Below are 72,089 nucleotides of genomic sequence, written 5' to 3' on the forward strand. Positions count from 1 at the left end.
ATACCTGGAAGGTGCCGGGTTTGACGTAAGGTTGGACATAAGACGTCACTAAGAACTAACAGTTCTTTCTGGACTTCAGGAGTTCTTGTTCAAATCAAAACAAACGCAGGGGGATTTCCCGGGCTGTTGGAGGCTTGGTTTGTTTAAAGAACGCGTTGTGCTTTCTAGGAGTCGATGGGAGTAGCGGTGCTGTGATTTCGACTGCATGGGCTATTACTGAATATGGATCTGATTCTTATGCCGTTATCAGTATATTATTGATTATAACCTCACAAGGGCATAAATCGGGAATATCGAATTAGGATCCTAGATATAAACACAACACCCACTCCACGGATTGATGTCCATCATTACTAAAAAACTAAGCAAAAGTAAACTTTCAACGATGCATGTGTGTTTTCCGACCCACCCCAAAATACATATTTCGCATTTGAAATGGTATAAGGTAAATACACGAAAATGAGTGTTGGTACTGTACGCTTTTCAAGCAGTGTCATCAATCAGATAAATGCATATATATCAGCTGAGTGAATTGCGAAAATTACACATGAAATGGCTCTGAATACAGAAAAGAAGTTCGAGACCATTTCATCACATATTTATACAAAAATGCAGTATATGTGCTAGAGGCTGAGGTAAAATATTGTCTCTAGTATCCTAAAAATAGAAGCTCTGTTCTCTAAGAATAGTTATACTTTAAGCAGAGTACAATGTGCCAAAATAAAAAGGTAAATATTTTGAAAAATGGGCAAAAATAATTTCGCTTTCAGGGGAAGAATATTTGCAAATACTTTCTGTAGCTTTGTTTATCAAAAACTGAAGGCCGAATTCAGAGTTCAGGGAACGCTGTGTGCTCATTGTTTTTATTAAGAGTTATTCTCATTGACTGGAGAGAACATTATTTCAGACAGACCCGCAAAAAATTGGTCTACAACATCAGGTGAAAGTTCGACCAAGTTTGAAAATACTGCAACTGTGCAGCTCTCTGCGTGATTGCTATCATCGATGGTTGGATCAGCAATGCTCACAGAAGGCTGTACCTGTTTGGTGCTGCTTTCCTCTCGTACCTCACCGCCACCTATTCGTAGTGGGGAAGTCTCAACGAATGCCGTCATCAGAATCAGTAGCCGCTGGGGACAACACGATGCATGAGTCATTACAGGACCTAGCAAAGTATCGATATCCATTGGTACTGCTGATTGTAGTGTAAGACAGACGTCCAACACGCATTCTTCTCCGCATAGCAGACATCGAAGCACAGGTATGATGCAATCTTGCCAGATCGGTCTGAATGAAAGAAACCAGGTTGTACTCAGATCTCTTAGCCGAGCCAATCCAAGTCCCAAGATTAAGGGTAGGCCGCCAAAGACAGAATGGACAAAATTCCGGAAGATGCCCCGAACTGTTTCAAAGGGTGCTAACAGTCCTGAAAAAATTGTCTCAAATACATGTGCGATGCCACAGGTTTCAGACATGTTTAAGATTTGGCTTAGTATTTCTATGAAATGCACAGGCAATTTGTTGATAAAAGGGAATGTATTTCTGCGGATGTCCTTGCCACTTGCAGATCATACATTTCTTTGGATGACGTTAAAGGCACAGTTGTCTGTAAAAGAATAGACTTCATTCTGCATCTTTCCCGACGACTGGAAATGCGCAGAAGCCATACCCATACTGAGGAAACCCTCAGCAGACCTCACGGACCTCCATCCTCGACCCCTCCCAATCCAGATTCCGCAGCAACCACAGCACCGAGACCACTCTACTCACAGCCACAGATGACAGCGATACCTTCCTCGACCAAGAACACACCACAGCTGTGGTCCTACTTGACCTCTCTGCAGCTTTCAACACCGTCTCCCACCACACACTCACCACCAGACTCCACGATGCTGGCATACAAGATACCGCCTGTGACTGGCTCCGCTTTTTCCTCACTGGCAGAACCCAAAGAATCATACTACCAGCCTAGTATCCTACGCCGACGACCCCCAGCTCATCCTCTACCTTACCAAGGACCCCATACTCAACTTCCAGGAAGGAATGAAGGATGTTGCATCCTGGATGAGCAGCTGCTGCCTGAAGCTCAACTCAGAGAAGACAGAGGCCCTCGTCCTCTGACCCCCCCCCCACCGCCCTGTATGGGGCAACAACTGGTGGCCCACTTATTTATTTATATGCAGGTTTGTACAGCGCTAGATTCGACTCCCAAAGGAGTATCACTGCGCTTTGGCAGCCATAACAACAAAGATTTGGAACAGAAAAGTTTTAAGGTGCCCTCAGCAGCCTCCCAACCCCTACTGACGACACCCGGAACTTTGGCATCGTACTCGACTCCACCTCTCCATGACCCGACAAGTCTACGTCATTGCCTGCACTTGTTTCAACACCCTCCACATCCTCCGAAAGCCCTTCAAAAAGATCCACACCCTAAATCAAGGAAGACTGTCACCCACGCACTCATAACAAGTAGACTGGGCTGTGGAAACACCCTCTATGCTGGTATCAACAAGTCTCTGCTCCTCAAACTTCCAACAATACAGAACACCACAGCCAGACTCGTCCTCTGCATCCTTCGACACAAACACATCACCAAACACCTGCCCACCCTCCACTGGTTCCCCGTTGAGAAAAGAGTATCTTTCAAGATACTCACCCAAGCCTGCAAATGGCTCCACAACACCATACCCCAATATCTCAATGACAGAATTTCCTTCCACGTACCCAGGAGGAACCTCCGATCTTCTGACCTCGCTCTCGCCAAACCCCCATCATCCGCAGAACAAGAATGGATGGTAGAACCTTCTCCTACATCACGGCCAAGACCTGGAACGAGCTCCAGATCGACAACAGAGGTGCCCCCACCCTGCACATCTTCAGGAAGACCCTCAAGACCTGGCCCTTAAACTGAGCGGAGCTACTCTCCCCACCTAGAGCACTGAGACCCTCAGAGGTGAGTAGCACTCTTAAAAAATCCCTGATTGATTGATTGTTGCAAAGTCATCCTGTGCCCTGGGCACCCCTCAACTTTTTGCTGACTGGAACAAGTGTTAACTGACTCTGACTGACCATGGGCCTTGTTTAACCAGGCCCAGTGCCAGTGCCAAGCTACTAGGAACACATTAGAATAGAGTTAAGACACCCAACATACACTAGGGTACACTATGGTATGGTGGGGCCCCCCTGTAATTGGTATGACATGCCCTGTAAGCACCTAGTATGTAATAGGGTAGGGGACTGAAACTACCTAGAAGTCTCCAGTATCCTGGGGCATGGCAGTTTAGAGGCCAGCAGATTTTCTGCACTAGCATGTGTGCAGTGCTGAAGCCTGAGGTCAGTTTAAAAGCATCCATGGTGGCCAGGCCAGCTTTTAAACATTAAATTGTACCCAAACTCGACTTTGGGGGTAGGAGCCCTTAACAATGAAAACCCTACCATGTTGTTGCATATTAGGGACCCCCAGGGCCACCCCTAGGTATCCCAGGGGTGGGAGGACAGTTATCTATAAGGATCACCCTTATAAAATGAGTTTTTATATGCCTGGGTAAAGTGAAATTTTATATTTCACTCCACACATTGTATTAAATAGCTTCTCAAATTCGATGCTAGAAGAATTGGGTAAGGATGATCCACAATATTTCTGCAGATTCAGAACCCCTGAAGTCTCACCTAGTTGCACAGGGAGTGAGGGTCCTAAAGAAATTAGGGAAATACTTATTAAATATGGTTTTATAAGCCCTGGTTCTTGAAAAGTGGCCCAGGTCATTTTCCCCATTGCAAACCCCATGGCCCATAGGTTAACATGGTAGGAAGTGATGGATTAATAAATATTGATAGGAGAGGACTAGCCGGACCATTCAAAGACTTCCCAGAATGGTAGTAGTAAATCCAACAATATTATATTTTTGAATTTCTCCTAAAGTGTACATACAATAAGTTATGAGGCTTTCTTGTTAGTAAGTCCAAATTCAGCCTTTCAGTGGTCTGCCCTGATTGGTCAGAGTTAAATGGATTAGCCAGGTTGCTGGGAAGGCAGTGTGGTGTTCTATAGGAATGCCAGGCCAGGAGGTGACGTCGTAAACTATGCTCTTCAAAGGCAGAGGGGAGGCCTGGGTTTCAGTCTACTATGACAGTCTTGACCCAGAGTCAGGGCTAGGTTTAAGGAAGGTATGTGCAGATGGTAGGGGGAGAGTCCATGGAAATAAGCCAGCTCTTACCTCCTTGCTGGAAAATCAGCCATTATGGATTTGGAAGAATGATGCACACTGGGACAAACTAATGCCACACTCCACAGGATGCAGTTATAACTACGAGGAGGTGCCCTGCTCTCATTGGTCAGCAGTGACCTGGTGCTTGACCCAGAACATTTTGAATAAGCATCTGAGAGGGGCAGGGCCCTCCAGATCTGCTGCTTGAAACTGAATGAAGCAAGAAGTGCCCTGCTGAAGATTTTGCTGTGTGCAAGGAACTCTAAGGCCTGACCTATGAAGACTGCACCATCTGAAACTACAGCCCTGTGGATTACCTTGCTGCCAAAAGACTCAAGAGTGGAAACTCCCTGCAAGTTACAGGTTAACAGAGCTCACCTGGACATCCTCACAAAGAATTAAAAGCCTAGAGTACCAGTGAATTTGTAAGGGTTTTGTTCAACTGGATTGCAGAACTGAAGTTTCACACTTTCAAGGACCCTCTTGGAGATTCCAGAACCTTGGATTGTGTGTTGGATACATTGGGACCCGCAAGCAGAACACCAGGAAGGTGTTCTAAATGGTCCCCGCTTGCTGAAGAAGGCGGCCCACTACAGTGGTGAGAAAATACTTCAGAACAATTTATAAAGGTGTGTCCCTGACAGAGAAAACAAAAAATGAATTAAAGGGGCACTGTTGGTTTCTAATCACTAGAAAGTGACTAATCTTTAAAAATTCATATCTCTAATTCCCTACACTGGATTATTTTCGTTTTGGTGTCATTTAAAAGATAAAAATATTACCTATTGTTATAAATTGATGTTGGGTTTTTATTTTGTGTTGTGTCTTAATTATTTACTGAAATTGTGTTTTTAAATGCTTTACATACCTGTCTTTGAAGTTAAGCCTGTCTGCTCGCATCCACGTTTCCAAGGGTTGAGCAAAGGAATACTTTTCTAAGACTTATGCTGAGTCCTATCATGTGTTAGTGGCCCTATTGCCAGTGGCAGACCTACATTTGACCCTACCAATAACCCACTTTCCAACATTGATTGTTGTGCGCACATGCATCACATATATATAACATATATATAACAGCTTTGACGAAAATCTGCCTGCGCCTCTTTTCCATGGCGGGCCTCAACGGGGTTTCGTCCCACCCCCGTAAATCCAAGAAAACGCTGTCTCTTTTCCTCACAAGACAACAAGTCGAGGCCCAATTTGCTTTTTAAGTGAATTTATTTAGGCAACAACACCCAATGCGTTTCGCAGCCTTCGCCGCTTGCTCGTTTCTATATATTCACTGAAAAAACCATAGGTTTCATACCAGTTATAGTTAGCTGGAAATTTTACTGCCATAAAACCATTGAAATTCCCACGTTATAGTTAGTTGGACTCACTATAACTTGCGCGCCTGCAATGCACTGCTGACGACGTCACATATTACATCACTCATGACATGGTCAGTGACATCACTCATGACATCACTGATGACACCATCCTTTCAGTGTAATGTAACCCTTGAAACACATTCAGCCACGGTTTGGGGATTTCCGAATAACATGTATTCATTGTGGTAAGACCATCTCCTATGGTGAACTGAGCATAAAGCTCACGGGAAGAATCCTAACATTCGCAAAAAAGTTCGATGCCACCAGAAAACGCATGGCACAGACGAATGTAACACCTGCAAATGAGGACACTGAGGAATCGGAAGTCTCAGAAGGAGAACAAACGGAGAGCATCAAAGAAAAAACTGTGGCAACTGAGGATCCTTTTTTCGACGAGTTCGAGGCGATCAAGGAAACTCGTCTCCGCCCCCAACAGGGAAACCATCCACCAGCACCCCAACAAAATCAAAGAGGAGGATGCGGAGGGGCAAGAGGAGCAAGAGGTGGGGGCCAACACGCGACAGCGTCCCCGAGAGTGACCAGGAGCGGATTGAACCGCAGAAGATAACAGACAAACAAGATAATAACATCATCAACCTTTCTAAAAGAAAATTAACGGATGACGAAACTTCCATCCTCAAGAAAGGTCTAAGTTTCTGCCCAGCTAGTGACTTCGATCCTGTAAAAGTACGTATTGATTTATTCAAATACATCAGGAAACTCAAGTTTAAGAAAATTTTCCTTCAAAATCCTAAAAGTGATAACATTGAACATAACCTTGAAGTTTCTACTGCAAATCGAAACGAGACCCAAACATGCAAAGAACTAGCTGATATACTCCTGACACCCACCCAAGAACTAATGCTCAATACTACAACAGCTGAGTTGTCACCACAGAATGACATCATGCAAAAACGAGATCCCAGCAATATGAAAAACAAATCCAAGAAGCTGCCTGTCACAAACTATGATGCAATTGATCTCTTTAACGAAGCAGTGCTTGAAGATCTAGACAAAATCTCATCTGAAACAAAGAGCAAAATAAACCATAAAACATCAAATATATCGAAAAGAGAATGGCAAGCAATCAGGTCGCTCAAAGAAGACACAACAATTGAAATCAAACCTTCTGATAAAGGAGGTAATATTGTGATCTTCGATCGTAACCATTACCTGGCAGAGGCACATAGACAGTTGAAAGACAAAGAATGTTATACCCCAATACAGAGATCTGAGTATAACAAAAGCATCTTGACTTTCCATGGCATGTTAGACAATTGGCAGAAAGAAGGTATGCTAACCATGGATGAGTACCTCTTTCTAAAATGTGAAGCACCGATTGTACCTACATTTTACCACCTGCCAAAGGTGCATAAACATGCCAAAAGACCTCCAGGACGCCCAATAGTGTCCTCCATTGGAAGCCTTCTCGAAAACACTTCCAGATTTGTAGATTCATACTTGGCTCCCTCCGTTAAAAACCTTCCATCCTATTTGAAGGACACGCAAGACTTCCTAAGTATTATGGACAATATCACATGGGACTCCGGAATGTTGTTAATTACTTTAGATGTAGTTAATCTATATACCTGCATCAACCACGAGCAGGGTCTTTCTGCCGTGAAATGGTTTCTAGATCAAAAATCCAGAACATTTCCGTAGCCATAATCCCATGATTTTGTCTATGATCAGATTTTGTTTGTTTAATAACATTTTCTTATTTGATGGGACCATGTACAATCAGAAAAGGAGGACTTCTATGGGCTCGTGCTTCTCCCCCAGCTACGCGAATTTATTCGTGGGCTGGTGGGAGAAGCACGAGGCATGGAGGGACTCGAATCAGGAATGGACTGAGAAAATCCTGATGTGGACTAGGTATATAGACGACCTGTTCATAATCTGGCAAGGTGATCGTCAGTCAGCAGAAGAGTACATTGCTACCCTAAACACCAACACTCTCAATTTAAGATTCACAAGCACGATCAGTACCAGTAGCATCAATTACTTAGACCTAGAAATATTTGTACATAATAACATCTTACAAACCCACCTGTACAGAAAACCTACCGCGGGAAACGCGGTCTTGCATGCCAAGTCATACCATCCGAAAAGCCTTGTAAAAAATGTACCATACGGCGAATTCTTACGCCTAAAGAGAAATTGCTCTCTTGAACAAGACTACAAACAGGCAGTAATTGAAGCTCAGGGAAGATTTGAGAGTAGGGGATATAATAGTAACATCCTTAAACAAGCCAGTGTTAAAGCCTCTGGGACAAATAGGAGGGATCTCCTCGTTCCCAAACTGAAAACAGAGGCACCTGATGAGGTCCGTATGATAACGGAATTCAACACCAAATCAGGCGAAATAGTAAGTATTTTTCAGAAACACTGGCATATACTCACTGCTGACAGAGTCCTCAAGAAAAATCTGCCAAAGAGGCCTTTAATCACTCACAAAAGATGTCCATCTTTGGCAGACCATTTGGTGCATAGCCATTTTAGATCTTCGGCTCAACCCATCAAAATATCGAAATCGGTTGGTTTATTTCCCTGTCTTAAATGTAAGGCATGCAGATTTAGTGGCAAAATATCTGAATACCCAAATCGCACAGGCGACAACAAACCCAATATAAAAATCAAGCAGTTGCTCAATTGCAACTCAGAGTATACTGTATACTGTCTCACCTGTCCTTGCAAGCTGCGATACATCGGCAGCACTATTAAACCAGCGAAACTAAGAATTCTTGAACACATGCGGGCGATCACAAACAAAGATAAATCATATCCTGTTGCCCGCCACTTTGCCGAATACCATCAGAGCAAGTGGGAAAAACGTAGTTTCTATTGCATTGATCAGGCCCCCAAATTAGAACGAGGAGGTGACAGAGACAAGTCCCTACGTATCTTGGAGTCCAAATACATCGTTAGTTTAAAAACCATGACTCTGTGGGGGTTTGAATAATAATGAAGAACTTTGGGTTCATTTATAATCTGTGAATTGTCCAGAGTGTATGGGGAAAAAATAGGAAGAAGATGAATCGAAACCATATAACATCTCCATTTTTTCCAACAATCTGTCATGCCTTAATAGCACTGTTTGCACTGTCGTTGAAATCGCCCATTCAGGGCTGAATAACCAACATTAGGCATATTGAGAAAACAATTGTTGTAAATATCTCAATTGCTGATTATATTATTTTTGCTGTGTTTAATGAATTTTTGAAAATATATTTCTGTATAACAACGTTAAAGGTTTTTAATGAGCACAATGCACTTTTACGTCAGTCACCATTTTATAGCCTGATATTCTAATGCAATTTGCACATTATAAGATGGCCGCCAAAATGTTAAACAGATAATGTCCTTCTTTTATGTTTATGACATGTATAGCTGGCCAACGGCTTTAAATGGCGACTGTAATTATGCACTAACGTTACACTGACGAAGCCTGCAAAGGCGAAACGCGTCTGTAAGGGGTGAAGCGGGGTTTGGTGTAATAAAATCTGTGAACCGGATACCAGTGTGCCAGCCAATCTTTTTCTGATACCATCATTGGGCTACAGAAACGTGCAGATATATATATATATATATATATATATATATATATATTCACTGAAAAAACCATAGGTTTCAAACCAGTTATAGTTAGCTGGAAATTTTACTGCCATAAAACCATTGAAATTCCCACGTTATAGTTAGTTGGACTCACTATAACTTGCGCGCCTGCAATGCACTGCTGACGACGTCACATATTACATCACTCATGACATGGTCAGTGACATCACTCATGACATCACTGATGACACCATCCTTGTGACAGAGTGAGAGACCTCCTTTCAGTGTAATGTAACCCTTGAAACACATTCAGCCACGGTTTGGGGATTTCCGAATAACATGTATTCATTGTGGTAAGACCATCTCCTATGGTGAACTGAGCATAAAGCTCATCGTCCTTGCTGGGGACAACCACAAATGCCCCAAAAAAACCCAATTTTTTTTTTTTTTTTGCTCCAGTTGAGCCATTTTCAATTCCCTGTTTTTTCGTTTCTCCCCATAAAAATAAAAAATAAAATATAAAATAGTTCATAAAAGACAAAAAAAGTACAAAATGTTCCAAAAACACTAAAAAAATATAAAACAACAAAAAGAAAAAAAAACGTTCTTTTTAGAACTACCTCCAATTTATAAAAAAAGGCTAAATTTTTTTAAAACTCTGTCATTCTTCTTTCTCCATGGGTCGCTCCCCGGTCCGCTCCCCGGTGCGCGTACCGGGCGCTCCCCCCGCGCAAAAAAAAAAAAAAATAATATTTTGCAACGCGGGGCCCTTTTATAGCCCCCACATCAAACCTAGGGGGTCAGGGGGGTCTACCCTGCCCCCTTATGGTCATTTCCCCCTTTTTTTTCCACCTCTTGTGTCTCTATCCTACCAAGACACAAGATGGCGGCTGGTACGGACTGTTTCGAATGTTTACAGATACCCGAGAGCCAATCAGCTTTCCGTTCGCACCTCGCGTGTCGCGCCCGTTGCGCTCCCCGGTGCGTGTACCGGGGCGCGGCCATAGATATATATTTTTTTTAACCTAAATTACTCAAAATCCACTGGAGCACATATCTTGAGACATAGCAAAGGTGCATCGGGCTTCCAGTCCCTACAATTTTGCCAAGTTTGGTGGAAATCCATTCAGCCGTTCGGGCTAAAAGTGAGTTTGACCGCCCTATGGACATTAACATGGAGAAAACACGTTTTGGGACCCCCTTTTATCTCTGCCCCCGCTTGACGAATACCCCCCCCAATCTTTCAAGGAAGGATCGGAGTTCTGCGAAGCAAATTGGAGGAAATTTTCAGGCAGATTCTTCAACCGGCGCCAAAGTTATTCCAAATAGAATTTTGAGATTTTGCATTGAAAAAAATCCTAACTATAGCTACCTACCTGCGACCGCCAGTAGGTAATATATATATATATATATGTTTCACACATGTTATAGTTAGGAATTAGCATTTAAAAAACCTTAGAAAATCACTGAAAAACCCATAGGTGTCACACATGTTATAGTTAGCTGGTCATTTTACTCATACAAAACCATTGAAATTCCCCCGTTATAGTTAATTCAGCTAACTATAACTCGCGCGCCGGCAATGCACTGCTGATGACGTCACATATTACATCACTCATGACATGGTCAGTGACATCACTCATGACATCACTGATGACATCTCAAATGACATCACTGATGACATCACTGATGACATTACTGATGACATCATCCTTGTGAAAGAGTGGCAGACCTCCTCTCAGCGTAATATAACCCTTGATACACACATTCAAAAATAGAAACACATTTTTTTTAAAAATGGACATACCAATTCCTGTTAGAACAACCTATTCAGTAATTCCAAAATCTACATGCACATCCAGTCATTCACTAACAGTTCTATATTGGCACTCATACATATGCCCACTCATCATATGTACTCATACACCTATACATCTTATTACACACAGACACTCATCTATAGAGTTACTCATTCACTATGTTTTTTTCAGTGAATTTCTAAGGTATTTTAAAGGCTAATTTTTAACTATAACATGGCTGAAACATATGGTTTTTTCAGTGAATTTTTAAGGTTTTTTAAATGCTTATTTTTAACTATAACGTGGCTGAAACCTATGGTTTTTTCAGTGAATTTCAAAAGTTTTGTAAATGATAATTTTTAAATGTATTAATTGTTACATTTTTTTATACTGATTTACTACATTATTTTAAACCATTTATTTTTAGATATTTTATTTTTTAAATTACATTACACATTTTTAATATAAATTGGAAAAAAATGTTTTTAAAAGTATTGAAATTGTAATATTTTTTTTATTTAATATTTTTTTTATTTATATATATTTTATAAAGCAGGCAATGATATCCTATGGAAGCAAATTCAAGTTACTGGTAAGTACAGTTAAATGTACTTTTCAGGAATAATAGTGAGCTAGATTGGGGAATTAATTCCTCTTCAATCCTGAGGTCCCCTGTGAGCCAACTAGCCCACCAGATACCTCCAGTATGCGCCAGGCAGCTGTGTTACAGAGAGTCGTTCAAAGGGCACGCCCCCTTTTCACAACACTCTGCAACACAGCTCCGTGGCGCTTACTGGAGATACCTGTTGGACTAGTTGCCCCTAGGGGACCTCTGGATTGAACAGGAATTAATTCCCCAACTTAAAATGCGCCTCAGGGCATGTTTGCACTCACATCACCTCAAGCCCCGCCCCCTACCTTCAACACTGTGCTAAGGCACCCTGTAGAGTGCTCTAAGTTGGGTATTAAGTCCCCTTGCATACTGGGGGTCCCTGGGGGCCAACTAGCCCACCGGTAACCTCTAGCATGCACCAGGAGGCTGCGTTGTAGAGACGTGTAATGAGGCCATGCCCCTTTTACACCTCTCTGCAACGCAGCCCCGGGCACCTTTACAGAGGGGAAACTAATTCCCCTTGCATACTGGGGGTCTATGGGGGCCAACTAGCCCACCAGGAACCTCCAGTATGCGCCAGGGGGCTGCATTGCAGAGAGGTGTAATGAGGCCACCCTCCTTTTTACACCTCTCTGCAACGCAGCCCCGTTTGCAGAGAGGGAACCAATTCCCCTTGCATACTGAGGGTCCACGGGCGCCAACTAGCCCACCTGAAAACTACAGTATGCGCCAGGGGGTTGCGTTGCTTTGCCCCGGGGGGTGGGGGTCCCCGGGGCAGTGTGGGGGGGATTGGGCCCCCCACACTTTTTTTTCACTATGCCCCCGGGATTTGGTCCCCCTGGAGGGTAATTTGAAAAAAATCAGACCGCGTTTTAAAACAATTTTTTGGGGGCCCTGGCGGTCCTTGTGGGACCACCTGAGCAGGCCTAGGGGGTCAAGCTGTTTCTACCCTGCCCCCTTTTTGAGTTCTACACGTTTGTTTTTCTGCTTTCTTGTGCCTCGGTCTACCGAGCACAAGATGGCTGCCAACACTTCCTGGTTTGGAGTGTTCACAGCCAATGAGCATGCAGCTCGTACTCAGAAAGGTACACGTACGGTACTCGTACGGTACTCGTACCCCGCGATTTTTTGTCCAAAAAAAATTTGGTAGGGCCTTGGGGGTCCTTGTGGGACCCCCTGAGCAGGCCTAGGGGGTCAGGGTGTTTCTACCCTGCCCCCTTTTTGCGTTCTACACGTTTGTTTTTCTGCTTTCTTGTACCTCAGTCTACCGAGACACAAGATGGCTGCCAACACTTTCTGGTTTGGAGTGTTGACAGACAGTTGACAGCCGATCAGCATGCAGCTTGTGCTCGGAAAGGTACAAAGTACAGTAAGCTTACAGTAAACTTACGATTTGCACCTCTAGATATACTTATGATTTTATTTTTTTGGTTTTCTCAGGAACTACTGAACGGATTTACACCATTTAAGAAAAAGCGTGATCTGCGAACCGAACTCTACCTTTTTGCCATATTTGGTGTAATTCCCTTCAGCCGTTCGGGCTGTAGCCCTGGCTAAAGGTCCTATGAAAAATTGCATAGGGAAAACACGTTTTGGGACCCTCCCTTTTTTCTCGGCTCCCGCTGCATAAATCACCCCCAAACTTTCAGGGAAGGAGCAGAGCGGAGCAGGCCATTTTCTTGGAGAAATTCACGAAGATTCATCCACCGGCGCCAAAGTTATTCTAAATAGAATGTTGCGGATTTCCTATGGAAACTAGGTTTTAACTATAACTACCTACTCAGAGAGACTCAGGGTCAGACTGACCTTTTGTTCCACCAGGCATTTCCCCAGTGGTCTGGAGCCCTTGGAGGCCGGTTTTGAAAGCCTCGGCCCCTTCTGGTGCCCCTGTCACTTTTCTGGGCTCCCGAGGTTAATTGCAGCAGGACAGTAAGAGCGGGAGAGAGTGGTAAAGTAGCTAAAAACATTCAGTGATGGAGAAGAGAGAGAGGCAAGAAAGAGGAAAGCAAGGAGAAGCGAGGGAGAAAGAGATGAAAGGAGCTCTCTGGTTTGAACATTTTTGCCAGTGCTGCGGACGCTCCCGCCTCAGATTGCATTTGCTAAGAAACCCCGGGCAGATTTACCTGCGTCAGGTATAATGTATGCAGGGTGGGCATTCCATCGTAAGAAAGCCTCGTAAAAGTGAAGCAGTGAAATCTGCAAGATTTCACGAGTCACTTTTATAACGCCACTGCGTCAATACCTTGCGCCTGCTTGAAGCAGGCGTGAAGAGTGACGCAGCATGATAGGAATGGGCATTACTGACCATTGCTGGAGTTGCGTCATGCTTGCGACACAACTCCAGCAATGCGCTGCCCTTACGCTAAAAGATGCGGCATTCATCTGGCTGTCCTTGCGCCACGGTGCGCCGCATTGTAAATGCGACGCATCCATGGTGGCGCAAAGGTTTTTTCCGTGTTGCAAATTAACTGCCACATCTCTGCAAATATGCAGAGATGCGCCATTTCTTTTAAATCTGCCCCCCAAGTGTCCAAGTTGTTCTGTCCTGCACCCGTCAACAAGATAGCAGTGTGTTCAACTCTCTCCTCTGACTCAGCTATTTATCCTTCCGGTGTCGCCATGTTGATTTGTGAAGCAGCAGTTCTCAGGCAGTTACTAAGAAACTATTTTGTGTGCTCTGAATATGTGCTGTGCATGACTCATGGTTACCAGTAAGGTAGCCTGCTGAAAGCAGGTGGACGTGCACACCTGTACCCGAACACAAGACGTGCTCAGGTCGCCTGTTGGCTATCCTTGAAGTTAGCAGTTGAGAGGGTGGACAGAACGGAGGGGGGGGGGGCACCCATTGCCCCTCTGAACTCCCATCCCGCCCTCGCTGCCTTCAAGCGCTATCACCTGGGTACCAGACGGCCCTGGCACCTGACGCGGATGGAGCCTGCCAGACATCTTTCTGAAGGCTTCCGTTGCCAAGGTTACCCCTCTGAGAGAGTTCGTGTCGAGCATGGCGGCCTCATTAGGACAGGGGAGTGGGTTTCACAGGCTGGGCTCAGTGATACCGAGGGGGCCTGCGAGGGTCGGCCCACTCTCGGGTCCCAGCCTCGCAACAGGTGAGCAGACGGGGAGTCAGGCCTAGATTTACACACACCCTCGTGTATAGTGTACAGAAGCGCGGAAAAAACAGGGTAAACATGAGGGGAAAGTGCGCAGGGCGTCACAGTTTTTCCTCATAGTCATAATTAGCCCGTGTCCGCATCAGCAGAGAAAGGGCCCCCCAAAAGAGTTATTTTAGTGCGAACAGGTAGATGGGGAAAAAGTGCGGTAAATGACTTTATCGCAAGTTTTCCACCTACCTCTAGTTTATACTGGTTTGCGCCGCACAGTGGGCGACGCCAAAAAACACTATTAATTACCTTTTGGGTCGAGGTGGCGGTTTTGGCCCCAGCCACTGTGCACACAGTTGGACTCAATCTCAGCTCGAGGTGAGCCGAGGTGGCCGGATCTAGTTTCCACGCACTCTGACACGCACATTAAACGTAAAGACACACCAGTAAATATAGTCCCCACCAGGGCACAAGTCCTAAAAATAAAAGTGGGGACCCTGACGTCACAACAGGAAGTGATGTCATGAACGGTGGCTTGCACCATCAGACTAATTGCCTCCCCTCGCTCACCCCTTAGATGCGATTGCATCATAGAAGCCAGCGCGTGAGCAGCGTTCTGCATGAGCTCCGATCTCGCCCCAGAGAGGCCAAAGAGTGAATGTGTGGCTCCATTTGCTCCAGTTATCGAGCTCCTGGTAAAATAAGTGGGGGACGCCGTCCACCCGCGTGGTTCCCCGACTCGAGCCCTGGTGCCCACCCAGGTAGCAAGGAGCCAGAGTAGCACGCAATAACGCTGGGATTAAGGAGTTTATAGAAAGTGCCTGGTTAGAGTAGGTGCATACAGCAAGATGACGCACATGGGGAGCCTGTCTAACAACCAGGGCTCGAGTCGGGTGTCCATGCGGGTGGACGGCATCCCCCCACTCTTTTCACAGGGTGGATGCAATCCCCCCGGCTGGGCCCCACAGAAATCACAGAAATAAGCTGAATGTGTCCCAGTGTCATTTTCAGACACCGGGACACGTTCAGTACGTGACGTCATGGGCTCATTTGCATATTGTCAGTCCCCCCACTTCTTCTGATAGGACTTGAGCCCTGCTAACAACCCCTCCCACGACACATACCCCCCTTTGAGTTAAGGGCTTGTGCTTCGACCTGGGACTGGAGCTGGTCTGGAGCACCCGGTTCGAGTCTCGGCAGGGACACTCAACATCCTGTGATTCTGGTCAAATCCCTAAATCTCCCCCTGCCTTATAAAAATTAAAGTGTCCATCTGTAACACAACTGGTGCTATGTAAAGCGCTCTGATACCTTCGGGTCAAGTTTGCGCTATACAACCCCCCCAAAAAAATAATTCCTTGTCTGCAACACCAAAAGTGGTACCCCAGGAGCAACCCATATCGAGGCATCCTCAGCGTATTTGGAGTATGTAGTTCTCGCCACCTCTCAAAAGCAGGGGGTGTGAGGTGGGTCTCCTAGAGAAAGGCTATGTAATCTCTGCACCTCTTCAAATATTGGTGCATGCGATACCTCTTAATATAACCTGCCATACCCCTAACAAATCCCCCACTTCAACCCCACCCACCACCACCCTTACCCCCTGCAATGACCCCCAACCTCGCAGGAATGTGTACCATAACATCGGTCAGTGCACCAACGGGCGCCCAGCCAGCAGCACTATAATAAATAGAAACATAGTTATACAACAGTCATATATTCTAGCCACTGTCCAAATGAGGGCTAAGGGTAGTGCAGCGGCAACATGTCTTCTCAATAAGGAGCCTCCCATGTTTATTCCCCGCTGACCCTCTGGTAGGAGTACTTACAGAACCTCTGGCGAGACATTCCGCATGGCCAGGCTGGGCAACCTACAGGGGGTCATCAGCAGATATGGGAGTGATGAACCCCACCCCTGAAGCAGGGAGTCTGCCAGAGCCTGGTTCCTCTCAAAGCATCGCTCTCAAGCCTCTTTCCCTCATTTCTGGGGGGGGGGAGGGGGTGCACTGTGCCATTCCACTACATCAACTGCTTGGGCTCTCTCTGGCTGCCTGCTCCTTTGAGGGGTCCTCCTTTTTGTTGCTTCTGATGAAGGACCTTTGTTAGAAATGGGGTTACCAATTCTACGGGGGGTAGCATGGAGCAGAGCGGGCAGGCCAAACTCCAGAGGACATGTGTAAAGCATCCACGCAGTACCCACAGACGACGCACCAGGCACACCACAAAAGGGACACGACACCGCTTCTGGTTGAAAAATAATAATTTCTGTATTAGGTCCAACCTGCAAAGGTAAAACCCAGTAGAGCACAGTAATCACAATAGGGCGCCAACGGGCGCCAGGGCAATGGATACCAGGGGGATTATTTACAGGGGTAATCAGAAAAAAGAATAAAAGGTAAGTAAGTCCATTAGTGTCCCCCTGAAATAAAAAGAACGTTATCACTTGGCATGAAACACAGGGTCAATATTGCAGGGCAAACACAGGCATTAATCCCTGGCATCGCCTTAGCAGAAGGCTGTAAGCGTAAAATAAAACATTAGGCATAAACACAGTACGACATGTATTAGCACCTCCTGCAAAATGGAACCAGAGGCGCGCAATATTCACATCTGGCCTAGGCAGGCACAATCTAACATGGGAATCAACAGAAGCCTTATCATTGGGCAGAAATCAAGGTGCACATAAGAATGAAATAGCACACATCCATATTGGGCTCAACCAATCATGAGCAGGGGCGCACTAACATAAGCACACCCACGACAGGGAGCCTCACTATGAGCTCCACGTCACCCTGTTAGCGTGAAACCTTCAACAGCAGGACCACATGTCACCTTGGGCATAAGATCACGTGTCGCAAGGGGTAGGACTACCACCTGCTAGAATGTCAGGCATCCTGCATCGGGAGGCCCTTAATTTACCAAATAATCACCAAAGGACTTTATCCGTGTCCTTGCCCAGTTCAGGACGCCTTATCTGGTTAATTAGGGCCAACAGGGCCCAACTACGGTTTCCCCCGAGGAGGGACAGCCGGGGTGCTCCCTCTTCGCCCCTCGGGGGCCCGCTCTCCCTCCTGGCCTTCCGCCCACCTCCCCGGGGAGTTACCTGTCTCTTCGGCCCTCCCAAGCCCTTGCGGAGCGGTGCGGGACAACGGCACGTCGTGGGCAGAGGGAGGGGGCTCGCGCTGGCTCAAGAGCCCCCCTCGCCGTTGTTTCCAGCCTGCAGCCGATCGGGGCCAGCACGCTCCTCTGAGCTCCCCCTCTGTGGCGTCAGAGCTGGTTCCGGGCCTGCCTTCGTCACCTCGGGCCCGGGAACCAGTCAGGAAGGGCTCTCCTGAAGGCGTTCCCGCAGCCGCCAATAGTAGCGCGGCCTGCGGGGGCAAGGCAGCAAAGTCCAATGGGAGCATGGCGGGGGCGGAGTCCGCAATGACGCCCCCATCACGTGAGGCAGGAGGATGACTTCAGGGCCTAGCGCGGCCTGCTCTGAATTCCAGCGGCCCTCTCCTGTCACCGGGGGCCGCCGCAACGATAACCACATCGGGGGTCTCCCACAAGCTAGCGCCGGGCCGCAGCGGTGAAGATCGGGGACATGTGGCTTCCGGTCGGCGCAAGGTAGCGCCAGCAGTCCCCGGGCCGCGGTGGTAAAGATCGGAGCGCCCACAACAATGACACGCTTCAGGGGCTTCCAGAGGACCCGGGGCAGCGGCGTTGAGTGCCCCCCAATTAGCGCTTCCAGGCACTGCGTGTTTCAAAGCAGGATAGCAATTGTAGCGCCTCAGGGGTCACAGCGCTGGGGATGACCAGGCAAGTCCCACGCAACACAGCACTCATGAGGCTCGGCCCCGGGGCACAGGTCAGGACAGCGCTTGGGAGTAATAGTGCTTGGGGGCCAGGCAATCAGTTCCTTTGTGGGCCACACGGCGCTCAGCAGACGCAGCACTATGAAGGGGCACAGCTTCAAGATTATAGCACTTGGCAGGCAGCACAGCGCTTCTAGGCACACAGCGCTTCCAGCAGACACAGCGCTAGAGAGGCGGACAGTCCTAGCAGCAAGTTCCAGGGGCCCCAGGGTAACACTCTTCACCTCCTGGGGGAGGGAGGGGGGCGGGTCCAAGTTGATCCTTCCCTTCTAGGCGCTTCTGGGCGCAGCGCTTGCGTGGTGCAAGGTCCCGGACCTAGGGGACCCTCCTTCTTCAAGGGCCCGGGGGACAGAGCAGTAGGCACTACTGGGCCAGGTCAACAGTCAGTGGGGGCTTCATCAAAACAGGGCAGTAGGATTTCACTTGTCACGGCAGCCTGTAGGGATCCTGCTTTATACAAGTAAAGTTGTTGCCCGAGTGGGCATTCATAAGTCCCCGCCTCCATGGGCGTTCATACCGCTATGCCTTCTGGTCTTCTAGGCATTCTGGTACTTGCAGTTCCTAATTGAAACACAGTGGTCGGTGCCGTGATTTGTGCAAAATAAAATGTCTTTTTTGCCCATGTGGGTAGAAGACCAGGCTTAAGAAGCTCCATGAAATAAGAAGCCGTTTGTTTGCTGAACTCTGCAATTAAAGGAGTTACTCTCATGCGAGTGGCGTTCTCTTCTTGTGGCAAAACTTTATTGGATTTTTTAGCGGTTAGTCTAACTGCGAGAACGCCCCGCTGCAGATCAGCGACCCTGCAGCACAACAGACAGAGGAGCTGAGAGGGCATGGGAGTCCGATTTTGCAGGTGATCAAATACAGCGCAAATAGTGTTTTCTGCTTTCAGGAACCCACATGGGCAAAAAATAAATTTTAATTTGCATGATGTATGGAATTTACGGGAGGCCGCTCCTTCTCCTTCCTCGCGGCCAAAGCATGGAACGCCCTTCTCCTCCACCTCAGACAGACAACATCGCTCCCCATCTTCGCAAGAAACCTCAAAACCTGGCTCTTCGACAGACCCCCTCCTTGATGGAATGGAACCTGCACCCCCCCCCCCCCTCACCCCTAGCGCCTTGAGACACTTACGGGTGAGCAGTTGCGCTTTAACAAACTCCTGATTGATTGATTGATTGATGGATTTTACCTCCCAATTCTGAGTTTTGAACCTCAGAATAAAAGCTGTCTTAAAATAGCTTTATGCTCATAAAATGCATAAAGTTCACATTATGTGAGATTTGCAATATTCTGTGAATTTCAGAGCTGCAAAAATGTTGGCTCACATTTGTTATGTGACGGACTGTTTTGAGCAGATGTTGGTTCTTTAATGTAGCCGAAAATATCTTGAGGGAGACTTTTCCTTTGTGAACTCGCCCCTTGCTGCAATTTTTTAATGTGTAATATGCAATATTTTTCTAAGTGTCTAACTACACTACCACACGAGAAACTGCAAAATGTACTTCTATTACAACTTGTGTACGTTTGTACAATTTTCATGAAATTTCAACAAATTAAATTTCACAGTTTCGCACAGAGTTACTAGGAATGGGAAATTTTGCAGTAATTCCCAGTTACAAGATGAAAAACTCTGAATGTGCAATACATTCCCTGCAGAATTATTGCCAGGTTTTCCTTGGCGAAATGTGTACCAGTAGAAAAGTGCAGCATTACCACAGCAGCTGTAATCCTGATTCAAGATTATTAGCTTGTTTGTAATTAGATCATATACATCTCCATTCACTCTGAAAAACACTCAAATGCTTTACACAAACTGAAGACACAGCTCTGTATCTTCCTAAATACCCTCAACTATTCCATGTCACAGGGGAATAGATTTTCAGGCTCAAGAGTGTATATAATTGGCACCTGGCTGACCACACACTGGAGGCTCTTGACATATTTGGGAGTCTCATTTTTTAGTAACTGACATGGAACTCCCATATTGAATTGGTTATCAATAATTTATTGACCTCTCTGAACAGGCTATGTTGTTTTGGTCATTTTAATTTTGTTGCAACATTAATCAGGCTCACTTGAATTATGTGGCAGGGAGGACCACACTATGCAGCTGGGTTGCCTAATTGTGCAGGAAGAAAAGGCAAATTGTGTGGCATGACCCAGAACTTTGTGTGACAGTATTACATCATTATTATTTAATTTTTAAACATGATAAATCTTGGCAAATATTTCATCTTGTTAGCACCAGTTTAATACCCAATTACAGCAATCAGCAACGTAAGGTGTCCAGTCAATCTTTGCGCAGGGCTTTCCACAGCACAGGGATATGTGTCGCCCTGTTTATAGTAACTTTTGATCCATTCGAGCTACAAATACAATTTGTTTGTTCAAATCTGTAGATTATGCAGTGGATGATGGATTATGTGGCAATGTTGCATGTGCCTCCATCACAATCAGTGCTGTTGCATGTGCCTCCCTCACAGTCAGCTCTGTTGCATGTAAGCATGGGCGGAAAATCCGTTACGCTCGCGGATTTTGCGGATTTTCGGTAAATTCACAATCCGCGAGATTCGCGAATTTCCCGCAAAATCCGCAAATTCGCACGCAGCGGATTTTTTTTTCTTGGTGATACAATTTTGCTGCGTGCGGTGTAAGTTCGCAATTGCGAACTGGTACAAAACCCTCGCGAACTGGCAGAAATCCTTGCAAACTAGCAAAATTCATTGCGAACACAAAAAAAGCATTCAGCAGGTTCAAAAGTTCAAACTCATCATTAGTAACAATTCCTTGTAGTGCTTCCTGACAAGGGCCCCTCCAGAGTTCAGTTGCTAGTTGCAACAATTGTATGACCCTGCTCTGACCCTCACAGCAGGCTCATAGAGTAGCTACAAGTAGGCCACAAAGGTCCTGGAAAAAAAAATTGCACTGCAACAGAAAGCAAATTACAGATAAGGAAGCAGGTGCCAGACTGGAATTTTAAAACAGTGACACATTAATAAATCAACCCCAAATTAATTCATGTCAGTTGAAGCAGGCAGGTGTGCTTGCTTTTTCCCCCCATAATCTACAGTGATGATGAACCAGAGGGTGGCATTGATGTACCAGAGGGTGGCCTGGGTGAAACAGAGGCTGGCAGGGGTGAAACAGAGGGTGCTGGGAACCTGTGATGATGAACCAGACGTAGAAACAACATAATCGTGACCGTTGCGAGCCGACATGTAAGTTCGCAATTGCGAACTGGTACAAAACCCTCGCGAACTGGAAGAAATTCTTGCGAACTGGCAGAAATCCTTGCGAACACAAAAAAAGTCCGCAAATTCGCGAGAATTCGTGGATTTTGCGGATTGCGAGTTCGCAAATTCGCAAAATCCGCGAACGCCAGATTCGCAAAATTCGCCCATGCTTAGTTGCATGTGCCTTCATCACAATCTGTGCTGTTGCATGTGCCTCCATCACAATCAGTGCTGTTGCATGTGCCTTCATCACAATCAGTGCTGTTGCATGTGCCTCCCTCCATCACAATCAGTGTTGTTGCATGTGCCTTCATCACAATCAGTGCTGTTGCATGTGCCTCCATCACAATCAGTGCTGTTGCATGTGCCTCCTTCACAATCAGTGCTGTTGCATGTGCCTCCCTCACAGTCAGCTCTGTTACATGTGCCTCCATCACAATCAGTGCTGTTGCATGTGCCTCCCTCACAGTCAGCTCAGTTGCATGTGCCTTCATCACAATCAGTGCTGCTGCATGTGCCTCCCTCACAGTCAGCTCTTTTACATGTGCCTCCATCACAATCAGTGCTGTTGCATGTGCCTCCCTCACAGTCAGCTGTTGCATGCGCCTTCATCACAATCAGTGTTGTTGCATGTGCCTCCATCACAATCAGTGCTGTTGCATGTGCCTCCCTCACAGGCAGCTCTGTTACATGTGCCTTAATCACAATCAGTGCTGTTGCATGTGCCTCCCTCACAGTCAGCTCTGTTGCATGTGCCTTCATCACAATCAGTGCTGTTGCATGTGCCTCCCTCACAGTCAGCGCTGTTGCGTGTACCTCCATCAAAGTCAATGCTGTTGCATGTGCCTTCATCACAATCAGTGCTGTTGCATGTGCCTCCATCACAATCAGTGCTGTTGCATGTGCCTCCCTCACAGTCAGCTCTGTTGCATGTGCCTCCCACACAGTCAGCGCTGTTGCGTGTGCCTCCATCATAATCAGTGCTGTTGCATGTGCCTCCATCACAATCAGTGTTGTTGCATGTGCCTCCATCACAATCAGTGCTGTTGCATGTGCCTCCATCACAATCAGTGCTGTTGCATGTGCCTCCATCACAATCAGTGCTGTTGCATGTGCCTCCCTCACAGTCAGCGCTGTTGCGTGTACCTCCATCACAGTCAAAGCTGTTGCATGTGCCTTCATCACAATCAGTGCTGTTGCATGTGCCTCCATCACAATCAGTGCTGTTGCATGTGCCTCCCTCACAGTCAGCTCTGTTGCATGTGCCTTCATCACAATCAGTGCTGTTGCATGTGCCTCCCTCACAGTCAGCGCTTTTGCGTGCACCTCCATCAAAGTCAATGCAGTTGCGTGTGCCTCCATCACAATCAGCGCTGTTGCGTGTACCTCCATCAAAGTCAATGCTGTTGCGTGTGCCTCCATCACAGTCAGCGCTGTTGCGTGTGCCTCCATCACAGTCAGCGCTGTTGCATGTACCTCCATCAAAGAAAGTACTGTGGCCTTTGCTTCAATCAGAGTACTTGCTCATATATATGCTTGTATCCGAGTCATCGCTGTTGGGAATACCTCCATTATCGTTTTTGTTTGTGCCTCCATTACAACCAGTGCTCTTTTGTTGTGTGTGCCTCCATCTGTCAGTGCTATTGCATTTGCCTCCAGCAGTCTTCTCCATAAAGCCTGTGCCTCTAACAAAGTTGTTGCTGGCACATTTACCTCGGTTACAGTCCGCGCTGTTGCATGTGCCTCAGTCAGTCAGCACTGTTTAATGTCCCTCTATCAGTGCCTCATCATGGTCAGTGCTGTTGCACGTGCCTCTATGAGAGTTGTTGTTGTCACAGGTGCCTCCATGAGCATTGTTGCTGATGGGTGTGCATTGCGCCTCATCAAAGTCAGTGCTGCTGCATGTGCCTCAATCAGTCAGCACTGTTGCATGTGCCTCAATCAATCAACACTATTGAATGGTTTTCCATCAGAGCCCTCTCTTCTTTGTATGCCTCCTTCGGAGCTGTCACTGTCACAGCTACCTCCATGAACATTGTCGCTGTTGCATGTGCCTCATCAATGGTCGTGAATATTGCATGTTCCTCCATCAGAGTTGTTGCTGCAACGAGTGCCTCCATGCACATTGTTGCTGTTGCATGTACCCCAATCAGTCAGTGCTGTTGCATGTACCTCACTCAATCAGTGCTGTTGCACGTGCCTCAATCAGTCAGTGCTGTTGCATGAACCTCAATAAGTTAGTGTTGTTGTATGTGCCTCAGTCATTCAGTGCTGTTGCATGTGTTCCCATGAGAGTTGTCACTTTCACGAGTGTCTCCATGCACATTGTTGCTGTTGCATGTACCCCAATCAGTCAGTGCTGTTGCACGTGCCTCAATCAGTCAGTGCTGTTGCACGTGCCTCAATCAGTCAGTGCTGTTGCACGTGCCTCAATCAGTCAGTGCTGTTGCATGAACCTCAATAAGTTAGTGTTATTTTATGTGCCCCAATCAGTCAGTGCTGTTGCATGTACCTCACTCAATCAGTGCTGTTGCACGTGCCTCAATCAGTCAATGCTGTTGCATGTACCTCAATAAGTTAGTGTTGTTGTATGTGCCTCAGTCACTCAGTGCTGTTGCATGTGTTCCCATGAGAGTTGTCACTTTCACGAGTGTCTCCATGCACATTGTGACTGTTGCATGTGCCTCAATCAGTCAGTTCTAGTGCATGTACCTCAATCAATCAGCACTATTGCATGTGCCTCAATCAGTTGGTGCTGTTGCATGTGCCTCCGTGCCTCAATCAATTAGAACTGTTACATGTGCCTCAATCAGTCAGCACTGTTGCGTCCGCTTTAATTATTCAGTACTGTTGCATGTGCCTCGTTCAGAGTAGTTACTTTTATGAGTGCCTCCATGCACGTTGTCAATGTTGCATGTGCTTGCACGTTGTCAATGTTGCATGTGCCTCCATCAGAGTTGTCGCTTTCACGAGTGCCTCCATGTGCACTATTCCTGTTGCATGTGCCTGCATCAGATATTGTTGTTGAGTTCACAAGTGCCACTGTGCGCGTTGTCGCTGTTGCATGTGCCTCCATCAGAGTTGTCTCTTTAACAAGTGCCTCCTGGCGCATTGTCGCTGTTGCATGTGCCTCCATCAGAGTTGTCGCTTTCACAAGTGCCTTCAGGTGTGTTGTCGCTGTTGCATGTGCCTCCATCAGAGTTGTCTCTTTAACAAGTGCCTCCTGGCGCATTGTCGCTGTTGCATGTGCCTCCATCAGAGTTGTCGTTTTAACGAGTGCCTCCATGCGCTTTGTCGCTGTTGCATGTGTTTCCATCAGAGTTGTCACTTTCACAAGTGCCTCCAGGTGTGTTGTTGCTGTTGCATGCGCCTCCATCAGAGTTGTCTCTTTAACAAGTGCCTCCTGGCGCATTGTCGCTGTTGCATGTGCCTCCATCAGAGTTGTCGCTTTCACAAGTGCCTTCAGGCGTGTTGTCGCTGTTGCATGTGCCTCCATCAGAGTTGTCGCTTTCACAAGTGCCTCCTGGCGCATTGTCGCTGTTGCATGTGCCTCCATCAGAGTTGTCGCTTTCACAAGTGCCTCCAGGCGTGTTGTCGCTGTTGCATGTGTTTCCATCAGAGTTGTCACTTTCACAAGTGCCTCCAGGCGCGTGGTCGCTGTTGCATGTGCCTCCATCAGAGTTGTCGCTTTAACGAGTGCTTCCATGTGCTTTGTCGCTGTTGCATGTGTTTCCATCAGAGTTGTCACTTTCACAAGTGCCTCCAGGTGTGTTGTCGCTGTTGCATGCGCCTCCATCAGAGTTGTCTCTTTAACAAGTGCCTCCTGGCGCATTGTCGCTGTTGCATGTGCCTCCATCAGAGTTGTCCTTTTCACAAGTGCCTTCAGGCGTGTTGTCACTGTTGCATGTGCCTCCATCAGAGTTGTCGCTTTCACAAGTGCCTCCTGGCGCATTGTCACTGTTGCATGCGCCTCCATCAGAGTTGTCGCTTTCACAAGTGCCTTCAGGCGTGTTGTCGCTGTTGCATGTGCCTCCATCAGAGTTGCAGCTTTCACAAGTGCCTCCTGGCGTGTTGTTGCTGTTGCATGTGTTTCCATCAGAGTTGTCACTTTCACAAGTGCCTCCTGGCGTGTTGTCGCTGTTGCATGTGTTTCCATCAGAGTTGTCACTTTCACAAGTGCCTCCAGGCGTGTTGTCGCTGTTGCATGTATTTCCATCAGAGTTGTCACTTTCACAAGTGCCTCCAGGCGCGTTGTCGCTGTTGCATGTGCCTCCATCAGAGTTGTCACTTTAACGAGTGCCTCCATGCGCTTTGTCGCTGTTGCATGTGTTCCCATCAGAGTTGTCACTTTCACAAGTGCCTCCAGGTGTGTTGTCACTGTTGCATGCGCCTCCACCAGAGTTGTCTCTTTAACAAGTGCCTCCTGGCGCATTGTCGCTGTGGCATGTGTCTCCATCAGAGTTGTCGCTTTCACAAGTGCCTTCAGGCGTGTTGTCGCTGTTGCATGTGCCTCCATCAGAGTTGTGCTCTTTAACAAGTGCCTCCTGGCGCATTGTCGCTGTTGCATGTGCCTCCATCAGAGTTGTCACTTTCACAAGTGCCTCCTGGCGCATTGTCACTGTTGCATGCGCCTCCATCAGAGTTGTCGCTTTCACAAGTGCCTTCAGGCGTGTTGTCGCTGTTGCATGTGTCTCCATCAGAGTTGTCGCTTTCACAAGTGCCTTCAGGCGTGTTGTCGCTAATGCATGTGCCTCCATCAGAGTTGTCTCTTTAACAAGTGCCTCCTGGCGCATTGTCGCTGTTGCATGTGCCTCCATCAGAGTTGTCACTTTAATGAGTGCCTCCATGCGCTTTGTTGCTGTTGCATGTGTTTCCATCAAAGTTGTCACTTTCACAAGTGCCTCCAGGTGTGTTGTCACTGTTGCATGCGCCTCCATCAGAGTTGTCTCTTTAACAAGTGCCTCCTGGTGCATTGTCGCTGTTGCATGTGCCTCCATCAGAGCTGTCACTTTCACAAGTGCCTCTAGGCGTGTTGTCGCTGTTGCATGTGCCTCCATCAGAGTTGTCGCTTTCACAAGTGCCTCCTGGCGCATTGTCGCTGTTGCATGTGCCTCCATCAGAGTTGTCTCTTTAACAAGTGCCTCCTGGAGCATTGTCGCTGTTGCATGTGCCTCCATCAGAGTTGTCGCTTTCACAAGTGCCTCCATGCGCTTTGTCGCTGTTGCATGGGCTTCCATCAGAGTTGTGGCTTTCACGAGTGCTCCATGCGCTTTGTCGCTGTTGGATGTGCCTCCATCAGAGTTGTCGTTTTAACGAGTGCCTCCATGCGCTTTGTCGCTGTTGCATGTGCCTCCATCAGAGTTGTCGCTTTCACAAGTGCCTCCAGGCGCATTGTCGCTGTTTCATGTGCCTCCATCAGAGTTGTCGTTTTAACGAGTGCCTCCATGCGCTTTGTCGCTGTTGCATGTGCCTCCATCAGAGTTGTCACTTTCACAAGTGCCTCCAGGCGTGTTGTCGCTGTTGCATGTCCCTCTATCAGAGTCATCGTTGTCACAGACTTCTTTCTTGCATCAGAAGTCTGAATGCAGCCCTGTCTGAAGCTCTTCGACTGACAGCCTGGGAGCAGGAAATCCTGAGTTCATCAATATTACAGCAGAAGTCCTTGTCCGCCCCCCAGGCACTTCTGCGGCACTCGTTGTTTCCACAGAAGTTAATGGAGAATGTTCACATTGTCAGAGCTCAGTGGCATGTTTGATTAGGTATTAAGATTTCAGAAAGTGGATGTGTGAAAATAATTAAAGCTGGCGAAATGCTTCCAAATGAATCATCTCTCATTTTGCGCATTTTCATGGTTTTCAAAATGTGCTATTCTTCAGTCATTTGCTAAATGTCTAAAGAACTACAAGAAAAATGTGTCTTCAACAAATATAGGTATTTATTGTAAAAGGTAGAATGTTGTAAAATTAGCGGAAGTGACATCACTCCTGCTTATATTCCCGATGACACCCAACATCCTGCCCTTACTACTCCAGGATCCCCAGTTTGCTGCTAATGGGTGAGGGTGTGGCTGGCGTGTTTCCTTTAAGTCTATGCTGCTGCCTTCACGACCCCTGAGACCTGAGGCAGCAAGGGCAGTGACAGAACAAGCAGCTTCCCAAGGGTAGATGTTGCAACTCCAAACTGGCGTCCAGGGATGTGCACCTTTCACAGGTAAGGACAACTGTTGTTGCCAAAGGACACTATATCTGTCCCTTGCACATGTTTCTTTTGCCATATTTAGGTACAGAAAACACGCTCAACTTCATTAAGTTTTGTCCTTCTATCCAGAAATTTGGGGGAAGTGAAGTGTGATACATTTTCATATTTCTACCTTAGAAGAAAATCCACATCATCTTGAAGACCACTTAACAAAACGCTATGTTTCTTATCAAAAGCAACCTGTCTGCTGAATCATTCTTCAAATGTTCCACAGATGGACCACAAAGCTCCGCAAAGCATCAGTGGAGATAAAAGCATCCTCCTGAGCGTAAACCACATATGAGGGGCATGTCAGCTCATCTCTGGGAGACACTCAGTGTGGGGCACATGATGGAATAGATGAATATTTGTTGTCATTTTGAGTATTTCACTAGTGTGATCATTAGGTACATCAGATTGTTGCTTTAGGGGTGGGCGATAAATTCCGCTCCGCCGACAGACTTGGATGAGTTTGGGCCACTCTGCGTTATGCATGTAACACGGAGTTCCAGACAAATTCCGTCCACTGCCGCATGGTGGAGATTTTTCTCATGGGCGGCTTGCAAATGGTAATTTGGTGATTGCGTTTGAGATTTGGTGTCCCCATAGCGTGATTTTCAATCGCTAAAAAGAGACCCAGTGAGATTTCCCCAAAGTGGGCGGTCACAACCATTCGCGGTCAGAAAGTTGCGTCTCGAGTAGAAAATCTACTCGAGCGGAAGCATCCAGTGGCATGCCGTGTGATGCCATTTGCTCTGATTTTTCAGCGTGGAACGAGCTCCCAGCGCTAAAAATCACAGCGAGCAGGATCATGCCAAATTCCGCCCATTAGCAAAACTCTGCAGAATCTCGCAGAGTTTCCATGTAACTCAGCAGAATTCCGCAGAGTGAAACTCCTCGAGTACCACCCACCCCTATTCAGGACTCCTTGGGTGTTGGGCTCTACTGCAGCGTAAGAGGAAGTGTGCTGATGAGAATATAGAAATCCACAGGGTCATTCGTTAAGAGGGGTTAGAGCTAGATTGATGCCCTCAGTGTTGTATGACCTTAAACAATTTTGTTGGTTCCTTAAATGAATCCATCAGTCAATCTATCAATAAATCGTGTATTTGTAAAGCACAGCTTATGACCCCGGGGGGTATCCAGGCACTGAGGTTCTGACAGCCTCTAGTCAAAGAGCCAGGTCATGAGTCCTTTCCTGAAGTGGATGAGGGTGGGCGCAGTTCCCAGGTGAAGGGTTGTTCCAGGACTTGGCGTCAAGGTAGGGGAAGGAGCGATCTCTGCAGCAGCTTTGACAAATCTGTGTGACGTGTTCGAGGGCGAGGAATGAAGAGCTGAGTTCTCTGGCAGGTTGGTGGAAAGCCAGGTGGTGGTTGATGTAGTTGTCGTCCAATGTTGTGGAGAGTTTTGTATGCAAGGGCCATTATCTTGAACTCGCCACTCTTCTGGACGGGGAACCAGTGGAGGCTTCTGAGGTGAGGGGTGATGCTGGTTCATTTGGGAAGGTCTATGATGAGTCAAGCTGCTGCCTTTAAGACCGAATTTAATTATTCTCTTTCGATTCTCCACCTGTAGTTATGTGGTGTTCTTTGGCGTTTGTGCCTATCAGTTTTCTCATGGCTAGCATGTGATACTCAGGTGAGCTCAGGTAATGTCTACAGTGTTTGGATACTAGATGTTGGCCTGCTGGTTAGAAGTGTTTGCATGCCTGCATTTGCCTTTGTATTTGCCACTGCCTGACTCCTTCAGGACCAGAATACGACTAGAAAAAGTCCGTGATAGAGGCAGATTTTTGTGCCTTAGATTGAAATGGTCTCAAAGGGAATTTGTGTCTTAGATGTATTTAGTTTATTTCCTGACACAGCACCGTATTGTGCAGCAAGTGATTCTATTTCAGGCATAGCAGTCGATGGGTTGGGTGTTACCACGGCCACATCATCTGCGTATGCGAAAATGCAATATTGATCTTTCCGCAATATTACTGATTCGATCCTGGAGCTATGCTTTAGCATTTTTAAGAACGGGTCGATATATAAGGAAAATAATAGGGGGGAGTAGGGACATCCCAGCCTTGTCCCGCATGTGATTTGCACAGACTTGGATTCTAGACCGATTACACAAATTCTGGCAACAGGTTGAGGATATAGCGTTTGCAAGGCAGAAACAAACTGTTGCCTGACCCCCCGACGGATCATCACCCTCCACAAAAATCCCCATGCGACCCGATCAAAAGCCTTCTTGGCATCTAATAAAATAAGACTAAATGCGTCCCCTCTACAATTAGCATTATCCAACAATGTTACGACTTTTTTAACATGATTCTTCGTCCCCCGCTTGGGGATAAATCCATGTTGTCGGATCGAAACCAAAGGTGTTATAACTTCCGCCAACCAGGTCATGAGGATTTTTTAATAAATCTTTCCATCAGCGTTCAGAAGAGAGATTGGGCGGTATGAAGCCGGGTGTTCAGGAGGCTTGTCTTTTTATTTTAATACTACGATACTGGATTCATCCCAAGTTAACTGTCTGAGCTAGTCTAAATGTAAACAGGCTTGGGTGCTGGTCGTGCATAGCCTCTTATTTTGTTGATTGAATTTTGCTAATTACCGTGCTCTCGAGATTCACTCCCCGCCTGGAGTGTGTGACAATAATTGGTAGGTTGCAGTCCTATATTACATAGATCTGTCTCCCAAGGCACTGGATGAATGCTGAACTCCTTCAGCTCAAATTGTTATATCACTATGGCTCAATACCGAAGTTGATTAAGCATACTTCTTTTTATTTCATTTCGTTAGATTTGATCATGTTGTAATCACATGTAATCAATGATTGTTTGAGTTTAAATTCATTCCTCTATACATCAGATATAGTACTCTTTCTCCAATGCATTTCGGCGTTAATACGCCTTCATCAGGGAAACATTCTAAAGAAAAACATAAACATAACATTTCTTACTGATTGATTCCAAACATTACCCTTGGTTCAAAATATCACATCCCTTCTTATACATTTTTTTCTACTCTCGACTCCATTATGTAATTTTGCCAACTTTTATGTTTGTTCATAGAAAACCATATACGCAATGTTGTCTTTAGATAAAAGTTTTTCAATTTACCTTTAATAACAGGTTGTGCTGGTAGTACACTTGTATATAATGCCGCTATTTTTTAACTGTGTATGCAAAGAACACCACCGTTTTAGATAGTTACTTAACGGTTTTGGTAAAACTATCGCTATCTTTCGAGTGTGCTGTATGTCTTATGGCGCTGGCCCTGGCCGCTGCTCGGTTATTGCTGATACCCTACTTTCTATATCGCGATGTTAATTACCTTAGCTTTCGGGATTCGGGTCGCGCTCGCCTCTGTGTTTCTCCCTCTCCTTCCTGTCGTTCTATGGCGGCATGTTACGCGGATATCGTGCTCTCGCGGTCATGAAAGACCCTAACATCGCCAAAACCAACCTGCATGAAGGAATGAAAGAAGTAGCCGAATGGATGAAGCACAGCCGTCTGAAACTGAACTCAGACAAAACAGAAGTCCTCATCCTAGGCACCTCCCCCTCCGCCTGGGATGACTCTTGGTGGCCAGAGGCCCTTGGAAAAGCACCCATCCCGACGGACCACGCACGGAACCTGGGCGTCATCCTGGATTCCTCACTCTCGATGAACAGACAAGTCAACGCCGTCTCTTCATCTTGCTTCAACATTCTTCGCATGCTCAAAAAAACATTTCGTTGGATCCCCACCGAAACTAGAAAAACAGTCACCCACGCTCTGGTCACGAGCCGTCTGGACTACGGAAACACCCTCTACGCCGGTACCACCGCAAAACTCCAGAAAAAACTCCAACGCATCCAGAACGCTTCAGCCAGGCTAATACTAGACATCCCGCGTAAAGATCACATCTCTGGACACCTGAAAAACCTCCACTGGCTCCCCGTCACTAAAAGGATTACTTTCCGGCTCCTAACCCACGCACAAAAAGCGCTCTACGAAATCGGACCCGAATGCCTCAACACAAGACTGTCCTTCTACACCCCCACCCGCCAGCTACGATCCGCCAACCAAGCCCTTGCCACTGTACCTCGCATCAACAAAACCACCATGGGAGGTAGATCCTTCTCCTACCTGGCAGCTAAAACCTGGAACTCACTTCCCACTCACCTTCGCCTTACTCAGAACCACCTAGCATTCAGAAAGCAACTTAAAACATGGATATTTGACAAGTAATTCCCCACCCCTCTCCAAGCGCCTTGAGAGTTGAGACCCTTTGGGTATGTAGCGCGCTATATAAATTTATTGACTTGACTTGACTTGAATATCATGAGAGGTAATGTCATTACACACCCAATGAAAGGACACAACATACATTTGAAAGTCAACGCTACATGCAACACTATGAACATCATATATATGTTAAAGTGCCCGTGCAGGTCGATATATGTGGGACACACAGAAAGAAAATTAAAAGTTTGCATGAATGAACACAAAAGCAATATTAGAACAGGGGCAACAAAATCTACGGTGGTAGCACATTTTCAGGACGCAAAACACCAGATCAGCCAGCTAAAGGCATGTGTGTTGGAAGAAGTGATGAAAAAAGAAGGAACTGATAACAAAAAGAATCTGTTGAAAAGAGAGAACCATTGGATTTATTATTTAAATTCTCTTAAGCCATTTGGACTGAATGATAGAGTTGAATTTACATGTTACTTATAATCGGCTGATGACATTGTAACTAGTATGGGAAAGTACCTTTAGGCATTTTATCATGGTAACAAAGCGTGAGTCTAATCATTACACAATGTTAACACCGAGCAAAGTGAATACAATAAAGTTCCCATCATAAAAAACAATTGGTAGCACACACACGCTAAGGCGCATGCGCGTAATTCCGTTTAGATCGAATGACCGCGAGAGCACGATATCCGCGTAACAAGCCACTATAGAACGACAGGAAGGAGAGGGAGAAACACAGAGGCGAGCGCGACCCGAATCCCGAAAGCTAAGGTAAATAACATCGCGATATAGAAAGTAGCGTATCAGCAATAACCGAGCAGCGTCCAGGGCCAGCGCCATAAGACATACAGCACACTCAAAAGATAGCGATAGTTTTACCAAAACCGTTAAGTAACTATCTAAAACGGTGGTGTTCTTTGCATACACAGTTACAAAATAGCGGCATTATATACAAGTGTACTACCAGCACGACCTGTTATTAAAGGTAAATTGACAAACTTTTATCTAAAGAAGTCACTAGATGTTATAATAATATAGCAGCATATTAGTTTCGTATAACAACATTGTGTATATGGTTTTCTATGAACAAACATAAAAGTTGGCAAAATTACATAATGGAGTCAAGAGTAGAAAAAAATGTATAAGAAGGGATGTGATAATTTGAACCAAGGGTAATGTTTGGAATCAATCAGTAAGAAATGTTATGTTTATGTTTTTCTTTAGAATGTTTCCCTGATGAAGGCGTATTAACGCCGAAATGCATTGGAGAAAGAGTACTATATCTGATGTATAGAGGAACTAATTTAAACTCAAACAATCATTGATTACATGTGATTACAACATGATCAAATCTAACGAAATGAAATAAAAAGAAGTATGCTTAATCAACTTCGGTATTGAGCCATAGTGATATAACAATTTGAGCTGAAGGAGTTCAACATTCATCCAGTGCCTTGGGAGACAGATCTATGTAATATAGGACTGCAACCTACCAACTAGTCTAAATGTAGCCAACATATCATGCTTCAGAACTCCAAAAAGGTTTTATAGATCTCAAGTGGGAGTTTGTCCGGTCCTGCCGCTTTACCGGATGCTAATTCATTTACGGCTCTTTCTAATTCTTCCAGAGTGATAGGGGCCTCCAACATCTCTGCCTCTGAATCCCCCAAGTTGTTGTCACAAAACCGCTGTATCAGAGGCTCCCCCATTTGTGGATCATACTCTTCCCCAGTATACAGGGCCTCATAGAAATCATTGACCACCTCAAGGATCCCAGCCTTAGATTCCACAAGATTCCCTCTGGAGTCAACCATTGAACTAATTCTCTGGGCGGCCTCTTTTGATCCAAGCTTTTCTGCGAGGCCCCGTCCACTGGCCTCCCCATATTTATAATTCAATTGTTTCTTAGTTAGGTATTTCTTCGCTGACTCTTTGCTCCAGTGGAGATTCATTTTAGCCTTGCACTTAGTTCAAGTTCAGTAATTTGTATAGCGCACTACTCACCCGGAGGGTCTCAAGGCGCTTGAGGGAGGGAGCCACTTCAGTTGAGAGATCAGTAATATCAGAGCCGCCTTGTATCCCCAACATAAGCTTTTCTTCTGCCGCCATCAAAGCTAGATATAATTCCTGTAATATGGACCGCAGTTGTTTTTGCTTATGCAGACCGAAGCTAAGGGCTTTGCCCCTGAATGTAGCTTTGAAAGTATACCAGACACACCCTGTCCCTGTGCTACCTCGATTGATCCGAAAGAAGCACTCAATCCACTACTTCATATACATGACAACCATAGCATCTAACAATAATTTCCTATCGAAAGAGAAACCTCGTGGTACAAATGCAGTCCGGGCACTTGCTAAAGTTAACACCAGGGGGCCGTGATCTGAAGTAACCCGTGGGTATACCTGTATTCCAGCATCCAGCAATAGATGTTTCGGTGTGAAAAAATAATCCAACCGTACAAGTTTCTGGTGGGGGCAGGAATAAAAGGTATACCCAGGCTCATCCCCCCTCAAAGTAGCCCAGGCATCAACCAGACCATGAGCGTCCAGAAGAGATTGGAGCGCATTAAATACCCTTGGCTTCCTCCCACTGTACCTATAACTCACATCCTGTAAGGATTTAGGGCCAAGGCGAATGTTTAAATCTCCACAAACAATCAATGGAGTGGGCCATAAGGCCAATTCTACGTTAAGCCATTCTAGAATCAGAGCCTCATCAAAATTTGTGCCTAAATAGAACATATTGTGAACTTCTGCATCCCACTAATGCATTCAACTACGACCCACCTCCCTTGTTTATCGCCAATGTTCTACCCGTACTGTGAATATGTTTTTTTGCTAAAATTGCAACGCCCCGTGATGTAATGGATTGCTCAGTGCTGACCAGTACCATATAGCCCAGCTCCGAAAGTAACTTCCTTTTAGCCCAAGCTATATGGGTTTCCTGTAGACATATCAAGTCACACTGCAGCACCTGTAACTCGCTCGTGACCCGCTGCCTTTTATTAAGATGATTCAAGCCCATAACATTCAGAGAGCCAAGCCGAATACCTCTACCCCCCATCTGTATCCCCTGTGTGTTTAACCTTGTAGAATATGTGCCGAGAGCCCCCGCTTTTTCAAACACCGCAGAATAGTATCCTCATGGATTATTTTCTTTTTTCCCGCTGGCCCATTCCCACCCACCTGCCCCCTCCCCACCCTCTGCCCCTCCCCCCATTCCACTCCACCCAAATATGGGCGTAAGGACCATGTCCTCAGTGATGGAGAGTGGTTGTGAACTGCCCCCTCCCCGTAGTCCCCACCCATGATCCACCCACCTCATCATAAATCATCCTTTCAGCTTTGCACCCTTCCGTGGCACATCTTAAGACCAAATGTTAAATTTCAAGACAGAAAATAAATAATTACACAGTTTGCACCACTTTTGTGTTCACTGAAACTTGTGTACTATCTTGTAGGTCAGAGACTGAATCATGTACACCACTTGCATCCCATTTCTACATTATGCACCTGTTTGTGGTGTACAAGGAGGATCGCCCGTAAAAAAAAAAGTGAAAGCCAAAGAAAAAACCCCTACAATACCAGACAGCACTAACAGACAAAAGAAAATATACTATAGACTTCACATTGTTTTCAGAAAATCCTGTGCAGCAATCTCTGACATGAAATACTGGGTTTTTTCTTCATAGATTACTTTCAACTTAGCAGGGTTTAAAAGGAAAGCCTGACCGCCTTTGGCCTGAAAAGCTGATATCAGCTGCCGCAGTCTCCACCTTTGTTGGACTGTGGCCTGGCAGAAATCGGGGTGCACAAAATATTTGCACCCCTTGCCAGACCGACGACTATCTGGCATAGCCAGATCGTATAGGGCTTCACGCAGCAGGCAGTTGTTCAAACAAATTAAAATTGCCCTAGGCCTATCCACCGCCTGCCTCCCAACCCCCCCCTTTCTCACACGTTGTACAAATGGGAATCAATGTGCCCTGATAATCTCAGTCTCCCAGTTCCAGCCCTTCAAATCAGGGAAGGCCTCTTTAAACATTTCATTAATAAATTGTCTAACGTCCTGCCCTTCCTTATTCTCAGGAACCCCCAAAACACGGAGATTGTTCCGTCTTGATCTATTTTTGAGATCCGTTAGCTTCCAATCTGTGTCCTCTTTAGTTTTTTGTAAAGCTACAGTAGTCGACTGCTGCTGTGCCAAAAGATCTTCCACCCCCGAGATCTGCTCTTCCGCCTCCACGATCCGCGTTGTTATTTCCGCGCATGATTTTGCTATCCGGCGCACCGTATTTTGTAATTTGCGGACCGCCCCCTGCGTACGGAGACCTTCATCTTCCCGATGGGCCATAATCACCTTGTAGATGGTATTCAGCTTCACCTCCCCGTCCAGCTCCCCAGATATGCTGGCATTCATTTCCACATGATCAGGCTGAGGAGAAGGTGAGCCGTCCCAAGTAAGTTGGCCAACAGGAATCATAGTCTCTTGAAACAGAGGATCTTGTGCCTTTCTAACAGTCTCTTGATTCAGAGAGTGCTCTGAGGAGGGCTCATCATCATCCGGGTGTGACTCAATTTCATCTCCCCAATCACCAACCATATTCACATTGTCAATGTAATTTTCTGATATAGTTGAGAGGTCTGACATGGAGTACAATTTCCCACCGGAATCAGCAGACTCAGCATCGTTCAAGCTATGAATCACAGAATTCCCGCTGCTTTCTGTGTTCTCTGTATTAAGCATACACAGTGGGGCTTCTCCGACATTTACTGTCCTCACCATGGGCACCATTATATTAGCCCCCGCACCTTCCGCAGCAGATACAATTAGTGCCGCTGTAGCATTGTTCCCACCTGCCTCTCCTGGTGCTAACTGTGGGGGCTGATTCACCAGCTTACCTTTGGCTGCTGGTTTCTTTTGAAATATAGCAGGCTCGGTTCGTTCCTTTTGGGGGTGCCTTGCTGCCGGTTTCTGCTGCCTTGCACTGCATTCTCCTCCAGGAGCGGAGCTCGAGAATCTGCACCCTTGCCCGTGCCCAGAGCGTCCCGAGATCATTCCACTGTAGATCCCCCATTTTCCCCTCCAACTCCGCCAACTCCGTTAGCCGCCAGCAGGGGGGCCGCAGCCATTGTAACTGCCCCCATATTAGGAGCCTCCGTAGCCCCGGTAGTTGCAGCAGCCCCGCAGGTCTTTGTACCTCTTGTGCTCCCCTTCGGGGCCATTTCTCCACCTAATTGATTCCCACTCAGAGCGGCTTCGACCAAAGATGCCTCCACAGTCTGAGCCCTGGCTCTGAGCTCACCGCCGTGATCCGAGCCGGAACAGCTGTAGCAGATCAAAGCTAGGGCTGGGCGTAGTGGGCGTAGTGGGGCTTCGCGGAGCTACGTGAAGTGGGCGAGAAACTACGCCCACCTCCGCACTCCGCGTAGCCCCACTACGCACCGCAGGCCTCCCTCCCTCCCGCCCTCCCAAATACTTTAATTTAAATGTTAGAAAGAATTAAAAGGCACTTACCTTGCCTGCCGCTGCCCGCCGCGTCTCTGGGGCTCCCTCTCTTCATCGCCACCGTCTTGGGTACTAATGTGCATGCGCGGGCGGCCGCGCATGCGCATTAGTACCCAAGACGGCAGCGATGAAGAGAGGGAGCCCCGGGGACGCGGCGGGCAGCGGCAGGCAAGGTAAGTGCCTTTTAATTCTTTCTAACATTTAAATTAAAGTATTTAGGGAGGGCGGGAGGGAGGCGGGTGGCGGCCAGCTACGCACCGTCTGCGGAGCGTGCGTAGTGCCGAATTCTACGCCTGCTACGCAAAATGCGTAGAAGCCGGCACTACGCACACTCCGTGCACGGAGCGTAGCTGCCCGCCCAGGCCTAATCAAAGCGCCGCCGACTCCACACACTCCGCTACCTTCACTCGCACCACTGCGAGGACGCCGCCAGGCAGCAGAGGCACCACGCCTCACAAGGGACAATCCACTACATGGGAGCTGGAGCTGGCGGTTCACAACACTTAGACCGCGGAGGAGCCACCAGAGCATCACAGCCACACATGAGGGACTCCAGCAAGCCGTGTACCCGGTGGATGCGACAATGATCACCGGTAAGAGAACCATGGGGATAGGAGTCCACAAACTACTCACTCGGCCACAGTAGCAGCCGCCATCTTGCCCCTCTCGACCTAAACATTTTTCATTGTAACCCCCGGTGTGCTGAAATTATAAAAGCCACAATGAATGGGGTGCAGTGTTGGCAGACTCAGCAAGGACCTACTTAATCAAACTGGACATGCTATTTTCTCAGCAGCAGGATGGCCTGGCAGCTGCTGAGGTGTACAAACAATTGGATAATAATGATTTCCTAAGCAGAGATCTCCAAAGGGTAGCTTGGAAGTTACTGGTAGCTTGTCAGTACCCTGGAAGTAGCAATCTGAAGTGCAGCCAGAATAGTACTTCATCCAGAGGGAATATTCATATTGAAGATAGCTGTACTGCTCATCTTTGTATCTTTTGAGTGACTTTGAGCCACATCATTGACAGGATGCCATATTTAGACACAAACACACATTGTGAAAGCCTGCAACATGACACCTGTCTCCACTCTCAATTTAGCAAGTCACTAAAGTGTGGGACTCCCAGAGACATGGTGAAATTGTGTGAGAACCATAGGTTAGCAACGCTGTAGCCTAGGAGATCAGTGGCCTTGTTTGTTTCAGATGGCACGAGTGGTGTGTGCATGTATGTGTAGTTCTTTAAATGTTTTTGTGTGCTGCGTACGTATATGTTTGCATTTATGAATGTGTGGTGCTTGTTTCTGGCATTGTGATCTTCCTGAAAAACATTTTCTCCCTCCTGCTGTCAGGGAACATGTAGTAAATTGCAAGAAGACTCCACATCCAGGAAGGTGGCAGGTAAGTAGTTTATTGCAGCAGACAGAAAAGTAACAGGACCGTTTCCCATCTGGCCAGGCAGTAACTGACACAGAATAGAATCAGTGATGGTGACACAGAGAGAACCATGTTAACAATCTAGAAGGTTGGAGCCAGGACAGGCAGGGAAAGGACAGATAGGAATAAGCTATGTACAACACATCTCCCCCCTTTGGATAACAAAAGAAAAGAAGAAAAGAAAAGAGCAAAAGAACCGTAAAAACTCTTAATGAACATAGTCATTCAAATAAGCGGGAGGATGGCGAGAACGTGGACACCTTAGGCAGACGTTGGAAGAAGGAATAGCAGAGGTAGGAGCAGAGGCAGAACTCCCAAACACATCATCACCCACAGATGAAGAAGCATCGCCACCACCCACCTCCCCCCGTACAGCAGGTAAAGGACGCAAATTAGAATCTCTTTGAGCAGACAACATGTAGCCACTGCAACCCATCACGGGAGAATCAAGGTTACAATCTGAAACATTTGAGGCCTTTTTCTGATATAAAGCGACCCTTCTGTAGTTCCATTTGGCACCATTCTCAAGCAAAACAAACTGAGGAAAAGCTTTCTTAACGCGAAATGGACCGCTGAACTTCGAGAGGCCCTTAGTACAGCGACCTGGCTTGACTTTGACTAAATCACCAGTGGATATGGGAAGAGAAGAAGCATTTGAAGGAGAAGAATGCTTACTATCTTCCCTCAACCAGGCAGGAGTCAGCCTAGAAACAGGGGAACGACCGCGCATTAGTTCAAAAGGGGACTTTTCGGCTTGCCCATGGGGCGTTGAGCGATATGCCCAAACCAACTCTTGTACACGCTCATCAGAAAAACAACCACTTGCAACTGACATTTGTATCACACCCTTTACCAGTCGATTGACTCTTTCGCACAAACCATTACTTTCGGGATTATAAAGGCAAGTGCGGTGATGAGATATACCACATTCACGCATGAAGCTTGCCATTTTGTTAGAGGTAAGCTGGGTGCCATTATCCGTAATTAGAACTGAAGGATAACCTTCATTCATAAAAACAGACTTAAGAAAAAGAATTGTGGAGTCAGTCGTAATCTCCCTCATGAAACGTACAGTCAACCATTTAGAAAAGCAATCAACAACAACTACAGCGAAACGTTGATTTAAGGGTAATTCGCACATAGGGCCAATGAAATCCAAGCATATTGTATGCCAGGGCATGTTTTTAAAGGAAATGTTACCAACAGATTGGGAACCAACAACCTTGAGACGCTTCTCTCCTTCCATGCATAAAGAACACTTGACCACACAGTCTACAGCATCACTATCGATTGAGGGCCACCAAAAATTTTCTTTTACACGCCGCTGGGTAAGGGTTTGGCCTAAATGACCCTCATGAGCTAAACTGAGAATCTTCCCCCTCAAGGAGCTAGGAGGAATATAGCGATCACCTCTCATCAATACATTTTTCCCAAAAACAGACAACTCGTTTACAACCTTAAGAAAGGGTCTGACAGCTGGTTCCAAGGTACTTTCTCTTCTTGCCCCCTTGAGAACAAGATTAACCACAGCTTTTAAGACATGATCCTCGTCCATGCCTTTGGACCAATCTTCAGCAGAAAAAGAACTCTCACACAAAAACAAGACATCTTGTAAAGAGGCAACAGCTCTGTCATCACACAGCTCACTCAATGAATCTCGGGCATTAGAGGGAGAAGCAGGGAGGCGCGATAAACAGTCGGCTTGGACATTCCTCCAACCATGGACAAATTCAACTTCGAACTGATAATCCTGAAGGCGAGAGGCTAACCTGGCTAGCCTGGGCGAACCTTTACCCGTACCACCAGGTGCTAAAACATTCACTAGGGGTTTGTGATCTGTGCGAAGAACAAACCGAGAACCCCACAGATATGTTCTAAAATAGTTAACACCCCATGCAGCTGCAAGGGCTTCTCGCTCGATAACGGAATAATTGACCTCAGAGGTAGACAGAGGCCTAGAAGCAAAGGCTACAGTTTTTTCACCTCCCTCATGTTTCTGAAGAAGGACAGCCCCAAGACCGACACCACTTGCGTCGACCATTAGAACAGAAGAACGTCTAATGTCGAAAGGAGTAAGAACATCTGAAGACTTAAGTTCAGATTTGATGCTGTGAAAACAAGACTCTTGTTCATGCATCCAAGAAAACTTGACACCTTTTTTTAACAAAGATCTTAAGGGAGCTGTCTTCGTGGAAAAATCTCTTACAAACTTGGAGTAGAACTCAATTAGCCCCATGAAGGACCTGAGTTGTTCCTTATCCACAGGGGAAGGCGCTAGTTCAATTGCTTCTAAAAGGTTTTTCTTAGGTCTTACACCTTCAGCAGAGAGACAGAAACCCAAATATTCGACCTCTTTGACCAGAAATGCACATTTTTCACGACGTAAGGTGAGGCCAGCATCAACAATTCTACCTAAAGCATTGCGTAAAACACAATTATGTTCCTCCAAGGTATCCCCAAAAATGAGAATGTCATCCTGGAAGAAGATAACTTTATCCAATCCCTTGAATACCTCAGTAACCATACGCTGGAACACACTGGCAGCAGAAATTAGTCCAAAGGGTAACCGGGTAAATTGAAAAGTTCCCTCGCCTGTAATAAAAGCTGTAAGATGTTTTGAGCTGTCATCCAGACGAATCTGGTGATAGGCGTGCTTAAGGTCTAACTTGCTGAAGAATCTAGCCCCCTTAAGGGTGGAAACCAATTCACCTATATTGGGTAAAGGGAATATGTCAGCCACTACGCATTTATTCAAAGAGCGTAAGTCTACACAGAAACGATTTTTTTTGTCGGGTTTCTGTGAGATGACCACGGGAGAAACCCATGGAGAAGCTTCAATCGGTTCAATGATACCTCCCTGAAGCATCTCCTCTAAAACAGCCTTAACTTCATCACGCAAGGCAAAAGGGACTCGCCTCGCTTTGTGCTGTACAGGAATACTGCCCTCCTTTAACAGTATTCTGTGTGTGTATCCTTGTAATTCACCTAATTCCTCACGAAACACCTGACTATGATTGGCAAGAATGTCATCAATGTAGCAATCATCCACCACTAGAACAGGTTCATCAGCTCTGGGAGTAACAATTATGTGTAGATCGTACTGATGAGAACGTCCCAGTATTGCGGGACCATCCACAGACACGTAAATCTTACCCCAGGTTGACCTATTTTTGAAAACAATCATCGCTTTAAAGTAACCAAGAAGGTTGATTTTCTCACCCTGGTAACCGGATGGAAAAATATCACACACATCCAAGCACTTGTTTCCCCACACTTCCTTCAGCATAGACGACGGAATAATAGTCCACTTGGAACCGGTGTCAACCATCAAATCGACATTTTTCTCATCAATCAAAAACTTTGCTTTGATTATTCGCTCTCTCTTCTCGACACATGCACACACTGAATCATACAATACAAGTATTTTGTTGACATCACGCTTTAGGTCATTGTAATCACTCACTACTGTAACTCTCTGGTTGGTTCTGTTCTTACATAATTTTGCGAAATGACCTAATTTACCACACCGTAAACACTCCTTGTTGTTAGCAAAACAAAATTTTGCGTCAGACGTATGAGAATAACTCCCACATCTAGAGCACATTTTAGACACAAATTTGTTACTAGGCTGTAGTTGCGGCCTATTGAACGACTGTTGAGGCATATTCTTCTTTTGTAACACATAACCTTTCTTTCTAACTATTGCAACAGCAGCCGCTTCATCATCACTAATGTCGCTATTGACCATTTTGTGGGATATTTCAGCAACTTTGGAATCAGTACCACCCTTTGATAACTCCTTAATACATTTCTCGCTCTCCTCAACTACTTTAGCAAGCTCGATTGCTACTTTGAGAGTTGGGTTCTTTGCGGCCCACAAGCGTTCCTGGATCTTCCTATTATTAGCTTGTACAACTAATTGGTCCCTAATATGTTCGTCAGCCATTTGGCCAAAGTTGCATTTAACAGACAATTTGCGTAGGCGAGCAAAAAAGTCATCTATACTTTCACCCTCAAGTTGTTTGTTTTTGTAGAATCTATAACGTTGAAGGATTAGGTTTTCTTCCCTTCCGAATCTGTTCTCCAGTCTGGCAATGGCTTCTTTGAATTCATCCAAAGGTTGAGAAGTGGCAGAAAGAACTTGAGGTAAGTATTTAAAAAGTCGTTGCCCTTCTTTTCCTAATGTGGTCATCAATAGCGCTTTCTTTCTTTTGGCAGAGAAACCTTCTCCATCCAGGGCTTCGATATAATCATTAAACATAATGATCCAGTCCTCCCAAGGAGTGGAAGGATTGCCTGGTTCACTCAGGAATTGTGGAGGAAGAGCGACATTTATGGATTGTGCCATGATAGTCTTGAACTTAAAGAAAGCTTATCGCTGACCACGAAGTACTGTAAGTCTAATATAACACGTAACTGCTAGTGAGTAGCTAAAATGAGTATTGAAGGCTTTGGTCACGAACTTTATAATGGAATTAACACAATACTCAAAATTCGCTTTTAAGTTGCTTGCCGATATTGTTAAAACAATAAATGTCTCATAGCAAATAACAAGCTTACTTGTATTGGATGGCCTGCTTCCTTGTGTACTGAAGTCCTTGAGGTCTATTCACGAAATTACCGAATCACCTCAGCGTTAAACTTTTCAGCGTTGGACTGCCGATGGTAAACACAGGTTAAACACGAACAAAGATGGCCGCTTGCGCATAACGTCACGGAGGTCACGTTAATGACCTCGCGTAGACAATGCGTAGCGTCCAATAGTTCAGTGTTCCTGTGAGCGCGCAAGACGCTCAGTCACAGCCCACGCTCTTGTCACTGCTCGCGCTCTCAGTTCTTCGCGAGGCAGTTGATATGGCAACAGAGACTAACATACGCACCGTTGTTGTCAGGCTCCGTTGCTATGCGACGCTGCTTACGACAACATCAACCGAAAAGGAAAAGGCGGAGAAAATCGGAAATAAGCCTTCGGATCCGGAAATCTCGACGCCAAACAGCTGCGGAAGATGTAGTCGACAGAAATATAAACGCTGCAACTCGTGAGTTCGTTGGGGAACGGATCACCGTTTTTCCAGTCTTTTCTTTAGCTGCAAACGAAGAAATGGCCAGATGCTCCCGTCCAGAAGTCGCCAAAATGTAGTAAATTGCAAGAAGACTCCACATCCAGGAAGGTGGCAGGTAAGTAGTTTATTGCAGCAGACAGAAAAGTAACAGGACCGTTTCCCATCTGGCCAGGCAGTAACTGACACAGAATAGAATCAGTGATGGTGACACAGAGAGAACCATGTTAACAGTCTAGAAGGTTGGAGCCAGGACAGGCAGGGAAAGGACAGATAGGAATAAGCTATGTACAACAGAACACCAAATTTATGTGGCATGTGATTGCTAACCCTGGGCAGGTGGTCAAAATATACCTGATGCATTTGTATAGGAGAAATCACAAGGTGACCTTTAGAAACCATTCATGAAATCTGATTTCTTTTGCTGTCAAAAATAGAGATTTCATTTTCCAGAAAAGGAAAGATTTTCTCTGAGTGTATTAACCCAAAAATGGAAAGTGAACATTTAATAGAAAGCTATGTATTTTGAAAAACTGATATTCTGATGTTTGAAAGCTTTAGTGCTTCCGTTCTGCCGGTGGACATTTGTGTTGTAGCTGTATTTTCATGGGTCCTGTGGACAGTGACTTAACGAGACCTGAGGGCGTCCCCCTGCAAACTACTTGTAGTCCCCTCCCCTTCTGGAGTCTATCAGGAGTTCACAGGTCAGGGTACTGTGCTGAGGGGGCCCCCTGGAGCTCGGGCTCCCTTGCACCTCGGGGGCTTCAGTGGCCTAAGTTACGCCACTGCATGTGGAAGCACTTCATTATGATCATGTATTTTTACTGACATTGCTGTTAGTAACCCAGTCTTAAGCATCGGCTGGTAGGTGTCCTACTACAATATTGAATTTTAAATATCTTGCTGCCAAAATATTGCATGCAGAATATGGATTACCACATTATTATGAAAGTAGTTATTTACAGGAAAGTATGATTTTATTTATTCACATTACAAACTCGACTTGTATTTAACTTATAATATACATAGAAATATGTATATACATATATAAACACATCAAAACTACACAAATACTATACATTCAAAAGTTATAATAATGGCTGAAAGTTATAATTTACACTCCAGCCAGAAATGACTATAATTCACAGACCTACAGATGCAGTGTTGTAAACTCGCTACGCAGACTACATTAACTGTAACATGCGACTTCTCCACGCACAGTTTATATGCTTTCAGATGACATCACTTATATCTATAAATCATAGCATTCATAGCAACACTTGTGACATCTCAAATGACATATTTTATAAGAACACTGTGCGTGGCAGCTGGGTGAGTTATATCTAATGTAGTCTGCCTAGCAAGTTTACAACACTGTTTACAGAGGTCTGCAATTTTTAGTACTTTTTAGTCGGGGTGGAAATTATAACTTTAGAAAATCTTTGAATTTCAATTTTTTTATAAAAAAATGTGTTTCAAATCATAGAGTGGAATGTTGTTGAGTAAAGTGTTGTAGTGTACAGTGGAGAAGAGTGTTGAAGAGTTTACTGTTGTAGAGAGTAGTTTCGTACAGTGGAGTGGCATGCCGTAGAGTGGAATGTCGTAGAGTGTTGTGTCGTATGGTGTTTTGGTGCAGAGTGTCATGATGTAGGGTCTCGTAGAATAGAGTATCGTGGTCTGGAGCGTCATGGTGTACAGAGGAGTGGTATTGCATGGAGTGGCACAGAGTGAAGTTGCGTAGAGTGAAGTGGCATATCGTAGAGTGGAGTGTGCATGTCATAGAAACCTCAACAGCCGAGTCAACTTCTACGCTCCCAAACGCCACCTCCGATCAGCCAACCACGCCCTCGCCGCCGTCCCCCGCATCCGAAGAGCGACTACAGGAGGAAGGTCCTTCTCCCACCTGGCCGCCAAGACCTGGAACTCCCTCCCGACCGACCTGCGCCTGACCCAAGACCACCTCTCCTTCAGGAAGAAGCTGAAGACCTGGCTGTTCGAGCAGTAGCGGCTCCCCCCCCCCCAGCGCCTTGAGACCCCACGGGTATGTAGCGCGCTTTATAAGTGTCACTGATTGATTGATTGATAGAAAGGCATGTGTTAGAGTGTAGAGGGATGTAAAGTGGAGGGCCGTAGAGTGGTGTGGAATGTCATAGAGTGGCTTGGCATGTCCCAGAGTGCAGTGGAGTGGCTTTTCGTACAGCGCAGTGGCTTGTCGCAGAAAGGAGTGAAGTGAAGTGTCATGGAGTGTTGTACAGTGCAGTGTTGTGTCGTAGTCAGAGTGAAGTGAAGTGCTGTGTCATTAAGTGGAGTAATGTGTCGTACAATCAAGTACAGTGTAGTGACATAGAGTGGAGGGGCTTACAATGGAATGGGCTAGAATGTGTCTTGTGTCATCGTGTCTTGGTGTAGAGTATCATGGTGAGTGTTGTGGCATTGAGTGGGGTGTTGTAGAGTGTCTTAGAGTGGAAGAGTGCAGAGTGGATGGTATAGAGTAGAGTGGCATGTCATAGAGTGTAGAGGCATGTCGTAGACTAGAGTGGCATGTCATGAGGCCTGAACAGAGTTCGCAGAGTCTCGCTGTCAAGAACTCAGCGAAGTGGTTCAAAAACGACTCCACGCTATGTGGAGGTTCGCAGGTGAGAGGAGCTGATTGGCGCACCCTTTCACTTTCTACATGTTATACAGCACAAAGCACATTTTTGCACTGGAAATCACACACAAACAGCACCAGGCAGTTCGCATGGGCACAAACATTTGGTTTTCTGCTCTATTCATGGTGCTGGGCCTGTTTTTCCAATCCTTAGTCAATCGTCTCAATCCTACCCCTATCTAACTTAGCTACCCCTCATTTTTATTTATTGTATTAGTGTATGTTTTTGTGCCTGTGTATTTTACGTTTTTTCTTCATTTTTTGTTTTTTCATGACTTTTTGTATTTTTCCTTTTATTTCCTTATTTCTTCCTTCCTTTCTGTTCCTGTTTTTTTTCTTCTCCCCCACCACCCAACACCTTGGCAGAGCAGGGGACCAGGGGAGTGGCAGCACCAGGCCCATCGAACAGCCAGCAGCACCTACCTTGTGGATGACACCGGCAATCTTTTGCAAGGTAGATGTGGCAGCACTCATTTGTTCCATGCAGCGCCACATCCCCGCAAGGCTGGCAGCAGGAGGCCGACCCCCTGGGGGAACGTTGGCTGCATTATGGGAGGGTGTGTAAGTGTGTGCACCCTCCAACCATGTCCAGTGTACCCAGAAGCATCTGACGCACTGCTGGGAGGATATTCTGAACCGGAAGGAGGGCCTTCTTGACCTGTTTGGCATCAGATTGCGGTGCTCGATGAGTAAGCATTTGTTGTGTTTACGTTCTACAATGCAAACATATTTTTTTCTGAATACCATGCTGCTCACACTTAGAGGTAAGTTACATTTGGTTTACATTAAGAATATTATTTGATGCAGTTTGAGATAGGCATGTGCTCAGGTCTACCTAATCGTTCTTTGGTTGATATTATTTATGAAGCCATAGCAGACTCCTCTCACCTCCTGCCAACATAGTGAATTAGTGCTATCAGTGAGTTAGCATTCTCTGTTAATTTTTTTATGTCTCTCCTACAGTCTCAAGCAATCTCACAGTGGTGTGTAGTATGCCTGTATGCATAGCAAAAACAGGAGACTGAGTTGGTCCATCAAGGGGGTTGAGAAATAAGAATAGAGTCAACAATCAGTCATCGCAATGCGTTAGTTCAAAATGAATATTATGTTAAGGAAATCTTTAGTATGTCCAACACTACGATATTTGATAGTATCGATACTTGTCCTATGAGCAATATGATTTAGAAAAATACAATGTTACCGTGTTCACCTGTCACAATAATTTTGTGGGAAATAACTGTACCACTAATCTTTTTTTTTTAAATCTTTTTTATTTCTTACATCAGCACTCAAGGGCAAGAAGAAGGGCAGCACGGAAGTGGGTTTAGTAATAGCTGGTGCGGGTTGCCGACCACTAGCGCTGCTGCCGAGGGCTCTGCTAACCCCAGTAAGTCCTATTATTTATTACTATTATTTCCCTAGCTTTTACCTCTACCCTATTCAATTTTTGTTTAAATCTTGTTATCCATGCATTATCCTTTTTTCCATTTTCCATGTTTTCTTGTACCTCACTTTCTCCTGTATATTAGTCTGCAGTTTTCTTCTACCTTGTTAGTAATTGTTCCTTCTCCCCTATATATCTTGTGATACTGAAAGACTAAGAACTGTATTGTACATGTGCTATTAGCCCTGTCTTGAAATTCCCTTTTCCCCTGCCCCTCTAGAACCTTATATGAACATTCTTGTGTTGTTTCTTAAGTGAATGTTCCTGGCTTGTCAGTTACTCCTTGGTCAGCTGTGAAGTGTCCGTTACACTGCTGGCTCCAATAAAGACGATGGGGCATATTACCAACCAGTAGCGATATTTATCACTAACTAGGCTTGGCAACGATTTTTTTATCGCTAAGCATCGCCGGAAATTATCGCTGAGATAACGTGCTATTACCAACGTTTATCTCCAAAGCGATAATTTTTCCGGCGATAGCCTGAATATCGCTGAGAATACAGCGATATTCATGCATTATCGACGAAATGCTCTTAGCCATGTTATCCACCTCCCATTGGATAACATGGCTAAGAACTGGTTTGAGCAGGCGTTAGTTTTTGGCGATAGTGAGAATATTTTCATCGCTACGCCCGCCTTGCTAATAGGCGATAGCGACGTTAGCGACTGCTTTCAGTCGCTAACAGGTTGGGTACGCCCACTTTGCATGTCATTAGCGATAAATATCGCTGACATGCAAAGCGGGTCCCAAACCGCTCGCTATCGCCTAAAGCTGTCGCTAACATCAGTTAGCGACAGCTTGCTAATATAGCGATAGAATTATCGCGGCTTAGCGGCCGAAAACGGACGCTAAACCGGTGATAATTGCCTATCGCCACCCTTTGATAATATGCCCCGATGTTTCTTACCTACTTGAAGCATCCTGGATGCTTTATTTATAAGAAACAGATTTTTGGTACTCTACTGCCTTCTATGAAGATTGGAGGCCCAAGTAAACTAGTATTATAAATAATATTCACCATGCATGTTTGTTGAGAAGTCTTTCTTTTTCTTGGTCGATGCTCTAACAGTTAACAAGAAAGTGGCTCTGGTCATGGCCATGTACTCTTGACCATTATTCCACCCCTTCGTTATGCTTCAATAAATTAGTCATCATCATAGGCTATAGCACTGCTCTTCATTATGTAAAGTTTTTGTTTGGCTTGACTCCCAGGCTTTTCTAACATTGGCGACCAACAAAATGCCCAGAGTGATATTTTTGATAGAAGATACCAGTGGCGGTTTCTGGGAGTGGGCGGAGTGGCTACGCCCTTCCAAATTAATGCTATATCGTCGCCACTACCAGTAATTGCAAAAAGAAATTACTACAGTGAGTGATGCCTTTTAAATTGACCTTGAATATTTCCTGCCTTGGGCTGCCAAGTCCGTTCTGCAAAATGGTGGTCAGGTAGTTTTAATTTAGACACCTGCGCACTACACACGCAGATGTCTATTGGCAGCAGTAATAGTTAAGCAGTGCGGGCAGACATGCTGGCAGCCTGATTCTGCAATAAATGGGGTTTTCTGGAACCACCCAAAAATGATGTTTTAAAAACGTCACTTTCTAAAGCAGCCCCGGGCGTGAACAGGATCAGCCCTGTACTCCCGGGGCTGCCTGTCCATCATCAGCTGCCTAACCACTCCTCCCTTGCCCATGTCGTCACAGTATGATGACCTAGAAAGGGAGGGGTTGCAACATTACCAAGTTGGCTGGCCTCTCTCTCGTGCTCTGAGCAGTTACACGGCGCATGCTTCTGCGCCTCATGTGTATTCTGTTTAGAGCATTATTTCCAGCACCAGCAGAGAGGTCCTGAAAGTGAAACGTGATTTTTATTAGCTGCAGCAGCTAGGCTTCGTTAAAGCGCCACCATGGACTTTTGAAGTGCACCGGACTAGAAGACTCCTGAGGGTGAGTGTTGTTTTATTTACTTCCTGTAGTGTCTGGTTCACTTTATCTCTCATCCTTTCTTTTTTCTTCCCATCCTGCACTGTCCTTGTCCTGTATGTCACTCTCTCCTTGCCGCTGTTTTCTCTCCCTCTTCGTCTCTAGTAGCAGCAGCAGAAACAATCACTGCAGGTTGGTGAATTTTAATAGTTTGGATTAAATACTTAAAACTGTCATTAAGTGAGTTTCCTGTCTATTGAAACAAACGCAAGGCAGACAGCTGAGCTAATCAAAATCAGGCCTTCCTCCCAGGGTACCTGCTGGCCTGCAAGAAATTCAAATGTGCACGACAAAGAGTTCATTTGCAATTGTAAAGGCTAATCTGCGTGTAAAGTGTGGTTGGGAGCTCTGGTATTGGCATTAATTGATAGAATCAGTCCAAGGTTTGTGGCAAATACTTATTGGTTTTGAGCATTGGTGCAAAGAGTTAACAACTGAGCTGTAAACTGAGAGCGTGCTTTTAATTGTAAATATATATATATAGGTATTGAAGGGACAGTTATGTTAAAAAATGCTTTAAGTACAGTCTTGTATGCAAACAGTGGTCTTTATAAAGTGCAAATAATGAAAGAAAGAAATATAAATTGAAATCAGTATTATACTTTGTAGTGTCCAGCCGGACAATCAATTTAATCAACAAAATAAACTCAAGAATATTGTTGCGAGCAACACAAAAATCTAGTGGGACACACTCCTGTATCCTACAAACACATTTGACATTTACAAAACAAAAAAGACATTTCAGGCATGACAGTCTGTGAAGCACTTGATTTTAACGAAATAAAATCTTAAACTTGTCTACACTACGGGGCTCCATTGGATTGAAAAGGAGTGTTTGTACAAAAACGTGCATTGAAAATTAGTGCTAAATGCACAAGGATTATAGAGACTGAACAAGATGTGCGCTGGTGTGGTTTTGTTTTGTATTACATAAAGATAATTATCCACTACAGCTGCCCCAGCTTCAGACTGCAGTAAGTAGCAAAGTACCCAACGTGCCTTCATTAATTTAGCACAACAACTTGTACTCCATAGTGCATAATACCGTACTCATTAATGAGAGGTCATGTAGTTTTATTTTTCCACACAAATTATGGACTGCTACTGTGCCACCCACTATTTCATTTTAAACAAGTGTTTATTCAGTACATTGTTTACAATATGGCTTTTTTCTTTTTGTTTTTCTGTTGATATAGCTACTCCTGCTGGTCCACCACCAACTAGGCAGGAGATAGCGGCCTGGCTGTGACAGCAGAGGCTGGAGGCAATCCAGTTAGAATACCAGCAGCTGGTGGCCCTGGAGGAGGAAGAGGCGAAAGTATCTGCCTCTGACCCAGGAACCAGCTCAGCAAGCCAGCCACAGCCTCCCGGTCATTACATCACCTTTGCCAGCTAGGGTCCTTAATTGCCACTGCTGCCATTGAGAAGATTGACTGCTTGGAGATCTGTTTAGAGAGCAGATTGGGGAGGATTGAGCAGGGTCTGGACCAGCTCCGGACCAGAATTGATGATGCCCAATTCTGAGCCATTTTTTGGGTGGATTTTGGTGGGAGGGACTGATGTGGGTGGAGAGGGTGGAAAGGGAGTTGGGAACAGGTGTTTTGGACTTTTTCTTCTTTGGACATTGGTTGGGGATGGGTTGATTTGTTTGGGGAGAGGGGTAGGCCTGTTGTGGGTAGAGATGGTGGGTTTTTCTTGGCTGTTTAACTAAAGGGAAATATTATTTTATATCCTACTTTATGCCTGAAGTTGTTTTGTGTTTTAAGTTGACTTTCCCTGCTGTCTTTCAGTGACGCCTGTTTTTAAATGTATTTCTCAAAGTGTATGCTAGTTATGAGGTTATGCTGCCCTTCCCTATATTTCTACAGAAACATAGGTAAATAATTTGTTACTTCATTTGCAGTAGAAGTTAGTATATACTAAGTAAAGTAATTCACTTCACCCCATAGTTCTCTTACCTGAATAGATGAAGTGATGGCAGGTGGCTACTCCCTCTGTCAATCTTCCAACACCTTACTGAAGGGTTTCCCAGGGTGCCTTCTTAATGATAGTGGTAGTACACTAAAAGGGAAGGTATCACAGCGTGGTCCCACTCCCGCCAAGGTGATCTTCAACTGTAAGATTAATCAAAAGGATACCAGGTAACTAAATTGAAAGAAAAAGCGAGAGCTATTAGAATATACAAATACATTTATATTATAGCTATAGAAAGACTGAGGACAGACTACTATTATGACACATCAAAAAATACCACATATTATAACAAAAACAAGCCATAGTAAATTATTCTGAGCAATGGTGAGCATGGGATTTTAAAACCAAAGTTATAAAATCCTCAATTCAGAAAACATTTACTCAAAGATAAGGTTAAGCGTTTTATTTATGTATAGCAAACACCTGCATGATGATGTTGACGTTTAGGAATGACGTTCTTACTTATGTGTGGGTGTGTAGGTGGGCTGGTATGGGCTATTGCTCCGGTAATTAAAGATCCAACAGTGAGTTGGTTTTGCGTATAACCACATTTACCCCACCAAGTGTGTGATCTATTTGGCATAAATTAACACACACCTCCAAAAAAATTACACAGCCTGTGGCAAGAGGGTTAAGGGTGTAATGAATGAATGGGAAAGTGGATTTGGGGAAACATGTGACAAAGGCAAACACAATACTAGAACAATATTCATTAAGGTGATCAGCAGCACATAATCATCATCAATTTGTTGTGGAATGAAAGGAAGGAATGAGAGTGACATATTACATTTAAATGCATTGCAAACAGTCATTCTGCCGCAGTGACCCAAGTTATTAGATATCTAAATGTTCTGTCTTCTAGGTTCGGAAACAATCAAATTATAGAGGAGTGAATTATACCCAAAATATAACAGTTAAAAGAAAATGATACCGTATTGCCAAATGAGATGGTGCATCAGCATTCGCCTCTGGAATGTACGTCACTCTTCGGTGCCTGTCTGAACCGGTCCAGTAGGTAAGCAGGAGTGCCAAGCTCAGCTTTCGACTTTCGTTTCTGCTGCAGAGGAGAAGGCCTACAGATTGTAAAACTGAAACTGCATTGTAGAGTCACGGGGAAGGACAGAAAAAGGTAGGCTTCATGAGGAGTGTAACCAAGAAGTATTAGAAGCAGAGTGAAAAACAAGAAGACTCGGAGTTTCATTTTTGCCACCTGTCCAACTCACACATCAAGCAGCATTTCCCAAATCAATACACCTCTCTCCATTCCACATATCTGAGTACCAAGCCTAGGAGTCAGGGTTTCCCTTTCAAGTCAATAACTTCCCTCTTCTATTGATGTTAGATGAGGTAGTCCTGCCCTGAGTCCTTCCATCCTTCTCCTGACTCCAAGTAACTCCGCCCTGGTTCCGACCCAAGCAAGATAGACATGTAGTACATTGCTGTTGAAGAACAAGTACAGAAACAGAATTGCAGTATTTTGTATAGATTTGTGTTTGTTAACTAAAGTGACTGGCCTGGTCTCTGACGAACCCAAAAAAGGAGTGGACCATACAAGTAAATTATCGCTAAGTACGTTTGTGAAGGCCAATCACCTTCAGGAAAAATCATGATCACTCATCAGACAATAAACAATGCAATTCATCAAATTCAAGTTTACTATTAATTGAACATCCTTCCCCAGTGTCTGCCACCACATAAATCATCAATCATCACTCACAATCACTCACTCATTGTTGCAATAGTTGTAGTTACCTCTTCTAATCCAAGCAAGGGTAGGTTATGTAGTAGGTACACAATTGTATCTTTGATGCAGGCAACACATTTGAATTTGTTATTGGTACTCTTCTAAATCAATGATCTTTGGGGAAGCCCTGATAAGTAATGCAAAAAAAATGAATAGGCATGCAAGGGAGGAAGGCATTTTCTCCAATGTCATGAAGGAATTATGTAGGCGTCTTCACTGCACATTGGTCCAATTCCAATCTGGCCATATATGTGAATTAAAAATGGTGGGGCAGCATGCATCGGAAAAAACATCATGTTCCATAGCTACTTCTTTTTTTTTTTACAAAGAAAGAACAAGAAGTTCAATGAAAAATTATTTAAAGTTCTATGCTCGCACTGGCATCCTCAATCTGGGAAGTTGAGTTTGTCCTCAAACTCAGCAGGTTCACCCAGAAGTTAACACACTAAATTCTGACCAATCATCCTCCTCCTGCTCCTCCTCATGTGATGTTTCAGGAACTGCGTAATTGTGTAGTATGAAATGTTGGATAATTTTGATCATAGTTAATCTCTCCACGTTTTGAGATGAGAGACTGGTCCTTCTGACTGTAAAAATGGTTCTAGCTGTACTGAACACACGCCCAGCAGACACAGTGGCTGCAGGACAAGCTAGATACTTTATTGCTAGCCTGCTGAGCTCAGGCCATTGGTGGATCTTTCCATACCAATACATCAATGGGTTTTGATCCACATAGACTTCTTTTGGATCATCCAGATACTCCTGGAACATCCTCTGAATGGCCCTTGGTGCTGCCATTTGCTTGACCTCTTTTACCTTTGCTACTGCACTAGACTTAAGACCTGCCACTTGAAACTAAGCCAATGCAGTGGTTGGATCGGATTCTTTTGTTGATGTTGTTGCTGGTGTTCTCGTTGCTGGTGTTGGCTGCTGTGAGACAAGACTGCCCTCTTGGAAGTTGAAGGTGGATCCCCAGAACTGCAGAGTGGGACTCAAAGTTCCAGCCATTCTGCTTCCAGATCAAACTGACGTTGTAACAAGTAATAGGTCAAGTTTGAATGTGTTGGCACCTCTTGTGACTGCACTTTAACTGGTGCTCTCTTATTATGCTGATTAATCCACAGATGCTCCTGGGCTGTAAAAGAATGGCTACAATGAGTGCAGATTCTTCTGCAGGTGATCAGTACACTGCTGACTATGTCTTCTTTTTTTAGAAAGTCTTGCACAACCTAGTTGATGCAATGCACCAAACACAGGCCCCTGAAATAGCCACCACCTGCCATGGTTTTGACTATGTGACTGCCAATGTCTCTGCCAACAAATCCAATTCTGAGAACTCTTTGTCACAGCCATTCACACACCTTGCTGTTAAATTGATCCAAGATGTTTGAAGCTGAGTGTGATTTCTTATTGCTCTTAACACTTTCTTTAGGGCCAATACCTGTAGATAGCTTTTGCTTACCTTCCTGCCGAAGAGATCCAATGTGCAGTGAAGCACATGTAATCAGATGCCTGACAACTAGTCCACATATTTGTTGTCATGTGAACAGTGTGAACAACACTTTGCTGCAAAGCTTGTCCAACCAATTGCACCACATCGTGGTGCAGCACTGAAACAGCTACTCTGGCAAACTATAGTACAATTCGAAACCTTCAATTTCTGGAAGATGGTTGCCACACTTAAAGAATCCCATTCCTTCCTGTTAGCCCTGGGATTTTCAGCAGGTTTTTATTTGTGCACACATACAGTACATACAGTGATTGGTGTATTCTACTAGTACAGTACAGACCATTACACAACCACATACTATTTTTCAGAATTTGGTTGCTGGAACTGTGGTTAGTTGTTGCACCTGTGGGGCCTTGTCAAAATGGAAATCAACTTTTGGCACCTGCACATCTACAAGAATAGGGAACGAAAAGTCTTTTACAAGGAAAGGGGGCTACCTGTAAAAAGGAGGTCCACAAGGCAGGACCTTGAGGCAGCCCTACATAGCAATGAGGTCCTACACTAGGAAGCAACACTATCAGATGACTCTAAGGAGCAGTCTGAGGGTGGGATCCCCAACCAAAATATCAAGAGGGCAGTGGCACTGAGGAGGAAACATTATGGGAAAGATTATCTCGTGAGGAGAGGAATCAGATTCATGCTCATGACTGGAGAATGAGGCAGCTAGATTGGGAGTGCGAGGAGATAAAGCAAGCCTTAGCTGACAAAAAAATGTGTGTAGTTCAGGATGTGAGCTTGGCTGGGCTAGAGGTGGAATCCAGCTCAGATGGTGGCAGCAAAAAGGTGTTATCTAGTGCTAAGGGAGAAGAACACACACCCAGAGATGTGTCGTCTGACTTGAAGGAGGGCGTTCACATACACCAGGGGGTTCAGGTTTATGAGGTGGCTCTAGTGTTGTGCAATGTCCCTGAGGTGGATTGGGAAACTGGCACAAGGGATTATATTCTTAGTGGTGGGAGGGAAACTCTACTGACTCGAGATGAGGGGCATAGGGAGAGGGACTCCCCCATGGTAGAAGTGCTAGTATGTGAGTGTGGAGACCATCCAGAAGAGTGTGGGTTGAGTGCCAGAGACAGTCAGACAACAGTCAGACACTGTCTTGCCAGTATCAGGAGGTTGATGTGAGGTACTTGTGCAAGGCATTGGATGGTCAGGCAAAGAGCAGCTTGGTTAACACCTGTGTCAGACTGTATGATTCAATTGTTGGAGAGCATATTTAAGTCCCTGTTTCCAGAGCTATACCAACACCTGGTGGGGTGTGAGTTCTCTGAACCCAGGGACCTCGCACCAGATTCAAACATATTGATGGATTCCAGAGGGTCTGTAGAAGCATCTGGGATTGATCCTGAAGGAGGTGGCTCAGGTTTTCACCAACTAAGTGAGGTAGAAGAGGGTTGTGGTTGCCCAGATAGGTCCCAGAGTAGTGGGAGGGAGTAGGGTCCCATGCCCTGTCTCAGAGGAGAAGGAGTAGGAGTGGGCTGTGCCCCAAGGTGCCTGAAACCTCAAGGCCTGGTTAGTTCCATGAGGAAAAACCAAGAGGGGGGCTTGGTCTATAACGGGAGGCCATCCCCTGAGGGGGATCCCAAGGTGACAGGTGACTTAGGGGGGCTGCTGTAACAAGCGTCCCACCAGTTCCGGTATCTGGCAGCACCTCTCCAGAGAGAGGGGTAAGGGGGAAACACAGTATCCAGTGGAAGGACTAGTGGGCCAGTGGTTGCCAGTGGTGCAACCACTCACCACAGGTTATTTTATTTCATCAGGAGGAGACACCTGTAATTACAGAAGTCTCAGTCGTCCACTTAGTCAGAGAAGTGCCTAATTCTTCCTAGCCGTCCTAACTTTCAGATCGAATTCCTGTGGTGAGCGGTTGCCCTTTAATATTTGATGTGCCTCACAAACTGAGTTTTTGCTGCCATCTGATATGATTATGGAACTCACAAGTAGGCTCCCTATTTATTAGGGTCATCAGTACGCAAAATAACTTATATCCTGAAGATGGTCTTACAGATGTCTTCACGATAAAGACCGAAATGTCGACAATCTGACCCATTTTCTTTGTCGTTAGTGTCTCAGGAAAAGTTCATTGTATATTCAATGATGTTATTCCTATCCAATATGTCAAATGGGTTATGGAAAAAGTATTCATGATAGAAAAATGTTATTTTCAGTTATTTCTGCTATTTTGTGAATTGTAGTATGTACCCTTTTATATATTATAACTTTCTATATAAAGTCTATCTTTTTGAAGTATACACCTTTGTATTATTGTTTTCTTGACTGAATGCAGTCCATATTCATGATTGCTTCGTTGTTTAATGAACTAACTAATTTGTAAACATTTGTTTGTATTAAGCCATCAATTGGGGCTTAACCCCTTAATTGCTGCTGTCGGCCGTTGGACGTCGCGAGCACTACCTTCGTAGTGCTGCGCACGTCCAATGTCCAACGGCCAACGCGGCTACGCCTGTTTTTGAGGAAGTGCCGCACTGCCGCAAAATCGCGGCTGCGGCCAACGGGTTAAGGATAATTTATTTTGTAAAATTTTGTTTTGATATTGATTCTAAAAAGAATCCCTTGAAGGCATCATTAACTGATAGTTTCAATGACCCAAGCCTCCAAGAGTCTATTGGGTTGCCTATTTCTTTGTTTAGTGTCGGGCATAGCAGCGCTGGCGTGACGAGGAGCTAGTCCAATGATGAAGCATGACACCCATCAGCTCCAACTGGAGCACTTTCCTTTCCCTGGAACTCTAGTCTCTCTCACTTTTCTTGTTTTGAGGAACTGCACAGCCCTTTACCTATAGAACATTGATACAGGGAGCACGTGTGCTGGGCCTAAAAAGGTCCTGGTTCCTTTTTGTAGAGCCATTAGCCAATCACATAATGCCTAGTCAGTGCCATGCAGCATGGGAATCTTGCAAACTTACAAGTAATTTCGCAAAACTACTGCGATCACAGATATCCCTAAGTTTAAATGCCTTATAACTTTAAAATTACTTACCCATACCCTACTACCCAAAAGGATCATCTATGTACCATAATGTATAATCCTTCAACATTTCGTGGCAATCCATTCAGCTGTTTGACCTCTACGCGCGAGTACAACAAAGTCTATGTGTTATAAAGATACCAGACCAGGTCTGAGATAAATTCTTCTTTATTCAGGGCCTCCACAGCACCAGCAGAATAACAGGACACTTCAGTTCATTCTCTCCTCAAGAACAGTCTCATCACTGTCAACATTCTACAGCAGCCTCCAGGGGTAAGAACGTTCCAAGGGGTAGGAAAGGGAGGGGTGGAGGAAGATACCAAGTACAATATAACCTTCAGGTATAAACCACATACCTTAACCAGTGTAGGGCCAGCTAATAGCCCAATCTTAATAATAGGAATTTAGCAGTCTATAATAAGCATCTGAATACACTGTGGATAGGACTTATATAGCAACCTGTAACATGTAAATAAATACTTATGGATTATAACACTATGTAAAATAGATTGCCGCCACCTTTTTTATTTGCGCCCCCTTAACAAATCTCTGTGAAAGTTTCCATCGTCCTTCAAAAAATGGGTGCAAAGTTAATATATATATAAAGCACTTGTGTTACAAGTTGTTTGGACACCAGCAGCGTAACAGCACACACCAGACGCACTACGCACACAACACATCGCGCGTTGTTTCTAATCACATCGACTCCTCCATCTCTCCCCGTGCCATCCTTTCTCTCTGCTCTGAGGCTGGGTTACAAACCCTCTGCCGTCTGTGCTGTTGCTTCTGTCATATTGAACGGATCAGACTCCATCTGTTCCGTCTGACAGCCGAGCGTCAATATTTCATGACAATCTGCACAGATTCCAAGAGTTTGCTTAGCAATGTGTCCATACCACAGACACTACAAAGAAATGCATCGCATGGAAAGGAACACCTACTTTATGCTATCACCCACAGGCCCACACTGCTTGTGCTCCTGTTTCATGTGCTGTCAAAACCGACTGAGGTGCACAGAATGTATCATGTGTATAGATATTACCTGTTACTAGTAAAACGGGGCATATTTTGGGGATCACTGCAACAAAATTCCCATGTCCTGGTATTTACCAGACATTTTCTTCTGATAAATATTGGCAGGCTTGACCTGGTGCGTTTTTAAAATGCACCAAGGGGCATAGTTACAAGGCCCTATCGCCAATGCAGCGTAACTTTTTAGGACATTGTGGTGGCGATGGGAGCTTCACCTTATTTACAAGGCGTTGTTAAGCCACTTAACGTAGCTTAATGCCGCCTTGTAAATAATGCCCCGTTTCACGCTATACTTAGCGTGCAAGGGGTGGGCAATGGGTGTTGTGGTCGACGTTTCGCCACAACACCCATTGATTATGACGCCAGCCCATATTTACAATGGTGGCGTAAATATGAGGCAGTGCCAAAATTAAGCCCAGGGAAAACCTGCTCTTACCCTGGCAAAATGAGGAAAACTATTTAATTTCTCATCGTTTTTGCTGTTTCCATGTGTGTTGCTGCAAAACAGCAACATGCCAATGATTGTTGATGTGCAGGAAGATGTCTGTTCCCTCACATTAACAATAATAGTTTTTTTTATTACTTTTTGCAACTTCTATGTGTGCTGCATTGAGCAGCATAAATGCAATTACAAAACACCATTTAAAGATTGTTTATGTGCAGTAAGGGAGACCTTCCTGCACATACATAATCTTCCCCTGCAACACAGACACGCTTGCACTATGGTGCAAGGGTGCCTGCATTGGCGCTTGGCAATTACATTTAGTGCCAGCACAGTGGGAAGGGCAGGGCTGCGCCATATTCTTGTAAATATGGTGCAGCCCTGTGTTAGCCTTCTTGGCTTAACTACACGCTTCGCCACTTTACTAGTAAATATGCCCCCCTGTATGTCCTATGTGTGATAGAACCTGCAAATCTCATACTTCCGATATGTGTGGTTACAGAAATAAAGGTACACAGTGAAAGGTAGGTCGCTCCCCACGCCGCACAGCTCAACCTGTGTGCCTGTGCCCCTGGGCCTGCCGCTGCCGATAGATCGAAGCCCACCTCTGCCTCCTACTGGTAGTCCGCTCCCTGGTATCTGTATCTGCTCTGCTGTGTTTCATATTGCTGCTACTGGTTTTGTCGTGCTTTGTGCCCTTATTTCCCACTGTATTTCTCGCTTTACTTTTTAATTTTGTGCCACTGTACTCATGTTCCGCTCTGTTCCCCGCCTGTTCTGCTCTCCCACTTTCCCGCTGCTGCGTCCCCTGCAGCCCTGCCCCCAAATGCTGAATCGTCCCACTCCCACCTCCCAGCTGCTCCTCCCTCCCACCTCACCCTCTTATGACAGCCGCTGCGCCCGTACGCGCCTGGACTGCGCCCAGCGCCAGACCCCCTAGCCCCCGCAAACACAATGACACCCGACGCACTCAACGCCAGCCGATCCCACACCTGCTTCCGGGTCACCCCGAAGCGGACCCATGGACCCTTCACCTGCCAGAACTGCCAGTACACCAGCCTCCAAACCACCACCATGCCCACCGGGGTAGGTCGCAACAAACTTCTCAACACCCACTCCACCCGCAGACACACCATCGAACTGTGGGACCTACTCGACTCCACCTCCCCAGACGTCGCCTTTCTGATGGAGACCGGGATGAACCCCTCCTCGGCACCGGACATCGCCATAGCCATCCCTGACAGCTACAAGATTACCCGAAGGGACCGCACCAACGGCACAGGAGGAGGAAATTACATTGTCCACAAAAACACCCTCAGAATCTCGACCAGCACTGATGACACGCCTTTCACAACCGAACACCTACACTTCCAGATCCACACCGACCCCCATCACCACCCTCAGATGAACCCTCATCTACAGACTGCCCGGCCCCCAGCCCCAGTTCAGCGACTCCATCGCCAACTATGTCAGCACGCACGCCCTTGCATCCATGGACTACATCCTCCTCGGAGACCTGAACTTCCACCTCGAGAACACCTACAACAGCAACTCCACCACCCTGCTCGACAACCATGCCAACCTCGTACTCAAACAGCTCGTCACGACTCCCACCCACTTCGCCGGGCATACGCTCGACCCCATCTTCTCAGCAAGCAACCACGTCACCTTCAGTCACACCACTGAACTCCACTGGACCAACCACCACTTCACCTTTGAGAAACCTAATACACACCACCGTACACAAGAGGCCCCCACACCACAGCTGGAGCAAAGTCACTGAAGACCAGCTATTCACCACCCTAACCCAAAACCCATCAACGGACGCTACCGACACCAACTCTGCCGCCCTCAACCTCAGGCAATGGATCGACTGCTGCGCCAACACTCTCACCCCAATCAAGAAACCTTTGAACAGATGCACTGACAGAAAAGGCATCCAAGCAGGCCTGCCGTAGGCTTGAGAAGAAGTGGCACCTCGAACAAACACCAGACAGCAACACAGCCTACAAGAGCGCCATCCGCAGACACCACCAACTCACCCGAACCGCCAAAAGGACCTCCTTCAACGAGCGCATTGACAACAACGCACACAACAGCAAAGAATTCTTCCACATCATGAAGGAACTCTCCAACCCCTGCTCCAACTCCAGCGACATCCTGCCATCACAAGACCTCTGCGATTCACTAGCCACCTTCTTCCACCGCAAGATCACAGACATCCACAACAGCTTCAGCAACTAGGCCCCCCCAACAGACACAGACACCTCAGCAATACCGCCCCCCAGCCTCATCGATATTGACCCCCTGCTTTCCTGGACCCATGTCAATGACGAAGACACAATGAAAATCATGAACACCATCCACTCCGGCTCACCATCCGACCCCTGCCAGCATCACATCTTTAACAAAGCAAGCTCCACTATCGCACCCCATCTACGCAAGATCATCAACAGCTCCTTAGAGACCGCCACCTTCCCGGAGAGCTGGAAGCACGCCGACATCAACGCCCTACTCAAGAAGCCCAAAGCTGACCCCAAGGACCTCAAGAACTTCCGGCCTATCTCCCTACGCCCGTTCCCGGCGAAAGTCATCGAGAAGATAGTCAAAAAACAACTGATCTCCTTCCTCGAAAAGAACAACATCCTCGACCGCCCCAATCTGGATTCCGCAGCAACCACGGCACCGAAACAGCCCTCATTGCCGCTACCGACGACATCATGGCCATGATGGACAACGGAGAAACCGCAGCCCTCATCCTCCTAGATCTCTCGCCCGCCTTCGACACTGTCTACCACCACACCCTCCGCGCACACCTCCGTAATGCAGGGATCCGCGACAGAGCACTGTACTGGATCACCTCCTTCCTCACTGGCAGAACCCAGAGAATCCGCCTCCCCCCATTCGGCTCTAAAGACACCAAGATCATCTGTGGCATACCCCAAGGATCGTCCCTTAGCTTTAACATCTACATGGCAGCGCTCACCAAAATCGCCAGATCGCACGACCTCAATATCGTCTCATACGCCGACAACACCTCTACCTCACTAAGGCCATCTCCACTGCCAAATCCAACCTCCGCAACGGAATGAAGGCCATCACCGAATGGATGACGATCAGCTGCCTGAAACGAAAAATGGACAAGACGGCGGTCCTGATCATCGGATCCACCCCCTCCGCTTGGGACGACTCATGGTGGCCGGCTGCACTTGGAGCTGCACCAACGCCCAGTAACCACCCACGCAACCTGGGAGTCAGCCTGGACTCCGCTTTTTCAATGACCCAGAAAGTGAACGCCGTCTCCTCTTCCTGCTTCAACACCCTCCGCATGCTCCGCAAGATCTACAGATGGATCCCCTTCGGTACCAGAAGGACAGTCACCCAGGCCCTCGTCAGCAGCAGACTGGAACACGGCAACGCTCTCTACGCAGGAACATCAGCCAAACTCCAGAATCGACTACAACGCATACAGAACGCCTCAGCATGACTCATCCTCGACATCCCTCACCACAGCCACATCACAGCTCACTTGAAAGACCTACACTGGCTCCCCGTCAACAAGAGGATTACCTTCAAGCTCCTCACCCATGCCCACAAAGCTGTCCACAACATCGGACCAGCGTACCACAACAAACGACTCACCTTCTACACCTCGGCCCACCAGCTTCGCTCCGCTGACCTCATCCTCGCCACCATCCCCCACATCCGTCGAGTGACCGCCGGCAGCAGATCATTCTCTCACCTCGCTGCAAAAACTATGAACACCCTCCCCATACGCCTATGACAGACCCAGGACCTGCTGACCTTCAGGAGACTCCTCAAGACCTGGCTGTTGGAGCAGTAGCAGCTCCTCCCACCCCTAGAGCCTTGAGAACCCTCACGGGTGGGTTGTGCACTCTACAAGTGTACTGATTGATTGAAGGTAAAAGGCCCCTAACACTGAGTGCCATATTGTACTCATTTGGGCATATCCCTAGTGTTTCTACACATATTCCCTAGGCCTCTCACTGACACTTTGTCAACAGGATCATTTTCTGCTAAGAAGTAGTGCCTGTCATCTCTCTGACTGCGAGGTCAGTGCGCCGATTTGCGCTATACCAAGTACCTTTTAACATAACATAACATAACATGCTAAAGGCATTTTAATCACCCACCGTTTGTGGAGTTAGAGACTTGTTATTGGACATAAAATCTAATATATTGTGTGATTGAAAAAAAGTATCTGTTCAATTGTTCACTTGGTGTTAGCGCCCCATATTATTTTGTGATTTATAGATGTTTATGTCTTGTGTAAAGTGAAAACATTAACAATACAAAATATTGCACATGATGTGTGTCCCTCTGGACACAATAGAACCTGCTTAGGGTCGTAATTTATAAAGTGAGCTGATTATCGCCTATTTGGATTTTTTGGTGGAAATGCGACAAAATCTGCATGTCACAAGAAATATTCGGGAGCCTGATTCACAAAGGTAACTAACGCTTTTGAGTAAGTTACACTTTGGAGTACATTTTCTACTTTTCGGTATTCATAAACTCCATGTGTAAATGTAGAACAAAAGTCAAAGTTACATGTCTCCACCTCCTGCGTAAAGGAATTAGCTTACACTTGTGTGGGTGGGTGAAGTCCCTCCCTGACTCTCCCTAAACTCACCCCCTTTAGTAGTAAGTCTGCCCCTTCCATCTGCTCAAGTACCTCCCACGTTTACTACTAAAATGTATACTTTCATCTGAGGAGACTCTTCAGTTAGGGAGGAGAACTCTTCACACATAAGTCTAGGCAATGAGAAGCTGTAAATCCTCCCTGTAGTTTGAGAATAGCACTTTGTAGTACTATGAAAAGTACTATAACATGCAGTTTGTTAAACAAGCCCTGAATCTTTTCCCAGTGTTAAATTCCTGCATGTTTGAACTGCTGAAATTTAACAAACAGCACGAACTTTATACCATCCAGTAATTTCCAGGCGCTACAAGTAGGTATTGGAACTGCACATTGCGTAGCATAAGGAGTTTTGGAAAACTCTACTTCACCCATTAAGTTGGCGAGCGCAAGCTAGGAAAATCTTACTACAGACCACCTCCCCGCGAGATTTCTCAACACGGGCAGTTGCGGATGGCCACTGTCGCTCGGGCTGAGAAACCTTCGGTTCGCGTTGAGGAAGCTTCCACTTGAGTAGAACATCTACTACAGTAGAAGTAAGCAGTGCTGTCTTGTGTTGTGCATGTTACACTTCGCGCTGATTTTCCAGCATGTGACAAACACCCGGCGCTAAAAAACAGCATGTACGGCGTGACCTAATGCACTCTGCCACAGAACTCTGCGTAGCGTACCACAGTTTTTTGGTCACTTCGCGGAGTTTGCAGGCCGGAAACTAGTCAAGTCACTTATATATTCCCCACTCTTACAACTTCCCTACCACCCGTTGTTCTCATCAAGCATGAGACTTCTTGCCAGCTGATGCTTCAGAAGTACGGCTTTTAGCATTGGGCGATCTATATCGGGACAGCTCCTTTATATCCTGTGCTGACTTTTTCAGGATAAAGCAGATATTCCATTAGACATCTTTCTTTACATTAGGCTGTGTTACAATGGTAAAGCGGTCACCTTGGACTTCCCTAATGAACCGCCTGACTTCGGTACCCTGCATACTATGCTTCAAATGAATACTCCACTTTACCTAGTCTCCCATTATATCCCACTGCACAGTCTGAGGCTCCGTGCACTTCAGGACAGGCACACACAGAGTGGGAAAGAGACAAAGGGGCTACCCTTACAGGTGACCAATGGACATAATGCTGTACAAAAACTTGGTGGATTGCCCCTAGCAGTCACTTATGCATTATTCCTTGCACATTTCTTCATAGGCTTTACTATACACCTGCCCGACTCGGATGTATGTCATTACAACGCATACTTTTACAACGCATACCTTTACAACGCATTTTTTACAACGCAACATCCATTACAACGCATTCCATTACAACGCATGCCATTACAACGCATTTCTAAAAACTACCTTTACAACGCATTCCACTACAACGCATACTACCTTTACAATGCATGCTATTACATTGCATGTATTGTAAGTATTGGATAGTGTAGGGGTAAAATGTACTATTCTAACTCTAGGGGGTGCAACAGTAGGGTAAGTGTTGGATAGTGAATGGGTAAAAATTACTATTCTAACTCCAGGGGGTGCAACAGTAGGGTAAGTGTTGGATAGTGTAAGGGTACTATGTGTATGCGTTGTAATGGCATGCGTTGTAATGACTGCGCTGTAATGACATGCGTTGTAGTGGTATGCGTTGTAGTGACATGCGTTGTAATGGTTGCGTTGTAATGGCATGCGTTGTAATGGATGTTGCATTGTAAAAGTTTTGTTGTAAAGGTAGTGCATTGTAAAAGTTGCGTTGTAAACGTTGTTCCCCACCCGACTCCATCATCTGGTCTGGCCTGATGATAAGTGCACTAGATATGGGTTGGCTGGGGCAGACTTTGTCCATCTTGCATGGTCATGTTGGGCAATAGAGGCCTTTGGTGTGAGGTCGAGGAGAGCAGAGTGGGAAAAACTCTGCAAACTCCACTGGTGGAGCGAAATTCTTCGCTCACCCTTAATAAATATATCACCTGCACTATAGATGCTGAATGAATTTCTGTGAAACTAAGTGATGACCATGATCTCTTACAATGTATTGTCAATGGTTTTCTGACTTTGCTGGGATTTGGTGTGAAGAGGGGTACTTCTCCCCTTTTTCTTTTCAAGCTTTGTGCTCGTGGAGGGTAAAAGAAAGGAGCGGGTTTGGGTGAAATGTTTACACTCTACACGTAATGAATTTTAAGTACGACTAATAATGCAGTTTGTATTTTATTGTTACCATTGATCAGTTAAAATCAATAAAGAATGTTTTTTTAAAGTAGGTTTCCCCCCCCCCCTCAACCAGTAACCCAGTTTCCTACAGTTATTTATCAGATGAAATGAATAATTCCATTTATGAGTTTCCCCAAACCCAATGTAGCCAACAAACTCTGCATGTCCTGGTATTGTCTGGGTGAAGTAAATATACATAGGTATGACTTGCTGATAGGTACCTGTGGAAAACTCTGAGGGAGGAGTCATAAAAATCTGACCCACTCTTAATTGCAGAAGCCACAGAGGTTTTCACCGGTGCCACGATCTTCCGAGGCATCATAACCCAAGCCTAGGGTTAGGCATCTTTCAGACTTGTGTTGGACGCACAAGGGTGATATTGTGTGGAACATCAGGTTTTGAGACCAGGCACAGCCCTTCTGTAGTTTACTTCATTGCCGACGACACCTACAGAAAGGTTTTCCTAGTGCTGATGTACAACATGATGTTTTTATTATTGGTGGTCCAATAAAAGGTAAAAAGGTCACAACAAACGTAATTCTGTCACAGGCTACAATAGGACAAGCAATATTTTTCAGGGAAATAGCAAACTTCCTTCAGGTGGTAATATTCTGAGCTACTCTAGAACAAGAGGATAAGCTTGGCAATTTCCTCATCAAGGTAAGATTAACTTTTTCTTGTCACTGTTATCAATCATGGTGGCACTTTCCTCGACAATTAATCCTTTTCTTTTTTAATTCACTTAAATTTAAATATAATGTTTACCTTGCCCTTTTCAATTTCCCTATTGGTAATCCTTTCCTCTGTGTAGAATTATTTTTAATTGTATGTTTTTAAATAATTGTAATGTATCAATGTAAATCACGTTTCCCTTTCCCTAACTCTAATGGCACTTCTCTCACTAACAAGAATAATTATGTAATTACTTTTTGTGGTATTACAAAAAATTCATTAATAATAATTTAATGAATTATAATAAAATTAAATGTAATTAAAGTTAATTACATTCTTTTATTGCTATTCCTGGATGGAACTTTCCTCTATCCAACTTTTTTATATTATTTTGAATCATCTTTTTAATAATAGTTTATTATCATTGTTATTAATTGATTACTTAAATTAAATTAAAAAAATTGTGAAAGTACATTCAATTGCTTTGCTTTATAAGTACAACAAGAAGACTGCCCCCCCCAGATGATGTGTCCTATGTCTCCTTTTCCTTACTATATATATACATCTATATATCCAACCAACGAGTTACCTATTGAGAGAGGACCACACACAGGTAAGTATTTCTTGCGCCATAATTTTATTGTGCGAAGGCAGTCCCAGATACAGACATCGTTGCAAAACATAAGTCCCTCTGACGTGTTTCGCGCTTCAGGAGCACTTCTTCAAAGGTTAACCGACTGGAGAGGAATGAAACCGGCATTTTCTCAGCACGACTTTTGAACGATTGTTCTCCTACCTTAATGGGCGTGGCCACCCCTGTGGCCGATGCTAGCTGTAGTGTTAGAGTCCTACTGCAGTGAGTCGCCAGGTTTCAACCTCAGTGCTGATAATAAATCCCAAGTGGGTATGTAAAATGGCATGTAGGTTTCTGGATTGCCGCTCACTTCGCACAATAGCACTTCCTGTCCTGAAAGCCGAAATGCAGGTTGGCACTTCAGCAGGACTGCGCGAGGCGCAGCCGGGTATATATTCATATATTGCGCTGCAAATCTTCCAAAAAGTACGGAGCACTCATAGGGTTTTCTGAAAGGTATTTATTAAACACATCCCCTACAGACACGTTTCGGCGTTGAGCCTTCCTCAGTGCTGGGAATGTCCATATCTGCTGCACAGTTCATGATAGGTTTAAGTACAATATCCATCCTTCTGATTGGCCTTAGTCTGGCCAAAGGGAGGGCTGATCAAACTCCTCTGATGTTGCGGTGCACCAATGCGCTCCTGATCAAACAGATCGCACAGTCCTCGCAGAATATTTCAACTGTGAGGACTGTCAATCAATCAATCATAGCATTTATAAAGCACACCAGATACCTCTGAGGGTCTCAAGGCACTGGGGGGCAGGGGGGGCTGCTACTGTTTGAAGAGTCAGGTCTTGAGGAGTCGCCTGAAGGTTAGGAGGTCTTTGGTCTGCTGCAGGCAGATGGGGAGGGTGTTCCATGTCTTGACGGCGAGGTAGGGGAATAATCTGCCGCCGGCGGTCACTCTTCGGATGTGGGGGACGGTGGCAAGGGCGTGGTCTGCAGAGCAGAGCTGGCGGTGTAGATGCTGAGTCGGCTGTTGAGATATGCTGGTCCGGGGATGTATGTCGTTACGACGCATGCTTTTTCCACGCATGCCTTTACAATGCAGGTTTTACAACGCAAGTCGTTACAACGACTTGCGTTGGGGGGCGCTGGATAGTGAATAGTTTAATTTACTATTCCAACACCAGTCCCCGTGGATAGTAGGGAAGATTTTGGATTGTAAATTAAACTATTCCCTATCCTACAGCGCCCTCCAACTCAAGTCGTTGTAACGACTTACGTTGTAATTCCTGCGTTTTAAAGGTACTGCGTGGAAAAAGTTTTGTTGTAAAGGATGTTTCCCCTGGTCCAGTGTCGTGGAGTGCCTTGAGTGCATGGGTGAGGAGCTTGAAGGTTATCCTCTTGTTGATGGGGAGCCAGTGCAGGTCTCTCAGGTGGGGTGTGATGTTGCTGCGGGAGGGATGTTGAGGATTAGGCGTGCGGATGTGTTGGAGCCGTTTTAGCAGTTTGGCCAGGGCTCCTGCGTAGAGTGCGTTGCCATAGTCCAGTCTACTGCTGACGAGGGCCTGGGTGACCGTCCTTCTAGTTTCGGTGGGGAGCCACTTGAAAATCCTGCGAAGCATGCGAAGGGTGTTGAAGCAGGAGGAGGAGGAGGAGATGACGTTGACCTGCTTCGTCATGGACAGGGTGGAGTTGAAGATGACCCCTAGGTTGCGTGCATGGTCGGTGGGTGTAGGGGGTTCTCCTAGTGCAGTCGGCCACCGAGAGTCGTCCCAGGCCGAGGGGTGGATCCGAGGATGAGGACCTCAGTCTTGTCCGAGTTCAGCTTCAGTCGGCTGTTTCTCATCCAGTCGGCGATGGCCTTCATTCCTTCGTGGAGGTTGGTTTTGGCGGTGTGGGGGTCTTTGGTGAGGGAGAGGATCAGCTGGGTGTTGTCAGCATAGGAGATGATGTTGAGGCCGTGCTGTCGTGTGATGGGGGCGAGCTGTGTGTGATCTGTTTGATCAGGAGCAGATTGGGGACACTGCGGCTGTCATCTTTGTGTGCCCATTCGGGAGAGGGTATTGATTGGGACAATCTGGCCCGGGGTCAGCTGCGTGCAATGTTGGATGATACCCCAGCGCCGAACCAGCATGACGATGTCGACTGTCACATCAGAGGAGTTTGATCAGCCCTCCCATTCGCGAGACTAAGGCAAATCAGAAGGATGGACATTGCTCTTAAACCTATCAGGAACTGTGCAGCAGATATGGACATTCCCAGCATTGAGGAAGGCACAATGGCGAAACACGTCTGTAGGGGATAGATAGATAGATAGATAGATAGATAGATAGATAGATAGATAGATAGATAGATAGATAGATAGATAGATAGATAGATAGATAGATAGATAGATAGATAGATAGACAGACAGACAGACAGACAGACAGACAGACAGACAGACAGACAGACAGACAGACAGACAGACAGACAGGCAGGCAGGCAGGCAGGCAGGCAGGCAGGCAGGCAGACAGACAGACAGACAGACAGACAGACAGACAGACAGACAGACAGACAGACAGACAGACAGACAGACAGACAGACAGACAGACAGACAGACAGACAGACAGACAGACAGACAGATAGATAGATAGATAGATAGATAGATAGATAGATAGATAGATAGATAGATAGATAGATAGATAGATAGATAGATAGATAGATAGATAGATAGATAGATAGATAGATAGATAGATAGATAGATAGACAGATAGACAGATAGATGGATAGATTATCCCCCCTCAGAGTATCACTGAATGCTGCAACTAGAATCATCACTGGTTCTAAGAAAACCAACTGCATCTCTCAAGACCTGAAATCACTTAACTGGCTTCCATTTGAGGCAAGGATCCACTTAAAAATTTCATGTATAACCCATAGTGCCCTACACTTCAATAACCCACTCTACCTGAAAAATAAGCTTGAACTCTCCGGTTACAACTGTCCCTCAAGGAGCACGAACACACTGCTTCTTAAGCTGAAACTTTTTTTAAAAACTGAAAATCTACAATCGTATATTCTCTGGCATTGCCCCTTGAATGTGGAACACCCTACTCGTGGAAACAAGACTTATTCCCTCAACATTTGCCTTCAAAAGGGAAGTTAAGGTTCTTCTAATGAACAACGTGCTGAACTAGAAGTTTTTCTCCTCTTGCCTCCGATCTTATTTAGCTGTTTTAGCTACTAACTGACATTTGCTACTGCCCGTGACGCCTGCCATTAAGTCATGTTGTTCCTGTTGTATATCGCTTTTCTTTTCTCCTACAGCTATCATCCTATATCTTCCACAACCCATATGCAAAGCGCTCTGAGACCTGCCTGGGTCATATTTGCACTATACAAAACTTTAAAATAAATAGATAGATGGATGGATAGATGGATAGATAGATAGATAGATAGATAGATAGATAGATAGATAGATAGATAGATAGATAGATAGATAGATAGATAGATAGATAGATAGATAGATAGATAGATATGTATATTTGTATGTTTATCCTTTTAAACCGCTTTTCACAACCACTTCGTTTTCATCAAAGCAGGCGCGGACCCCAAAATATGTGCTTCAGAATTGATTTATTTGTCGCCATAATGCGTTTTGGTCCAGCCCGACCTTGATCACATGACAACGCTGGTACGTTTGTATGACCCTTTTAAAGTGACAAGTCCAAACTTTGATTGGTAATTATACTAATAGACATGGGAGACATACTATTCAGAGAGTATTAAACTGTGGAAGTTATTTACATTTTCATTGGAAATGTTTTAGGATCACAATCAGTTTCAAATTCAGATAGTTAATGCATTTCATTTATCTGTATTAATATATAGATAATTCATTCATGATAAATCTTGATTCAACAATATGAAAAGGAATACCGTTAAAAAATCACATATATTTGAATAAATAATTGAATAAATAAATAAATGTTCATTATTTAA

Source organism: Lissotriton vulgaris, chromosome 9, assembly GCF_964263255.1.
Source record: "Lissotriton vulgaris chromosome 9, aLisVul1.2, whole genome shotgun sequence".
NCBI classification, from domain to species: Eukaryota; Metazoa; Chordata; class Amphibia; order Caudata; family Salamandridae; genus Lissotriton; species Lissotriton vulgaris.